Here is a 72,089-nt window from a genome sequence, read left to right on the forward strand (position 1 = left end):
AGGTTTGGTTCTCTAACAGTAACTCTGCATCTGTTGCAGCCATCAAATGCTCAGAGCTTCGGGCAGAAAGGGACTATTATGGATATGAATAGGTTGGTGATTAGAATGAAAACAAGATAAATGATCATTTCTCTTTTGTTAGTTACCTGAGATGACCTCCAGGCTTGTAATTACCATGGAGCATGAGCACTACATAGCTACTTACAGAAAGAATGGGGGGTTTAGACCTTCTCCAAGTTTGCACTCTGTTGCTTAGCAATGCTTTACCCCTGATTGCCTGTTTCATATTCCTGTATAGTAAAGTAACTCACATAGTAAGTATGTGCTTAATTTGTGAGCCAGGAACCCCATTTAAAATACTGTATCTCACTGAATACTACATTATTAGAGGCTCTGAATATAACCCCTGCATCGAGGGAGTAGCATTCATCAAGACCACTTGTTGGTTTATCAAATAGATGATGGGACCTCTTCCTCAAACACAATTCAAACTTATGATCAGAAGAATCATTGGCCAACCCTTTCTTGAACTGTCCAAAACCGGCAATCGAACATTCATTCTCTCTCCAGCTCTGTTTTATTATGAAACTACATCCGGCAATTTTTGTGTGAACAACCTAGTGCAACTTTCTCAATGTCTTCCAAGAAAGACTGACCGAAATTGCACCCCAATATTTAAGGAAGACCCCCTTCCCCGCAAGTACAGCAGATATGTTACTCCTCCTTCAAGTGTGGCCTCTCAGAACAACTATAACCACATCTGACAGCATGTCTCATAACTAGATCTGAGCAAGCATAACTTAAATTTTTGTGGCTCCCACTGAGAGAGTGTTTCAGACATGACATACTGTGGTCACAGTTTCATTGATCTCACACAGAGAATGTCTCTGCGGAGTACCATCCTTGATATACCAGCTCTATTTAAACTTTATTAGATATGAAAGGCTTACAAAGAATCCTAATCGACGAAAAGTCCCATTTCTGTATGATGAATTCCACAGCAATGTTATGCTGTTTGATAAGCCAGATCAGTCTGTAAAATTCATCTTTAGTATCCAGAATTATTCCCCCAGAGATATATACTGCTTCCCCCCATCGTTTTCTGTCTATCCCCGGATGTTGCCCCACTCATAACAATAACATCCTCGCACAACACCTGCCACATTAAGTAATGACGTGAACCATCCCACCATCCCAGTTCCCATCTGGCAGCTGCCAACATTATAACTGTTCGCTAACACGGGGGTTAATGAAACCCCTGTGTTCGAAAACGCACCTCTGCGTTCAGGGCTCAAGCTGCTTGGAGATCCGCATGCGGCCCTGAAGGATTGGCTCCATTATGGATGCCAGCACGGGGCTACACACACTTCCTGAATAAAATAATGCTCACACCTGCTACCTGGGCTCAGCTGTTGCTATGCAACATGGGGATGATGCATTCTGCTTTGTACTCTCATGCTGTGTGCACAATGTCTGCAATTACAATGCGATTAGTAGACTTCCAAAGGTGTTAACTTGTAAGTACAAGGGTCATTGTTTTAGGGACTGTCCAACATATATGTCATGATTTTACAAATTAAAATAATCAGTCAAAGACTTTGCTAAACGCATGACAGCACGGCTTTTCCTAAACATAGCTTATCATCAAGTAGGGATGTCTTGATACAGGAATTGAAAACTTCAACACCCTACTGGTATAAGGAAACAATACTTGATACTTTTTTCGATTCCAACGCAAGAAAGAGAAGTTCTGACAAAAGTTCCAACAGACTCTCAAGGGTACCTTGTCTGAATTCGACACCAGTGAGTCAGGACAAAGGAATGGTATTTGACAACCTGCAAATGAGAATGCTGCGTCATGGCTGAGTAGGAGCTTCAGGTGGGACCAATGGCAGAGCTGGGAGGCCACTCAAAGCAGGTAGGATGCAGGGTTGCATAGATAAATATAGTTAACCAATATCAGACACTAATTGGAGTAAATAAACAAAATTCCATTCTTTTTATTCCACTCCATTCTATCCAAATCTATATCATCATATAAAGTGAAGCTTTATATCTAAAGTAACGTACTCTACAGTGTTGTTAACATTGTTAATTATTTATTTTAGAAACCCTATGTTTATGGGATGGAGATTTAATTGATGTCCAAGCCCAGCGATTGGACTTCTGCTACAAAGCAAACTAGCGTTTCAAACAGGGACTTGGTCAATAATCCGTTACGTCTGGCCGCTTAAGGAAGCATGCTGGGAGGCTTGAGCATGCAGGCACTCAAGGGGGAGCCTGACTATTTGCATCCAGCTTCACAGGGCGTAGGGGGAGGGGGGGCCATATCTACTTTGTCGCCATCAATACCAGTGCATGCTCTCTCACACCTTTTTCTTTCTACCGTACACTTAGTGAATGCCAGATGAAAGATGCAGACCTTTTCCTGTCTGGCTTTTAAAACCCCTTTGAGGATGCAACCCGACATTTATCGCAGGCTACGTCTTTGAAACAACATGAAAAGGCTAAGTTTTTGATACAAGGGGGGATCGTTTAGGTATCTGAAAAGGGCCAACAAAGTAGCTCTCTGGTACACATAAAGGCAACAAATGGATTAATATGTGATGGTATGCTTTCAAAATGTTGTGCTTGTTGTTACAAGCTTTAGCTGGAAATGTGGAAGACATCTTCGAGGTAGATGCTGTTCTCAGAGCTTCATAATACAGTGTTTACTTCTTGATTCATCACATTTATTGTGATGCTTTTCCCCCTTGGAATTCCTTGATTGATCCTTGGTTGAGTACTCGCAGCGTTCATTTACCCGCCATGTTTAAAAGACTGCAGCTGCAAGCTCACTGTTATCATTGTGCTTCGATATTGTTTTAAGTCGAGCATTTTGGGTGTTTTGAATCCGCTTTGCTACTAGTCTCCTTTCAGGTGTTGATTCAATGACTCTATTTGCAATGCCATAAATCACGATCAAACACAACACAAGTTGAATGTCCGCCACCTGCTGGACTGGCGATGTAGTGCAGTTACTTTTATTGCTTCTCCATACGTCATTGGCCTGATTTGCATAATCTTCCCGGGACTTTAGGCCGCTGTGGAAACGCAGACAACAATGGGCCACAGGAACCATTTAGTTCCTTGAGGAGAAATTCATGGAATTAAAGACACATGTAGGTATTGTAGTTCCAAAAGCTAGCCTTGCAGCCAACTACGATCTGTATGCAATCGGTCCCTTTCAAAATCTCCACTTCAGATGGAAGAACCATGACTTCTTTTCAAATGTGTTCAATGACAACAAGGTTTGAAGGGCTGTTTTAAAGGTAGAAGCGGCTCTGTTATACAGTGTCAGGTACTGCTAGCAGCCATGTGGGGAATGCACAATCGTCTAAGTGCACTCCTACACACTGGTGTCATTTCATCCACCATCTTCCTCTTCCTTTGCTTTTTTCTGCCATTATACTGAGGGCCTCTCACTCACTAATCAATGTCACTCTGAAAAGATGAGGCGTTTCTATAGGATGAAAAAATAACTCTTCCCCAAGGAGAATCAAGGTGTAGGAGCATTCATCGAAAGGGGATGTGGTGTATTCAAAGTGTATGTAAAACAGGTGCGTGAAGAAGCAGCAGACTTAGAGAAAAGGACCCGGGGAATTGTACTAGCTCTTTTGATAAGTGATTTAAGAGTCAAATCGAGAGCGGAGGAGTCAATGATGCAGATGATGGTCTGATGCAAGGGGCTTTTATCTATAATTACAGGTCACTTGCATCGACATGAGCTCATTTACCAAGAGGAACTACTGTCTATGTCTCTTTCACACTCTACCTTTCTCCACGGCCCATTCACTAAATCGCCTGCGTCTTTGCTGATTAGGATCCAGAGGTGAGTAACTGTCATAGATTTCTGTGACCATCAATCAAAGACACTCAGAAAGGATTGAAGACAGCTCATGAAAGGTGTGATGACATACCTAGAACATACATCAGAATGCATAAGTACTCTGAAGATAGTCCAAACTCAAGGCTAATACGGGCTCTAGAGAGAGCGTAGGTGGGTTTTTTGTTTCACTGTACGCTTACCGACTTTTAAATATCTTAACCCATATCTTGTACATTGCTCTTTGATTGTGTCTTCAATACAGCAGCCTTTCCTGGCATTCCTTCCTAAACTCACAAAGGAAATTTACTTAAATTAGGTTTCCAGAAAACCAACATTTACAAACCAGTCCCTTTGACCTCTCGCAGTAAGCTTGAATGACTATTATCCTTCCAGGGCTACCTTGGGAAGGCTTAGTTGGAAGACCTCTGCACTGCGAATTCACAGCGCAATCGTCTGGAGAGTGAAACGATGGATCTCAATTTCTCATCCATAAACATCTTAACAGCAATCCAGGCAGATCCAATACCTGGATAGGGATGTGCGAGTCATGAGTCAACCGTTCAAAATGAACGACTCTTTTTAATGACTCGGGAGTGACAAGTCCTCATTTCCACTAACTCGTTCACCGACTCACCCCTCCTTCTTGCTACTCTGTACTAAGCCTAGCCCTGTGAGAAATCCAAACACTTTGGCCCTTGTTTCAACTCAGTACTCGCTCCCACGGTCCGGCGCCTGGAGCTCGCTCCCTACCCTGAGCTGAAGGTCTGACTTGAGTTACACTCACTCAGTACCCGCTCTCCCAACATGCCACAGACCAGTTGCCGAGATTTAGACAATATTACATAATGGTCAAACCATGTACTATCACTTTACTATCAGAAATTGATCAATTAGGTCCAAAAACAATCAGAAGGTCTAGAAGAGCTGCACAATTAAATTTAATCTCCATTAATGTTAGCAGAGTGCTAAACTGGAAGTTAGCCCGATCTTGTGCGCACGCTCTTTGGGCGCTTGGGCCGGTGGGGGGGTCAAGCTCTGGGTAACTGACTCAAGTGACTCGAAAGCCTGACTCTCTTTGGGAAGTGACTCATACAAACTCAACTTAGTAAAAAGAGTCGAACCTCCCATCTCTAAACTGAACAAAAATACGTTGTGATAAGTTGTAAAGTGTGGACTGTGTGTCTTTCAGATCTGATTTGAGAAACTAATCTGCTTTGCCTTTAGTCTGAACAAGTCTCATTTTACTTCCATCTTCTGTCTTTGAAAGGATATGCGTGTTGCATGACGGATGTGCCTGATTGATGCAGGGTAATATACCCTCTGATGTGTCTGACACTGTCCTGTCAAAACGGTTAAGCTTCTACCCATATGTGCAATCGAATCATTCATCTCATTTATTATTCACATTACTTTCAACTCTGAGAGATCCTGATGCATTATTACAACAGAGAACTTAAGTACATATAGATGAAAGCGTTGACTTAGTACAAGGGCAGTTGATATCTCTGTAATTCGATTTATCCTGACTAGTCACTTGGCAGATTGGATATGACAGTGATGACCTTAAAATCTGCCTTTATGCAGATGACGTTTCGTTTAAAACCCCCTCCAAGGTCATAATGTTACCTTCACTCAAGTGCTATTTCCTTTTTAGCCGATGATGTGTTGATTAAGGTAAGTTTTCAATATTAAACACTTGTCACTCAATTTTTGAACATCAATTTCCTTTGGCAATGACAAAGCGTTTGATTTGCTAATTTGCCTTTGAATTGCAAATGGGGTCTCCTTGGAGCTTTCCGCGTGCCACTGCTCAATTTAGTTCCTTTTTGTGTGACTTTTGGGGAGGTCAGCGGCAACAATAGCGCCATTCCTCGGTGGAATCCTCTGACCCGATAAGACACAGAACATAAAAACCCAACAGAACGCTATCAGCAGCGGCATGCATGGTGAAAGCCCAGGAAGGATAAGCAGAGCAGGGAGCTTTGGCTTTGGTCATAACTCCCACAGATGAAAATGTTGTGATTCATTATGCATTGCATATGTATAGTACAATGGGGTGAATTAACAGGGTGCAGGCACTTCTACTGTTCACTCTCCTATTGTAATGGGGTTTTTTCTGTCTTGGCACTTAGGTATTCACACGTTAAAGCATTTACAATCCCAACTCACCTTCCTTGCTAGAAACCACAATAAAAAACAAACTCAAATACTCAACTACAATCCCCATAACTGCCCTGGTTTGGACCTCTTTTCAGTGTAAAGATAGAGGGATTTTTTCACAACTAAGCTACCTATTTATGACTATCACACAAGTGCAAAGGTGCTCCTGCAGACATGGCCAATTACCTTTACTCATTAAAAAGCTTGAGAGGAAGCTAATCTAAGTTCAGTGTCTTGACCTGGCCAATAAATAACGCCACGTACGAACACATGCCACTCAGCTGCTGTACGCCTTTGCTCATGAATATAAACTGTAAAGAAGCTGAACCATGTCATTATATCAGCACATCATTTTCTATGTCTACTCTTATCATCAACAGAAGGGTTTAAAACAGCTACAGCAGAATAAAAGATCAACGGCAATGACATTCGCTTTGACATAGAAATATGTTCAATTGTTGGCAGTGTCCATTTTGCAGTTGCTTTCTTATACATGAATGGCTATATTTTGCCACTATTTGTGTAGTTAACAACTAAAACTACAGTAACTATGGACCATTAGAGTTAAGATTGAGGGCTATGGATTAAACTGTGAAACATAATGGCTGCTACTACTGCGCAACTCTAGCTCCAAATGACGTCACCAGCGCAAGATGGCAGCACCTGTCATGGGGGCTATTTTGGCTATTATTTCTATTATAGTCATTGTTTGTTAAATGTTTAGAGAAGTTGGTGCATACTTTTTTAAAGTTATCTAGCCTACTGAGTGGTCCTGCTTGGTGCAATATGACTGGCAGGATTCTAGAAAGATAAAAAGGCAGATCTGACAGTACAAGCACTATCTAATGAATCATTGCGCATTTTGTTGTCTTGGTGTATGTATGACCTATGTACAAGTGGGTAGTTTTCACAATCAACTTCAGTGAGCATTTTGTATCACATGTACTCTGTCAATTTGATGATTTTGTCAAAGTAGATTGAACCACCTTGTCTAAGTATCTTAAGTTTACAAAACTAGATTTCTCCATTGATTAGCTTTGCTGTTGTTAAACCTCTTCCTCTGTAAGGTCATTGGTAGATCTCAAAGTAGCTTCCCCAACACTGGTAGTACCTATCAGTTTTAATCAAGCCACATTGAGATACATTGCGTTCATGGAGCAGCTACTATATGTCCCAGCTCTAACTCAATAGCTCAATACCTTGACTTACCTACAAGGCCATTTCTTATATAACCTTCTATGAAATAACCACCTCGGTGGTTGTCATTTTTTTCCTTTGATCCCCAGAAGGCGTACCCACCTTGCAACCTTGGCTTGACACAAACCATGTGTCTCAGGGCTCCCAGTAGAAGGACACATCTGCCTCACCCAGGTGTTCAGAGACCGCTTGCCATGGCTCCTTTTGCCCAACTTCTTATTCAGTCGCATCTCTTATCCTTTATCTCCATTTAGCCACTAATAACAAACACCAGTTAAATAAATAGGCGAGTGACCAGTGACCCAAGGAAACCTCCTTTCATGGCGACCAATTGTAGTCTAGTTTTTCTTCATGTTGCTAATATACTTGCTATTGTCTTCCATGTGGATCAAAAATCAATTTTAATAGCACGGCGATGAACATAACCTGGCCCTGAATGTAATATGATTACTGCATCAATTACCAGTTGTGTTTGCCTGTGCCCTTGGTCATATTGACGTTCTTAAATTGAGCCGTATGAGGACGGAGGACTCGATTGCCACTGCCTGAGTGTATTCTGAAGGAGTAGCTGGCCTCGCCACAGTGTGTAGCACCGGCAGTGCATTCACTAAGGGATTCGCATGTCATAATGGGATATCATTACCTCACTACCCTCATTACAAGGTCCTCATCTGCTGGGGCTTGAGTGTAATGTTAATTATCACGGAGGAGTAAGACTGGAAGGTGCCTGTAGCTCAAAATGCCATTTTGATTTGATTTTGCTTCCTTCTCATCTCATTAAGAACTCAATAATGGCTTGTTTGGTTGTCCATGAAATGACATGTATAGACAAGCAGCTCATACATGTATGCGTCTTTGAAAATGTCACCAACTTTGCCTCCACATTCCAAGGCAAATACAGCACATACAGTAGTCGGGAAGGTGTGTGTATGTGTGTTAACAGTGACTCCGGTTGCTTGAAAGGACAGTGCTTCTACAAGCTTTAGGGAAAATCATTATGTGTAGGAGTACGTGTGGTTATGTCTTGCACTCTATTGACAAGCCTTTGAGGAGAACCAGAGGGGTACAAAGACACCAGTTAGCTGGAGTTGCTGCACAGTCGAGGTGTTCGGTTCAAGTATGAGCAAGTCTTTAAAGCAGAATCCTCAATCTGAACTGCCAGGAGCGTTTTGCACTGGAGCACCCCTCGCTGGTGCCTGAAAGCACAATTACTGTCTCAGCTGTCACATACAGTATGCCATTTCCTGTTAAGAGGCTGCATTTAAAGAAACATACTTTATTAAGTAGATGTTCTAGCTACATAGAAACATTCAAGTGGCTATAGTTATGTTGCAGATAGGTCTATAAAGAGTGCTTAAACCGGCATTGTCTCATTCTAAATTTCCGAGCAACAAGAAGACATTCAAAAGCACGGCGTTATGGAGAATGATGACCTTGCCTGCTAATATGCACACTGACACATATTTGAACCATGATGCAATCAATTTAAAAGGAATTTGCTTCATAGTCAGTAAAGGCAAAACCACTGACCTCAATACATTTAGTCAAATCAGCAATGAATTTCAAATTTTCACCTTCCCAAACACTGGATAGAAACGGTTTGGATTAAGCCTGACTATGACAGATTGTTGAATCTGGTCAGTATTCTGCCAGATCAGCTGAACTTTGCAACACTTGATTGACTTTCAGGAACGTAAACGATCTAAATTCAGGGCATACCCAAAATTTTACCTGACTGTCTTCCAGGTTGACTTACCCTGACCCTAGCACTCACATTGTGATCGACCAAGCAATAGTCTGAGCATAAAGAAAATAGACTGCCCCTATCAAGCATCTTTCTAGTCTCTCAGATCGCTGAACACTACATGCTACATTCACCAGTCCACATCACATTCATACCCTGACGGCAGAGGGCGCCAAGAAGGTGGCCGTTGGGATAAAATCTCATTCAGAGACACCAACATACCAACGCCAATCACTTCGGGAGCAATTGGGGTGCACTGTTTTTCCCAAGGACACTTCAACATGCAGATTGGAGGAGCCCCAGGATCAAACCAGTAATCTTCAGATTAGGAGGCGGGGTACACCCTGGACTGATCGGCAGTCAATTACAGGGCTGACTCATATTCACACCTACGGGCAATTTAGAGTCACCAGTGAACCTAACGATCATGTCTTTGGACTGTGGGAGGAAGCCGGAGTAACCAGAGGGGACCCATGCATGCACAGAGAGAACATGCAAACTCCACACAGAAAGGCCCACTACGTCTGAACTGTGTTTTGAACTAGGAACCTTCTAGCTGTGAGGTGACAGTGCTAACCACTGCACCAGCTTACAGCACCAACAATATACATGATTTGCAAACTGTGCCTCCCCCCTTACATAATGGACTAGTGTGTAAGACTAATTGGCCTCTAGATTGGAATAAACTGCTAACCGCTCCATTCACGCTTCCCTTTTTGGAGGAGAAGCAACAAAGGCCTGTGAAACTCGCGAACAATGAACAAGGCCTCTTTGGAGACATGGGGACGCTTAGCGGTGGACTCTACAGACGAAAGCCGCTCCCTTGGATGAACGCATAGAAAGGTAACTGAAAACACAACTATTTTTGATTGCAGGTGATTATACACCAATGAAAACCATTTGTTCAGATGGGTTCACCTAAGTCCTACACACTGGCCCTTTAAGAAAAGATCTCTCATATATAAACCAGTCGCCACCAGACCAATGTTTTTCTTCAACTAAATGTTAACAGAATATGTACGTTTTTTTTATAAACAAACATTTAAGAACACCTTACTTCTATGTGAACATGCTATATGACTAAAAATGTTGGCATGTGGATAGAATGCAAACATATTTCCACGTGACCCCATGCCATATTTCTTATTCAGTTCCCGTGAAAACTTATGCTAGAGTAGTGACTTGTGTAGAATTACAATCACAGGGATTACAGCAGTCTGGTGTGAACTGTATGTCCTGCCTCAAACACACGGTAAGTGTGTGTGTGTAAGCATCAGGCTGTCAGTGGGGTCCCTCGGGGGCACTTTCTTCTTGTCTTCTTCATGTCTGTGTCGTGTCACCCGTTTGAGGCGCTACACACCTGACCCCTTGCACTTTGGAAAGCGTATACGTCCGTTTGTGTGTGTGTTTTTTTTTTTCTCATATGTATTTCATATGTCATGCTGTCACACACATCATGTTTCTCACATACACACACATCCAGGTCGGGGTCTTTGAATGGGAGAACCAACAGGCAGGCTCACGTCCAGGCTTTGAAGTGCATACAGACAGTTGGATGTTGGAGGAGCTGTGTGCTCTTTTGGCGAGTCTTGACATGGTCATGCACACACACACACACACACACATGCACACACACTGTAAATCCAGGCTTGCCAGAGAAGGAAGAGGACAGTACAAAAAAAAAAAATCCCAACTGAGGAGAATCAACCCGAAACTTAAAGTGTAAACAAAAACCGCACGAGCCAGAGAGACCGACCGCAGCAGGTCGCGACCTTATCAGTCGAGGAAAAGTCCAAAGGTGTAAGATGCGCGGTGGTTTCCATTAGGTCCAGACAGCTGAAGCCCTGTAGAGCGAGCTTCATGGAAAAAGAGCCTGAAGGTTGAAGTGGATTCCAGAGGAGAGAAGGTAAAGTGTTTTCAGGTGACTGCTGTGGGGGGAACGGCGGGGGGAGGGCGATGCTTGAGGGGTCAAGGAGCAGAAGGGGGAGGAGATGGATAAGAGGGAGAGAGTGTGTCCTAGAAGTCCTAGAAGGGGCTGCCGTGATGGGGGAGCACACTGGGGTCAAGAGTGGGTGTGATCAAATCCCAGCGTATAGAGGCTTTACAATGGACTCTTCAGCAGGGATAACAAGGTGTCTTAGAAGAAAAAATAGAGCTGAAAATATAACACAATGACCTTAAAGTGGAAGCTGACTCTATGTCAGCATTGCCCTTTCAAGGGTAGATGGCGTGTTGAGCCCTTAAAATGCTGATTTTGTAAATAAATTTAGTAAGAAATGTCAATATTAACACCAGGATTGGCGAATTCCATCAAAGTAAAGTCACACCATTTGGTCTACTGCTCAAATAATAGGTTTTAACAGTGCAATACCTCTCAATTATTAACAGATATTTGGGGATTTGTTTGTTCTCTCCTGTAGTTGTATTTGGTGGGAATGTCGCAAAACTAGCCAACTAAAATTTTCATTTTTATACCTAAGAATAAATATTCTGCTGTCCCTGATACACAACAAACACGGGAAACCATCTGCTATTTTGTTTTTGTCTTCAGTTTCAAATCTGTGCCAGAACTTTGCTGAAACACTTTGTTGCAGAACTGATTTTTAAGTAAAGTTAAAACCAAAAGTTTGTATCGTCAAAGTGTCTTGTGAGTTGTGTTCTTTGTCTTTAAAAAAAACAACATGATATCCCATGATAATATGAAGTGATAATAGAAGTTGCCACATATAAAGATTCATTCTTCATTGCAAAGATAATAGCAGTTATAAATATAACTATTAAACACAGTTTTCAATGACATTTAATTCATGTGAATAAATTAGATTCCAAAACAAAAATCTGTTTCGTGATTTGTTTGTGAAGATTGTAAACCATTTTGATAACTTAATAATTTGCATTGTAGTACTGATCTGGCAAATTTTGACCACGGAAATTGCGTTGACGTCATACAGTTGAGCAAGTTAATGCCAAATGCAACATTGCACCAAACACCATACTTCAAATCCAATATCTTGTGTGTTGGTGCTCTTGTCAGGCCAGATTAGGCAACGGCGGTGGAAAAAAAAAAGTTCCACTTTGCGCTCTTCCTGTCGTAGCCCAGCTGTCTACTATGGGAGAAAGACTGATTTGCCGTAGTCAGAGTGCAAGTAGGTATTTATACGTTCTTTATCGTATTTGACACTCATTTGGTTTACATTCGACTCTACCTTTACTAGTTGTATCGATTATTAGTATTTGTTTTTCCTGTTTGTTGTTGATACGTCATCCGTTGCCAGCAGCAGTCAGGATGATGCCATTGTAAGAGTTACAAAGTTGCAAATCGTTGCTTAGTGACTTTAGATTTCTACCACTACGGCAACCCTTTAGAATGTTTCACGGGCGCTGTAGCCGTCGCTCAGCCGTTACCGCTTAAAGTCCCTATTACCTCCTCATGACTGTGGATGTGTGTTCCAAACTTCGGGAAATGTATAGTAGTCTGATTGAGCCTTATTTGTTTGAATTTACGTAGTCTTAGCAACTGGAATTTAAGAGATTTTAAAAAACAACAACAAAATGGACTGGCCATATAAGGTCAATGAAATATGTTAAAAAAAATAAAAAAAATTAAATCCTATTTTTTTTTTTCAACCAATAGTTAAAAAAAAGAAAAGAAAAAAAAATCAATATTCAATATATTCAATGTATTACTTAACTAGTTTGTACAATAAAAGCAGCATATTCTTACACTTCAGAAGCTGAAAACAGATAATTTATAAGCAATACATTTTCTTTTGATTGTAATTTTCAAATTGATTAATATAACAGAATGGCACTTGGGGCAAAAAACGAGTCCCTGATATGATTCTGTTCCATGCTCTTCAGTTTCTAATTCTTGGAGTTGAAACTTTTTTTTTATCCCCAAATTATATAAAATGTACTAAAAGGAACAATACATGTGCAATGTGACAATTTAACAGAGGCAGTACACATTTGCGTTACCTCTTCAAGCTACACAACAGTTCAAACCATATGTTAACGTTTCGCCTATAACCCATATTTTAATCTTATTGCCTGCAGGTGGCAATTAGTAAATATTGCTCCAACATCCATGTAACTTAACAGTCATTCATCTAATTATCTAGAAAACATAAAATCCTGTCAACATAATTATCCAAAACAGAATGTAGGGTGTTTATGCATCCATAAGCCACCATTACAGACACAGATACTCTACAACATGAGCTGGACTGACCAGATTTTGATGCAAGTATACTTATATTTCCATCCGTGCATAATCTAGTATTTTTGCATTTGCACTGTCCTCCTTTGAGTTAAAATGTATTGTCCGTTAAATGAGTAGCCTGGGGGGACAGTGGAAGAGTAATGCATCATTTCCCTCCACAGATACAGTCACCACTGTCTGTCTGCCCGTGCTGTTTGTTTGTGGCCAAGACTTCAATGCTACCAAGAGGAAGAGACCTATTGATTCTGGTGACCTTAAGACCTTTCCTCAAGCCGTACCAGGCCAAACTTTTTATTTTCCCTGACCCCTTCCTCATTCTCATACATTTGCCATGCACCTCTGTGCTCTCCGGGTGAGCAAACTGTTGAATTCGGAGACCCTGTGACCTTTATTCTTGCACCACCACTGGGCTAAACTTTGAAATTTCAAAGCACAGCACATCTACTGTGCCTGTAGTCAGAAATGTTTGCTGTAGGCACATTCATGCAACCAAGTTGAAGAAATCCAGTAGACCCACTATAGGAAATGCGTTACTAATCATTTATTTCAATGGCTAAACCCATTTGGAAACCTATTACATTTACTACGCTGCCATGTTTTATTTATGCATTATTTTTGACATCCATCAATTTGCCAATCTACCTAGATAATCCATTTTGCTGCATTGTTTGTGAATGAGGAAAACTAATGCCTCAAAATTTGAAATGTATTACAGGAATACATTTGCTACATGAAGACCATGTTTTGTTTCAAATCCTGGAATCACTTCAGGTTTGACACACATTGAATTTTAAGCCACTCTAAAACCACAACCAGTATCAGAAATGCCTGTGATACAGCCTAAAATGGTGTACGGGTTACGGGGTATGGATTGCGGGTTACAGGGTATGGGTTACAGGGTACGGGGTATGGGGTATGGGGTATGGGGTATGGATTACGGGGTACGGGGTACGGGGTATGGGTTACAGGGTACGGGGTATGGGGTATGGATTACGGGTTACGGGTTACGGGTTATAGGGTATGGGTTACAGGGTACGGGGTATGGGGTTTGGGTTACGAGTTACGGGGTATGGATTACGGGTTACGGGGTATGGGCAAGTAGCCAGTCAAAGCACTGATACAATCCCATATTTTTGTAGCCCACAGAAAATCTACTTTTTTTTTCTTAAAAACTGTAACAAGCAACTACTGCTTTAGCTGTATAAGCAATCAACATTGCGATGCCTGCAAAGAAGGTGTAAAATAAGTCAAAGCTAGCACTAGCACATTAGCATCGGTTGACATAAAATGGTCAAACAAAAAACAAAACCGTTCAAAAATAGTCGAACATTTTAATGTATCACCATCTTTTAACACTAATGCTTTTAGTTTTGTTAGCATTTAACAGCAAATCATTTAACATACAGGATTGTAATGGACAAGTCCTCACAGTGCTCAGTGAAAGTCCTGAAAAAGTTTAACATATAAGTCTGAATATAAGACAGGGTTTTTTTCCCCTTGACACACATCCCAAAAGTGGGATCATCTTATATTTGGGGTCTAGACGGCGCCACTTATCTGTAAAGCGAGTGTACCCCTCATGACAGAGGCCAGCCGTCACTCGCAACTACAATGCCAGGGGGATGAAAGATGGAGAGACACAGTAATCGTCTGGAACAAATGTCTTCAAAGCAGGCCAAATTAACCAAAACTCAGGCGGAGTAATGATGTCAATTTTAAAATAATTGTTGTCACAGAGTGTACTGTCTGAAAATGGTGAGCCCACAAAGATCATGGGCCACCGTAGCGCCATGTAGCCCCCGCGGCGAGCCGAGGTGCTCCTTCTACATCTCCAATAAAACAGGTAAAACTCCATCTGCCAGTGATGGTCATGTGAAACAACTGCGGTAGAACTACTGATTGGACCTTGTAATGAAGATGCTTACTCAAATGCTTACTCACTTTTTATGCAATCGAGCACAACATTTTTTATGGCTGATTGCTGAAAATTAGGGCCCAACCCATTCTATCTCCAACCAATCAAGCTAATCACGCTCTTGTGAGAACAGTTTTTACTCTCAGTTTAATGCCAAGGTTTACCAAGGACTCTAATGAAGACACATTGGCTCCAAAAATTACTACTTGCACTCAATAAATAATAATTACAGTAAAAAATCCAGAGTGCTCCAGTTTCCTTCTGGGCTTAATTAGCTGTGGATTTGGGAGAATACCTCATCAGCCGGCAGAATATTTTGAAATCATAAAATCGAAGCCAACCCAAGCCAATCAAAATCAACAAATATTCAGGGATGTACTGTTTATGAATTCTGCTGCTTTTATGCAACATTCTTGAAGGTGACAACCACACAATATTGGCTGGTAAATATTAGATTTTCAGAAATGTTACTTTCCCTTCTACTTTTATCCATTCCTTTTTCTAAAGGCTGATTTCTTTACTTTCACGGTGGGCCATTTTGTCTCGGTGCAAGGCTCACTTTGTTCGGTACGTTCTTTTGTTGATAAAATTTCTGAAAGTAGTGCGGGAAATTGCTTCTTCTAATCCACCGGTGAGTTCCTGTGGTTTTATCTCCATTTATATGTGTACCAGCTCTTTTGCTCTCCACTGAAGTGGCCCGGCTCTTTCTCTTTTGTTTTTTTCCCCCCTCTATGACCACTAACAGAAAATAGTCTTTTGAGGCCATATGTGAGAGCGGACACCATTAGAGGGGTTGATAATTGCACAGCACTCTAGCTCTTATATAGCATGTGGTCTTGAAAAAGCTCTGCTAAAAACCTTAATAGCCTGGATGATGGAGCAAGACGGAGGAAGTAAAAAATCAGAAGAAGAAAAAATGTTCCATTTGGCCAACTTTAACATTATTTCAGACACGTGTACAGACAGGCAGGATTCTGAGAAAGGTTGTGAGAGCTTTGGCAGGTTTCAATTAAAGCTGGAAGGCCAGAACTTGAGTTTAAAATATATGCTGTAAAGCATATACATGGCTGAATGGGCTTATTTAAAATGGTAATCGCCAATACTAAGGACACCCTTCATTTCTGAAGGCTAAGTTTTTATATTTTGAAGCGTCCAACTCTGAAACCAGCAGATCTGAAATAAGATAGACATTTAAGAATAAAAGATAAAAGACATTTCTCTTATCTAGCTTCTTTTCTATTGCAGCCCATTTCTGGTGTAACATGTATTTAATGCTTTTGACAAACCTATGCCTATAACTTGACGTTTACAGCTATTTAAAGTCCAACTATATTACAAAATTGGCTTAAATACATATTTGATCTATTATTTTACGTACTTGTTTGGACTGATATACTTTTGATTGGGTTTGCATTGTCGGTTTGTTTGCCTTCTCTTCTCTTGGCTGGTTGGACAGCCCATGACCACTGAGGCTATCAGCCTATTTGTATACACAGTATACGTATCGGGCGTGGGAATTCCATGGTAACTCATGATACAATACGATAAGCAATACGTGGCCCACGATAATAACGATAATATCACGATACAGCGATAATTGATATATTGCAAGACAATCATATAATGATACATCACGATATCTGATTCATTTCTTCTTCAGCCAATTAATTTATGTTCACGTTACCCTCATTCAAGTCATAAGCGCCACCGCGAGGAGTCATGAAGTAGTGATGCGGTGAGTCAAAACCACAGGGAAATCTGTTTAGAGCGCCGTATATCTGTCAATTAAAAAACTCGATATTTGGCGCCAGCTTAGAGATAATTGTATTGTGCAAGTCAGGACAACAATATATTGCCCTATTGATATTTTGTACCACCCCTAATACCTATATACTCAGATGGTTGACGTATTAATGGAAAAACCAACATGTTTCTTCGAAAGGTGTTGGGCCAACATGTTCCACCGAAACAGCTTCATTTGGCATTGATTCTACAAGTTTGAACAACACTGTAAGTATGAAAACATGTATTCACATATTTGGGGTTTTGATGATGTTGGTGGAGAGCGTTGTCTGTCAAAAATCTCTCAACTGGGTTGACAGCTGGTACCTGCCAAGGCCATAAAAAGGTACAAATGGACCCAGGACCTTGGCAGCAAAATGCCTTCCTAAGCCTAACAGAGGAACAAGATCCCTTGTTGAGGTATTCAGGTTTTTCTTTTAGTTTGTTGCTCGACTCTATGGTGTGGCCGCAGTATCATGAAGTGTCAAAGAGGACACTTCCATTTTAATATATAAAACAACTATCACAGGTATTTTTTGCTTTTCAATCAATGGCCAGGAAAGTGTTTATGGGCCTTCATCGTGCTTTTGTCATTCCAGCTCGTATTCAGACATGACTAGTCCAGTATTCAAGTTGTACTCAGTGTCTTTAAGGGACTTTTGATGCTCTCCTGCTCACACATTTGCTAACATGGCATGTTGTGAGGCCATTAGTCGGGGGGGAAATAATTAGCTAATTTCCATCCGTCTGTATAATAATGGGGCTCATTTGGTAGGCCAGGATTAAGAACGTCGGGGAATACATCTCATTCTAAACTAAGGAACGATTAAAGCAATATCTTCGATTTCTGGCGTGGTTCTCGTATAAGAGACTTTTTTGATTTAAAATGTTTGTTTTATAGCGACCCTCTATGTTCCTCAGCCACTGTTTCATCAACAGTCTGGGACATGAAATTCCCCATTTTTACCTTCTCAATTCCTGTCATACCTGAACTGTCAGCTGTCGAATACATGAGGCTTTTAAAAACTACAATACCCAAGAGCCTTGGTTGCTGTTGCGAATGTTAAGAAGAAGCAAATCAGAGGCCAAAATCCGACCTGTAAAGGATTTAACAGACGATTTTTTATGAACAAAGATGCCACCATAGTTACCCATATCAACAGTGGTTAGGGTTACGGTTAGGTTGGGGACAAGGGATCCTGCTTCTAGGGTTAGGGTTGGGTTGGAATTTCAAGCTCTGTGATTGGACGTTTTCTTTGAAATGCACCTTGGAAATCAGAGTCTTTTGTTTTTTGATACACTGCTGTTAAACTGTGGCTCATTTTTTAAACTGAGCGTGGAATGGTTTGAGCTGTGAATCACTTGATAAAAGTACTTTTGCTTACATAACCAGGGCCGCTGTGTTCCCAATGTTTAAAAGCATCTGACATTAACCAAACGCTGTGTTTTTTTATAGTGGAAATGTTAAGTAAATGCCATTGATTTGATTCCTTCCATCTCAACTTTACAACACCTCAGATAGACGTCATAACATTCACCATCTGCATCTGACGATAGCATCGAGCTGTACTGAGTGATTAAAGTCTATGACTACTATTCAGCACACTTTCCACTCCTTCCCTTGCACCTCCCATGCGCCCTTGTCTTTTCTCTTCGCTTTGGCACCGTAACCTCACTGCAGATTTCAGCCTTTACAAGCTCAATGTACGGCATCTGTGGTTTAAGACTGTAAAAATGTGATGGTTCGGGCAGCCGGGGGAAGGTTCCTTTCTGTTAAATACCACCTGGGCGAAGTCCGGTGCCAAGCAGGAGCCGTTCCAAGGTTTCATAAAACAAAGTGGGAGACACCTGTGTAAGGTTGTGATCGCCTATGTGGAGTTCATATCGATGCACAATGGCTTGTCGCCCCTCCAGCATCCACAGCATCACCCTCCTTCCTCTTCTTCACACTCATCCTCTTCCTTTCTTGTTCGTTTCATTTCCTCTGTCTCTTTCTCTCATTTCCTCTTTTGGGCTCTCTCTCGGGCTCTCTCCTCTTATTCCCCCTTTGCAGAGGCATTAACCAGACCATTAATGTGACGGCAATCTACATATGAAATGTAATTTGCAAGAAATTAATTTCTACCCTCCATCTGTACGTTTGCACTCGTCCCTAATTTGTTTTGGAGGAACAATTCGGTTGGTCACCATCTGGGTGTTTGGAAAAAAGGAATAGAAATGTATTCATTTAATGTTAATGGCATATGCGATTGGCTGTGTGTAAAAAAAACCCTAACTAAATAAATATATAAATAATATTGAAGGAACGCAGATGTCATATTAAACATTTAAAGAGGGGTGAATGGAAGAGTCCCATTAACAACACAAATACCACTTCAAAACCAGAAAATAGAGGCAGTGACAACAGATGCGCAACATAATATCAGGTTCTGGAAACTCATTTTGGGGGTGATAGAACTCATAACGCCCTGCACCCACTTTAAAATCATCACAGTTGGTTCCTGCACCAATGGCCCCCCTCTGTTACAGGCTGGTGTTTACCAGTTTGTGGCGCCAACCTCACAAAAGGAGAAAAACATTCTCTGCTCTCCTACTACTGCGGCCCTGGCAGAGGAAGTTTGGAGGCAAAAGGAAGTGGTGGGCTGGAAGAGAGGAGGAGGCACAATTTTTTTGGCTTGTATCATCCAAACCCCAATCAAAGCGTTTCAATTAGCCAACAGGAAGCACACAGGCTGGGGGCGAGACTTTGGAGTGGGGAGAGGATGACCAGAAACGAGGCTCAAGAAGCTGAGACACAACGATCAGAATGCAAAACGTGCTAAAGAGTAATCTTGGAGGGAGCAACGTTGGACTGTAGAGTGCTGTGCATCGGATTACCGTATCTGTTTACAGGACTGGAAATGGGATCATACATAGAGACTAGGCGCAATGTGTCACATTGTAAACCACTCCCATTGGAGGGGACAAGATGCATCGAAATATGCATCCCTGTGCTGGAACGCTAACGTAATTCCGCAAACTAGCTTAAAATGCTTCAGATATTAGCATGTGAAAGGATTATTTTAGCGCCTACGTCATCCTCTGTTCCTTGATTTTCTTGTCCTGACGTTAAAAACTTTGATATCTTAAACAATTTGATTAAATCTCACGAAATAATTATCATTCAACTTCACCAAGATCAAAGCCATCGTCTGTACTGACATTCTGTGGGGTGGGAATCGCAGGGTCACTTACAATACCCGGTCCATGATAATGATAATATCACGATACAGCGATTCTGCGATAATTGCTATATGGCAAGACAATCATACAACGATACATCACAATATCTGATCAACTGAAGAATATAAAATGGCCCAAAAATGGTCAAGTGCTACTTGTACTGTACTACAGTTGTTCTAGTACTATAGAACAACTGTAAAAACCAATCAAGACCTTAGATTATAAAGTGGCTGGCACATCTCTTAACTTCTTTTCACGTTGTCTTCTTTGGTCCTGCTGTTGACTTCCTCGTCATGACAACCTACGACAAATCATGTCGGCACCACCGCGAGTTAGTGAAGTAGTGACGCAGTGAGTGAAAATCGCAGGGAAATCTGTTTAGAGCCCATATTTAATAACTAAAATATAAATTTAAATAATGTAGATATTTGGCACGAGCCTATCAATAATTGTATTTCACGAGTCAGGACGATGATATATTGCTGTATCGATATTTTGTCCCAGCTCTACTTGCGACTACTTAAAAGCTAGTTTTTCTGTACCGATGCTTCTAAAAAGTTATTTTTGGCATTTTCATGTCGTTTACTTGCAGCCAGAAACGACAAGAAAGCACCTTCATGTAATACAGTGGGAATGTTAATTTGTTTTCACCAATGGTTGGGCTGGGACTTAAAGAGCTCCATCTCTATGGACTAAAATAAAACCACACTTTATTTCAAAATGCTCTCCAAGAAGAAGTCTTACTCAAGCCAGACCAAAAAAAAACATCAAGTGATATCGAGCAGTTTCCACCACCATGCTTTCGAGTTTCTCGCCTTGTCCATAATAAAAGCAGAAGTTCTTGAAACCCGCTTCACATCTTGGGTCTAAAAGCATCGACGTTTATGATGATACTTAAGAGAGATGTCTGTGTTCTTTGATTTCTATATTTGAGCCTTTTAGTGCAATTGACAAGTTTAGAACACAGAGGCTTCAAATCTCATACTGTGTTTTATGGTTTGATCTAAAGCGTAGTCAAGAGTTAAATGAGGGAAATTGGAGAGGTTTTGAAAGCTATATATAAATATGGCGATCTCAAGAAGCATCCTTACAGTTAGAGAACACAGCGAGTGTACAGTGTTAACAGATCTGCTTCTGGAAAATGTCATTCTTGCTTTAGAAAGAAACAACTACTTACTACTGTTGAATATATATTTTTTTACTGAAATAGAAAATAATCTCCTTCAAAGCAATATGCTCTGGAGTCCAAGGCTGGCTTAGGTTTATAGTAGAGAGACCAAACAGTGCTAACAAAAGTGAGTATTAGATTAAAGTGTTAAGATTCTTTCCCAGAAAATCTGCATAAAACTCAAATAAAGCAACCTAATGACCAGTTTTATGCATTACAAATTAGGATTTTAACTTTATTAGTGGTTCAACACAAAAACCTGGTCCCTGTATGCTGACTCGGTATGTTGCTATATATAAGGATATCATATTCTAACCCATGGGGGAGGAGGGACGGCAAGTCCGTTATGCTATGGTATCCTAAACTTGGCATCAGAAAAGTAAAACATTTTTTTTATTCAAAATAATGGGAATATTTCCACGAAGTAAATGCTGTCCTCTCTGACATCTCACTAGGTGAATTAGCTAGCTACGCAGGCGCACTGACATACCTGTGTTTACCTGCCTCTGGTACGCAGCTACCTGCCAAGAAGTCGGAGAAAAACAGAAACAGTGGTTCGGGGATTCATTGTGTTTTTGTGGCGGCAAAATGAAAAGGGAAATAAGGCAACACGTTACAGTACAACAAAAAAGTAATCTCACTGTGCTTCTTCATTATTCAGCAAGCTAACTAGGCTATTCGCTAGCTAGCCACATTACAAACCAATGTTTAACTAGTCTTACCGGTGCTAGCAAAGTCTGTTGTCAAATATTTGTTGCCTTTTTTTCATTTTCATGTCTATTGTTTTCTCTAATGCTAGCTAGCGTTAGCTTAGCATTAGCACCATGAAAAGAAAACCAATTTTGTTCATTTTACGGAAACATTAGCCTAAATCATGCACACATTTCAGATGGGGGAGGATCCCTGTACATAACAGATTCTGTAAAGTTTTAGATACAACAAACTGCACTGTGAACTATACCCATTCAACCGAGACAAGGATGTTGAGTAATGCGAGCTAAGAGTCAGCAGAATCGGTTCAAGTAAAAATGCTGAGAAACAGCTTTTAGCTTTAATTAGCCATCTTGTTTCATGGAAGAATGTCGTGTTATCCTCTGTAAAACCCAGTACTCTCACGATTGTTCCCCATAAACCCAGTCCACTTGGGATTTGTAACAGTCCATAAAACACATATTGAATCAGGCCTCTGTAAGTGGGTAAAGAATGAGGAAAAGTACCGCTCCACCTAGCTGATGTAAACCACAACCTTCAGCCGCAACAACAACATAAAGAAACAATTTTTAGAGGCTGTTATTTCCCAGAATAGATAGGACTTTTAATGTTCAAGAAATTAGACTAAAGTATCCAGAGCATCGCTGGGCTCACACAGGATAATTCTGTCTCAGGGTAGATTTTGGCTTCAGTGTTAGGCCAGGCGAGACAGCACAAAGTGAGGGATTCATATATTGTCTGCAGTCCTCTTTCTTCTTTATTTATACCCTTTCCTTTTTCTTCCTATGCTCACTGCATCAGCATGCTCCTCCAATATGTACAAATTTGCATATGGCCTCCCGGGAGTTACGTTCGGAAAGGCCCCACAGGGGACACGAGTGAAAAAGCAGCAGAAAAAGGTAGGTAGACTTGAGGGAAGTGGGGAGCATCGGCAAGGCTTCCATGCTCACGTGCACCTGCAGTGTTTGATGAATGACGGGGATAATGACTGATGATATCTAGGAGGCCTGGGGGAGAACACCTGAGTGGTTCTCGCCAACACACACACACAGAAACAGTCACGCTAATCCACACAGCCCTGTGGTTGGACATGGTCATTGCTTTGATAAGACAGTGCAAAGTGTTAGATGGACCTGATCTCTGTATTGGTTTTGTTTATCAATCCCAGTAACTCAACAATTACATTCCCAGGTGGGGAGGTTTCTTGCTATCTAAGTTTGCTGACTGGTCCGTGCTCTGGGTTGGAACAAAATGTACCCAGCTGTTTGTATTTCAATATGCCCTCGTTCTTCCTGACATCCTCACACACTCATCATTTTCACGATTAAGGGGTGCTACAAGCAAACGGAGCCAAAGGGAATGTATGTTCCTAGGTTAGCGAGCTAATTCACCTTATTCACACAGCTGCCACTTTCCTCTGCCATCACGCTCAGGGTGGGAAAGTCAAATGCTATCATAATGTCATGAAGCTTGTTAACAATTAATGAGTGAACTCAAAAGATAAAACAACTTATTTGATACCTAATTAACGAACAACCAAGACAACAGCTAACAGTAGCATTCAACCACCTCCTAGCTAACATTGCGTTAGCTAACTAACTGTACATTAGCTATGGAGGTACACCTTTCCTATTGATTGTCAAACACTACCGAACGGTAACATGACCTTTTATTCCCTCCGTAGCTAATGGTAATATTAGCTAAGTGACGGAATGCTAGCATAAGCTGTTTCTAGCTTATTGGTTATCAAATGTGTTGTACTGACGTTAAAAAAGGCCCAATCTCGGATCCCATAGGCTATGGTCTGACGATGATATAGCCTCTGGGGAGAACGGTGAACATGCCAGGTGTGTAGCCAGCGGTTAGCGATAAACATCTTCCTTTCCCGCGTGCTGCGTTGTTTACAGAAAATAAATAGTTTTTCTTGTGATTGACTTCAATTAACGGGTCTTACCTTTGCTGAAATTTCAACATCATAATGCAGATTAGTCAAAATGAAGCTTTTCAGGTCTGTCGTCAAGAGGAGAAGAAAACTACTTTTAAAATATGTGTTTGCCGAACGGCGGTCGGATGAAACATTTCTGATGCATTAGAGGAAGTCGGGAAATCTGAACGCTGAACGGCTTTCATGACACAGCTTCCAGGGAGTTTGTCTCAAGTTGAATTTTAGATCTAGAACAGATTGTTAGCGGTTAGCATGCAGATGTCTGATGTTTATAGAGATTAATAAGAAGCTAAATCATCATCAGATAGCCGCGATGGGAGCCAGAATGTCTTTACGGCGGATTACATTCCACCTCTCCACACGGACTGTTTTTCCTGCATAGATGTTGCCTGCTGTTTCGTGATCAGTCAATATTACTCGGACTACAAGCGTACTATAAAACGGAAACCAGAACGCTAGCCATCCCTAAAATCCACGTCCCTGCCTACAAAAAGGCCCAATGTCCTTATTCATTGTCTCCAGGGTTAGGTTAGGTTCTTGTTTCTTTCAGTTTCTGGGTTAGGGTTGTGTTTATACGACATACAAACTGGAACACAGCAGTGTTGCATCATAACAGCATTTGAGCTTCCCACCTTGAGGGTGTCATCAGAGGAAAATGGCTGCTGTGTGAATATGTTCAATTAGGTGCATTCATGTATTTGGTTTGAAAAGCTCCACAGACAATGTACAATCTAGTAAAGAATAATAAAGAGTGATGATTAAAAAGAAATATGAAGGGTATCCAAATTAATTTTTTGTACTCAAGGACATACCTTCACGCAGAGGAGAAAATTTAGTGTTATTGCATCCCCGACCTTTAACAAAAACTTTGATGCAATCCAACGTTGCAGGTGTGAAATTAAATGCAGCTTCGGATTGAGTTATCAGAATGGACCACCAAAGTGACGGATGCTGCACAAAGTGCTCTATCAGTGGTTTATATTGATGCCTAAAGTGATTTAATGCTACCCACCAGTTGCAATGTTCTGTCAGTAAGTCAGTCATCTAAAATGATGGCCCATTTTCAGACCCAATCACAGTCCCCCTAATTACAGTTTTAAGAAATGGACAGTTTCATGCTTGAGTTCGATGTTCACTGAATAAGACATACATGTTACTTCTGAATTCTGCTAAATATCAAACAGTTTTCTGTCCAATGGAGTTAAAATGTGCCATTTTTTTGTGCACAGATTGGCAGTGATAAGGAGCCAGATGTCTTCTTATTTCACACGCAGAATGAAATCATTAATGTTGCTTTAAATGCTGACCAGAGAGTTATTCAAGTGCGAGTTATTCAAATGAGTGTCACATTTGAATGGCTTACATGTAGCGGAAATGCCCTTTTAAAGTGGCTTAAAGCCTCTTTAATGTTAACAGCTCATCAGATGACCAGTGTGAGGATCATATGAGCAGTTTCAGTTTCAAACATGTGACAAAATGGTAACACCACTACGCCCCCAGCCGTTCCCTTTTGTGTTGGTGTGCAGCTACTGAGCATATGTGTGGCACTGCAGTACATTTCAGTGTTTGGTCATAAATAACCTTCAATTATTAACTCATCAGCACAAAGTTAGGCTTGATATCTGCTTTCTTTGGGAGTACACGGCCTCCCTTAACTAATTTGGAGAAAATGAATCATTAAGTTTTCACATTCTTTAATGTACAGCAGAAATGCAACCCTCTTTTGAAAATAAGACATTGTATTTTTAAGTTCCTAAAATTCCTTTTGGATTTATTACATGCTAAATGTTACATTTGCGTCTTGTGATTAAACCATCATTCCTTATTTCACTTTACAGTCACAGAATCAGTGTATATTAAAAGAACTTAAGTATTCACCATTGTGACCCTTTAACCAACACCACAGCTGCCTTCCACCATGAAACAGCGTATTTTTTTCATCACCAGGGCGTAACAGGAACATCCCTTTAAAGCTCCTGTGAGGAACATTCAGTTTCTTTTGGCGCCCCCTGTGGACAAAGCCGTACCTCTTATCTCTTTGCTGATTTTCTAATGTACATGCTAAAGTGGTGGTTTTTCACAAAAAAATATTATCCTGGCATCAGATGTATCACTCACTTTAAAGCTTTACCCTGGAACATGTGAACAAAGGCAGCGTGCAGTCAATCGCTTCATCTGACACCTACCCCATTAAAAATAACTATATAGAAATAATCAATGTTGTCGCTGATGGTCTGGTTTGTGTTTGTAGGTCAAATAGAGTCACCAGAATTAATTTCAGTCTGTTTCATAACCAGCAAAAAATTCCTCACAGGAGCTTTTGGTTGCAATAGTGATTGTGTCAGCAAACAAGTGCCTATTTGACATCCGGTAGTTACAGGGCAACATTAGCAGTCATATAGAGTCATGTGTGTGGCCACATGTGAGTCATGTCTTTTTGCTCGTTTTTGGTCTCTACCAACTACAGACATTCCCGTACACGCTAAGTGCTCAGCTATATTGAATATATAACCATCAATTGTGTCCAACTGCCAGTTGTTAGTGTACAAGGGGTTTATTTCAAGTGTTTGAATGGACATGAATTGCCTTCTGCAGACAAAAGGGACGCTTTAAAAGTCGTGGGTCACAGATAAACAGTGGCCTTGATCTCACTATTAAGCTTTGTGAAGCTGTGAATATTTACAGATTTGGTTGATATTTGACATTTTTTTCTCATTATGTTACATTGTTACAGTAGATTATAGAAGCTTTAACTGTACTGAAATTATTCCTTCTCTACTGTATGTTTACAGTTCTTCCATTTATACAAGAGAATCAAGTTTGCTTTGGTGTGTGTGACGTAAGTGCAACAGCATCTGTGATTAAGTCGAAGTGCACTGACAAACTCGGATAATAAAGAAACTCATCGCCCCAGAAACGCAATAACATTAAAATCGCAGATTGGAGGCAGTAAAGGCAAAACAGTCATCTTAATTCCTGGAGTTTCATGCATTTAAAGCACATGCTTATACCACCCCTGACCTCTCATCTAGCCTGCGCTGCACCATTATTACAATCAGCGTCTCATTTGACTGCAAGCAATGCACCAGAGACAATTAATCCCAGATAGTGTGAAGTATGTTGCGTGACATATGCAGAGAAAAAGAAGCATTTGCATTGAATTCTGCTCATTATGTCTCGACATGTGTACAGTTAAATTACACCAGGACATGAGTTGCTTTGCATTTGCATGTTTTGATTGTATCCTCAGGAGGGGGAAAGCCTTTGATATGGTTTTGATTATAATTTGCTAAGCATGATTTAGTTGCTCCTCTTTAAGCCGTGTCTATACATCTCAACGGTCGCTGTATTTGACTACATGCATCTATTTGATCAAAAGCTTTCTTTTCATTCAGGAGCAATCTGCTTGATATACATTTATTTGTTTGATCAAATGCGTTCATTTGATTCGAGAGCTTTTGCATTTAGAGTTAACTCTGCCATTAGAACATATGCATCCTGACGGTAATAATTGCTTCTTGCGCTCTCAGTGGGCGGTTTATTTGGCCTTTTTAAATGACTGAATTTAAATGTTTGCACAAACCCTCGGGGGAATAGCAAACAAAAATAAGAAAAAAAACCTTCTTCACGAAATAACAGACGAGAGCAAATTAGTTTTTTGTTTGTGTTTTATAAATCTGCTCATTGGGATTTTACAAAATGATTATATCACAATCAGTTACAAGCAAGTGAATAAGAATCACAGCGACCGACCAAAGCGCAAGTTGTAGAGTAGTAGAGTTGGTTACCTTACCGAGGCCTTTAACTAGTCATGTGACCTCCTTGCAAAATGAACAAAAAAGCCCCTCGTCTTGAAACAATCACAGCCGATCACGTATTGTCTTTGACTGCTCCACAATAAAAGCCTCCCTTTCGATTAATTTCAGCAGCTCTACGTTGGAAATGTCGTTGAATGTTCGGTATACACGCAGTCATTTCCAGGAACTTAGGCTTCATTCTTTAAAGGAGGAGTATTGTGCCAATTTCTAGCGCTTCATATTTCACTCTGTGATACCTGTGGATTAGCTTAGCATAATTTACAGTTTAAAAAACTCCAAATTTTTCTCACACTGGTGCTCTGCATAGTCCCTCATACAGCCTCTGCCTGAAACGTCCCTTTAAGGGCGTATTCATACCTAAAGTATTTTTTTCCGAACCAAAGACCAAATTGTTACAATGTTGCACTTTGCCTCGAGTTTGTTTTGTGTTCACACGGCAGCTTCGACCAGCTGACCAAAAGTATAGATGCGCGAGGAAACTGAGGAGTTTTCTGACCTATCAGAAAGCAATCACTCTCAACACGATCGCTGACTTTCATGTTTTGTTGTCGGAGGTTTTATTACTTTTAACCGACATTCTTCAAAAGTTCGATCAGTTCCATTCTTTTAGTATTTTACCTAACACTTTGAACACCTCCGTGTTTTTGTTGATTCCACAAGCATTTGTGAAATTCTTTGGTCAGCCTATATTTCTATTTCCTCGACGCTCCCCCCACGTCTGTTCTCTACTCATCTTGCTACCTGGCTGCGTTTCTGTCTCTGCCAGTATCAGCACCCGTTGACCACCCACAATGCACAGGTTTTTTTCGATGTGCCTCCTGTATTTGGTCCTACTTTAAGTCCGTTTCTGTTCACACCTGATCGAACCGGACTGTGGTCTCTTCTCGCGGACCATAGTCCGGTTGTTTGGTCCGCATCAGAGTTCAATTCCGGCGTTCACAATTTCGGTTCAATCTGACTAAACAAGGCTGGTGTGGACCCGCCCTGAGAAACCCCGCCCCTTACAAGCCCACTTTCTCTCCGAAGTCTGCTGAGGATATCACAAAGTGCAGCGTGTAGAAAAAACTGTGTGAAACCTGGCGTTCGCAGCAGCCTGCAGACTGAGACTTTCTTAGAAGGGGATTACTCCAACATACTTTGACCTACAGATTTGAAACTTCAGCAACAACATTGTAAAATGATATACTGTATATGTCTTAAATTATGAAACAGCATAATACCGCCCCTTTAATAAGCCATACTATTACATTAAGTGGCATATTTCTTGTGTGCGATGAACATGTGCAGTGTACCCCCCTTTTTGCAACTCTGCTCAACTGTGTCTGTACCTTTAAGGCTTGGTCCTTGTTATCTCTTAAGCCACATGTTTTGAACTTAGCTCCAAACATTCAGTGGATAAAAAGGGCAAAGTTTCCCAGAACAATTGGAAATATGTTATGACAAACAATGAATAAGCAATTGACATCAAACTTTTGTTGACTTTGAGGTGTAAAACTAAATAAATTACAGGGGTAATTGCCAATATTTGGTCCACACATGAGGACAATAATAAAAACACTCCCAGTGACACAGATAAGTACCTGAAGTGGGTAAACCTCGAGACGTCATTATCTGCTGGGTGTTCAGGTGAGATAACTTTATCTCAATTTGTCAGGTCAGAATTCCCAGAATTCCTAAATTAACTTGTATGTCTGTGCAGCCAGATACTGGCTTTACTTTTTTTGGGGGGGGAGCACACTTTTATCTCGATGGATTTATTTAACAAAGCAGCTTAGCTGTGGCTGCAGGGTGAATAGCAGTGGGGGGAACTGGAATCATGTAAAGGGAGCGGGGATTTGCTAGCATGATTTGTGCGTTTGTTTGATTTTTTTCCCTGGAAAGTAATTAAAGCCTGACATGAGCGCACAGAAAATCTCAGCCAATCACTCCTGTGCGTGTGATGTGATGTGTGTCGCCCGCGCTTACATTCCTAATTACACTTTAACTGTGTCTCTTTTGGAATATAATAAAAGCAAAACACTTTTGGTGCCACTCAGCCACAGTCGGAGACGGCGGACATGCTGGCAGGAACAACCCCACTGATGGACGTGTTTAATTAGCAAGCCCTGACACTGGGACAGTTTTTTTTTTTCCCCAGCATTTCATTCATTCTGAACTGCAGCTGATTGGGTCAACTCCATTTCAGCGCTCGCCCAAATCTGCCCGTTTAATGTTCTTGGCTTAAAGTCACGCGAAATAACAGCTTCCACAAGCGTGACGGTTAGAAATATGTGATGAGCATTGAAGAAGGAGTTTTTCCTAATTTGGTTCAACATTTTTTACTTTATTCCAATTTAATCTGACCTCAAGGGTTTCAAATTTAGAGCAATTATTACTCTTTTACATTCATTTCTCGCTCCAAACGCCTCTTAGTTCAAAGAGAACATGTCCTTGGATCTTGTTTGGTGCTGCTTTACTTCATTACGCTCTCATCCACGCGCACTTTGGTGTCCAGTCCGTCTTAAACATCCAGAATACAAACACCGACAACTCATTAGTCGGCTGGATTTTCAGCATTTTCATCCTTATGGCGTTTAACTTCCAGGGTTTTCCTCGTCCCCCCGCCTTATCCCCACATGCCGGCAAATTTGGCACGGGCGAAAGGGAAGGAAATGGCGGGTTTAGGGGGGAAAAATCTTATTAAACAAATTCTCTAAAGCATTGAGACCAACTGGTGTGGAGTACGCTGATAACAGCTGGCCATTTTGGTGTGTCACCTCGCTTGGCAGCTGTGCCAGCGGAGAGAGGAGAGGGAGAGATGTTTTAATGGCCCTGGCCCACAGATTCCAACGCTGTTATTTTGGCAACTTTTTAATTATCTCCAAATGAATGGATTGATAGGAGCAGTCGTAACGAGACAGAGATAGGGGAACATTCTGTCGTGGCAAGGTTTTTTTTTTCCCTCCCCATATTGGTCCGCTTTCATGCGAAGATATTTCAGCAAGATGGCCTCCAGACTAAATTGTTTGAAAGTTTCGAGGGCAACTTTGCTAATGAGAAATGTAATCGCACGCTTTTGGGGAATTTTGCCATCAATTGACGGATAGAACTTGATGCTAAACACAAAAGGATTTATGCATTTAAACGCAACATGATACCCGGATTTGTATTCCCTTAGATGTAGCGTGAAAGCCAAACCTAATATCGCAAACTTTAAAGCACAAAATATGCAATGGAGGAAATACTGATGCTAATACAGGCTTCCTTTTGAACGTTCTGCAAGCCTATTAGTCCTTACATACAGTATCTTTCACTACAACTCAAAGTGTAACCAAAAAGAAGCATCCATTACAAGATGCCCTGCAGATATTTGACCATCTGAAATTGGAACACAAGTCGATGGAAAGAAACAGACGACTTGTGAGCTTATTACATAGATTCTGTTCTGTTCAAGTTGTGTCGAGCCATGCGAAGAGCAATCAAAGTGAAAGTGTTTTTTTTCTAATGTAAGAAGGGTAAAGTATTTGAATTAAAGGCACATGCAAACAAAGATTCCTTGGATCGTGTGTGTCGGTTGCCACATACTGTTCCTGCAAATGCCAGTACAATGTGTACAACTGTCCAGGGGAATATGTACACGTGATATAAAACATAACATTAGCAGACTATAAGCGAATGTTACCGTAAAAAATAACCATCAAAATAGCGGTCCAACATATCAAATTATTTGGTTGATTCAACTCTTGAACTTGGACGCAACTTTTAAACACAAAACTTGACTACATTAATCGCCTCACAGCTAGAAGGTTCCGGATTCGAACCTGGGTTCGGACATAGGGGCCCTTCCTGTGTGGAGTTTGCATGTTCTCCCCGTGCATGCGTGGGTTCCCTACGGGTACTCCGGCTTCCTCCCACAGTCCAAAGACATGCTCGTTAGGCTCCCTGGTGACGCTCACATTGCCCGTTGGTGTGAGTGAGTGTTAAAGGTTTCTGTGTGTCAGCCCTGTGATTGACTGGTGACCAGTCTAGGATGGACCCCGCCTCTTGCCCAATGACAGCTGGGATAGACTCCAGCCAACCCCGCAACCCAGAAAAGGATCAGCTGTATTGATATGTATGTATTGATGGATGGATGGTTTTACAGTCACACTTGAAAGCCTTTTGTTTTAAGTTAGTGCCAAAACTTCCACTCCAGTCCAGCTGGCGGCGCTAACACACCTCTAAGCTGGTTTGCCAATTGTTGCTAAAGACTAGAAGAAGGGGATCCAATCCACTCCCTTTTTCAAGCCTACAGTTGGAACCTGAGTCACAGGTCATGAACATGTTTGGGGAATAATAAGCAAAGGTCACAATCTGTTACAATGATGACCTCCTTAGCCTGATGTTGACACGCCCCCTAAAAAGCAACTAATACGACTGCATATTGGAAAGCTATAAGGTCCAACTTCTTGATTGTACGGTTTCTCCACAGCTAGGAGGTGCCATTATTCCACAGACAACTGTAATATTTGCATTGCAGGAGATTAATATGGCTCGCTTAAACGTCATCAGGGTAATAACTTCATATGGTAAATGGACTGTACTGAGGGAGCGCTCTTCTAGACTTCCGACCACTCAAAGCGCTTTTACACTACATGTCGCAATCACCCTTTCACGCTTACATTCACGCATTGATGGAAACGGCCTAAGTGCCAATATCCAATCAGATCTATAGACATGTATACACTGATGGCTCTGCCTCGGGGAGCAATTTGGGGTTCAGTGTCTTACCCAAGGACATGCGACAGGTGACTGTGGCAGTCAGGGATCGAACTCCCAACCTTTGGATTGAGAGACGACCCACTCTCACCCATCACATTTACACATTTACCTGCCATCAGCTCATGTGTGTTTATAGGGAGGAAGTCAAGTGTCTTTACAGCCCTACGCTTCCCCTGCTGGAGCCCTCCGGTACTATTGTAGAACTGTAAATGAAGTTTTGCTAACTTTGGAACAAAGCATCCTTAAGGTTTGCACATGGAAAGCGTTGGGTATAAAGGGAGATATAAGTTTAAGGTGAGTTAATGGTGGTATTTAAAAGGTACAGACAAGAGCAAAGCAGTATAACGTAACCTTATACCAAAGAGAATCCATTTGAAGTAACAAAAAAACAGTTAAATAAGAGAGACAAGCTAAACTTTGGTTCAGACACTGGCACAGCAGGAGGAAGACCTAAAACGGACCGCCTTTCCTAAGTCCACGGGCACCAGCATAAGAGCGAGTGCGAAAGTTGCCAGATCCGTTTTGTTGTACAAGTGATGTTCATTGTGTGATCATTAGTAAAATGGACATGAATCTAGGGGAGCTTCCTTCTGTAGCAGAGCCTTTGGAACGAACGATTTGCTCGCCAGTTCTGTCTGCAGTTTCATTCCCTTCATTTGTGGTTCAAAACTCGGGTTCTGGCTCGGATCTTTAACAGTGGGACACGACTGCTATTTGATTTTCAGCCTCAGATATTCTTTTTTCTTGTCTCATTGTAATGAGGATGAGGTGCCGGCTGCTGTATCGCCGAGTACGTTCATTCAATCCAATCTGATGCAGTTGGCGTCCATGTAGAATAAAGTTCTGTGGGTTTGATTCAAAGTTGGGCCGCATATTACGAGTTTGAAGATTGACTCAGTCAGAGGTGAAAGGGTCGTGATGTCTCAATCAAGTTTAAAATCCCAGTGCTTTAATTGAGTAACATTACACCAAAGGGAGTGCCGTTATACTGAATAACAGCATGGCTGTGATTGGGTTACATGCACAATACTCTCCATCCTACCATTACAACCAGCTCAGAAGCAGTTCAAGTATGGGTTTCTACACTACAAACTGCATGCTGTTGATTCAGGGGGGAAAAAAGATTAAAATGCCATCTGCTTCATTAATATAAATAGCTTTCTTTGCATTCGCTTCTTTCTATTGGTTATGAAAAAGACAAAACATTTCCCACTCTCATTTATCAGCAATCAGTGGCCTTTTGTTGTTTCCAAAAAGCACTTTGCGATGAACCCATTTGTTTAAGCACTCCATAAATACATTTGTCTGAATTTATGAAGCAGAAATGTCACACATGCAACCAAAGCTAATGAGCCCGTTCTCTTTCAGCAGAACGTGTCGCGGCGAAAAAACTTGTCCTACCAGAAGTCAAGTGTCTCATGAGGTAAAATAACAGAGCAGAAATGAAAATGTCACCGAGGTATCTCTTCACGGCAGACAGGTCCGTCCGTGCACCTGAGCGCAGGACGCTTTAACACTCATATATTCTGGAAATCCTCGATGTATTATTGAGATAACCTGTCTTCTTTGCCAAAGTTTGGAATGTGCTGACAATATATTGTCTCTGTAAAGTTATAAAACAGACAGATTATATAAATCATTACACAGCTGCTGGAATTCTACATCAAAAGTGTGTCTGAGGAGGCCATTCACTTCTTAAAAAGGCAGTAAAATCTTTTGAATGTCCTCACCTTTTGACTTTACATTGATTTTTGATTGTTAAAAGGAATCGTAAGAAGTTAGTACTTGGCATTGAACTTCAGTCTTACATCCCTTGATACCCCGATCTGTTGTGTTGAGTGATTGATTCTTTGTTCAATTTCAGGAGCTACAGCACCAGACCACTTGATTTTTCAGTGACTGCGTAGGAGTGATAAAAAAAAAGACAAAGACGAGTCATTTAAATGACTAAAAATGCAATGTCTGCACTCTCCAATGATAATATTTATACAGTACAATAACAATAACGCAAGGTCGCTGTAGTTGTGGCATATTTTCACAGCTCATTATCTTAAAAAGAATAAAGGTTCCTGTGAATGTTCACGATATTTCATTCTCAAGAGCAGGGGAAGATTTTTCTTTCAAGGGTTACATTTGACGTATTTATCACACTCCTTACCGTGGCCCAAAGGGAATACAACATATTGCAAGAATGCTAACATGCTGATCTTAACGGGTGATGTTAACAGTCTTTATCATTTCTGTTTTGTGCATTAGTGCTGATTGAATTAGCACTAAACCCAAAGAATAGATAAGGCTGATTGCGCTGACTTTGACCACTTTTAAAATGATTTCATACCCCTATGAGGGCATCATGGGACGACGAAATTTTGAACTATTTATGCCAATGGACATAAGAATGGGTGTACCAAATCTTATGGAAATCCATTCAATAGTTGTTGAAACATCAAAGCAACTTTAGTTAGCCTCATGGTTGCACTTGTCAAGTTGCAAAAGTCAAGGGGCGATCAAAGTGAATGGTACTCATCATCTCGGGGCCATGAATGACAAAACTGTTTATCAAGTACCTGTCAAAGAAAATTCACATTGAAGTGAAATCTTCTGGTGGAGCTTGAAGAAGATCGTCATAATCATTGGGATTCATCTTCGGTGTACCGTGGATATTGGTAGAAAACGTAGCGGAAATCCATCAAGTAGTTGTAGATACTCATTGATGTCAACCTCTTCGTAGTAAGTTCAGAAGATGATCTTAATCAGAGGGTACCATGGATATTGGTAGAAAACCTCATGGCAACCCATCAAGTAGTTCTAGATATTCATTAATTTCAGCCTCAGAGTAGTAAGTTCAGAAGATCATCACAATCGTGGGGATTCATCCTCTGGGTACCATGGATATTGGTAGAAAACATCATGGAAATCCATCAAACAGTTGTAGATACTTATTGATGTCAACCTCCTCGTAGTAAGTTCAGAAGATCATCATAATCGTGGGGATTCATCCTCTGGGAACAAGGAACGAAGCTGAGTCACTAAACAGCTCGTCAAACACCAAATCAGTGGTAGCTCTGCGTCAAACTTAATTTGGTCTGTTGATTCACATCGTCTAATTTGCAAAGAAGAGAAAGGAGAAGAATGTGCTCAGTGAATGCCATGCTAATCTGCCCATTAGATTTTGGTATTTCTTGTGCACATTCCAAAAACTGTGGCCCAAAAAATGTAATTGAATCGACCAAAACATTAGTATTCATCCTCTGAGGACCCTGAAAAGCCATGGCAAATTGCAAAGCCATCTGGCCAGTCGTCTTCAAAACAATGTACTCCGTACCAACAGGTTGGACAGATGAATTGTTGCCCTGCTGCTGGCAGGGTAAAAACTGCAATCACACTTGGCCATGAAACACTGAATGTGAAAAACAGCTTAATTATGTTTCCTTTTTCACAAATAGTTGAATGGTAATGCGTTTCCCCCACCAGTCTGCGATGAAATTCATAAATAAAACATGAATAAATAAATCATTTGAAGAGAACGTTTTTTCCAGACTTTAAGCCTCATAAAATGTAACGTCCACACAGTTCAGAGCCAACACGACGGAGGTAAAAAAAAAAACATGTCATCATTTTCATTTCGACAGTGTCATCACAACTATTACAACAACAGGGGTTTTTGAAGCTTACCCTCGCTATCCAGTGCCCTCGTTCACCCCATTTTCTTACAAATCCATTTCTGCCCGGGCCCCACTTCAATCCTTTAGCCCAAATGTCCATCACACTCTTCCCATTCATCCCCTCTTCTAAGGCCCCGGCTAAGAACACTTGAGCATCATATGTCCAGGCTACAAAGGCTCTCTCAACTACAAAGTAGAGAAGAGAGAGAATAAAAGGTCCAGAGATAAACCCCGGCGCCTTTCATCACATTTATTCCAACCACATATGCGCCCTGGGGGCGCGAATACAGTCATGCAGACATACTAAAACACAAATCTTTCATTTCTCTTGCCCCGACAGAGTAATCAGCTAAAACTCTTTAATCATTAAAACAACAGAGAGACCAACTCCCTCAGTTACCTCCCTAAGATGAGTCCAATCATTGTACTTTCTAATATTCCACCAGAGGACCGAAACCATTTCATAGTTAAATCACAAAAGCAATTGCAATGTCACATTACCTCAACTTTACAATGACATTGTCGTGTTTAAAAGGAGGCTTTCTGATGAATTTCTCAAAGAGCTAATGGCTTGTTTTCCCCAGTGAGACGCGCCGCCTTTCTCATCGCATCAGTGTTTGGTTTTGATGCTGCTTTGCTCCAAATGGCAGGCCGTCAGAAGTCACACGGAGAACTTCAGACATTATCGCAATACTGTATGTCCAACTGCACGTTAAAATTGCTTTGAGTTTGAGACGCAAAGAGGGCTGTGGCGTCGAAATGCCTCGGAGTAGAAAGTGATAGAAGTCTTGAAAGGAGAACACCCAAGGATAGACGTTACGCCGCACCAAACTCGTGATCTTGGATTGTAACATCAGTGTCTACAAACACAGACAGCTGTCTCCTTAAGCTTGAGTTCAGAGCAGTGAGGCTTTGATAGATGATGCCATCAGGTGACACGTATTGGATTGGGCCCCTGATTTAAAAGCTGAATCCATGAACTCCAGCAGAATTTACCGTCATTTTATTACGAGTTTCTTAGCTCTGAATCAAAAAACATATCAATGTCAAAGCGTCCTAAAACTTTTCCCATTATTCTGTCTGTGTCTGTGGGGCAACTCTGGGATTTGTCTTCATATCCTTGCTCCATGCTGCCTCCATGCTGCTCAGCTTAAAGGTACCCTGTGGAGTTTTCATTGTAATCAAACACAGTTTTGTTTTGTTTATCACCAAAATGGATTGCATACACCCTTAAGGCATTAAAAAACATGTTGAGCTCTTTTCCTACTTCAGAAAACTTTTGCAAAGCCTTTGTTGGGAACACTTTGAAATAATGACGCTTTCCTTTTGCTTGTGCTAGACACGCACATAAAAAAAAAAAGGTTGGGGGTGAAATTTGAAAGTAAAATAAATCAATTTATGCATATGAGAAGAATTTGCCTGTAAGCTAAGCATTAATTTAAAAAAAGAGTTGGAATAAATGATGCATATCTCTGCGTAATGTGTCCCCTTTGCAAACAAAAACTAAACAATGCTTTAAGAAATATAGTGCTAATGTCAATTTTCGAGGAAGGTCATAGGTCACCAGGATTTCCAACAGGATTATGTTGTGGTGAAATCAATTAACTTGTATGGCTAAATAAATCTCAAAAGCTGTTTGTAAAGTTTGAGCGAGGAATTCAATTGTGTTCAATCTAACCACCTCTGTTATGGTAAAAACTGTTCAATAAAAGTTAAAATGATTTTCATGACAGACGAGTTGATGCAATGACTTCTTATGAAAAAGCTGTGGAAACTTGTTGGGTCACTAACCTTTTTGGCTAACAAGCTAACGTGTTTGCCAAGTGACTGTTAGCGAGCTCGAGGAGCTTTCCCTTTACAGTAACTTTTTATGAAACAAAATGGTGGGTAATGCTTGACAAAATTCCAGGGGAAAGGAAAGAGTAGGAGAAAGGCAATAAAGAGAGGTTCTGGGGGCCATTGTGACTGACTAGTGCTAGCCAAGCCAGGTCGGCTGGCAAGAAAACGGTTAGCAAACCAGCTACAGCAGCGAACTAGCCCAGAAAAAAGTCGCTACATGCCAAAGTATATTGCACCAACTATACTGCTCGGACGAATTAATGTATTTCGAAGCTTGACCGCAACTTTACACAGTATTTTCTAAACAATGTGCTAGTTTGCTAGCATGTGGTGGTAATGTCGTGTAGAACTTTCCGGAACATATTTGCTATAAAACACGGAACATGCCTCCTTAAACCTACTGTGGGTAGGGTTTAGCTGGTTATGAAACAATATTGATGTCTCTATATGAGCTAACAATTAAAGGAGACTATGTAGAAGAAAACAGAAACTGGTGTTGCTATGGTTACCTGTAACTGACATTCAAAATGGAGGTTCAGTGTTCAGAATTTTAGGTATCTTGTTACATAATTCTGACACCTTCCAGCCAATAAGAAACAAGTATTTTGCTTCTGTTGTAAAGGTTATTCAGAAACGAAAAAAAAATTAAAATAGCTGAAGTTGTTTTCTCTTTTTTGTTTAATATGAACATTTAAATAAAAGCATGCAACTGCATTGGAAAACATACATATAAGAAAACAAAAAAAACTTGAATATTCACCTCATGAGACATTCGAGTGAGTCTTTAGATCACCATCTGCAGGGATGCACAGGAATGGAACATGCACAGCAGCTATTAAGGAGGGAGTCCTGTAAAATTGCCCTCTAATGATGATCTAAGTGCTCAGCCTTTTTGGGGCCAACCTGAAAAATTGCGTGTCGTTCTGTCAGATGCTGAAAAATTGATGCACTTTCGGTGCTTTGTATTTTCTTTGCCGTGTCTCGTGTCGTGAGGGCAGTGCACCCCCCGTGCCCGACACCCTCCGCTGCCAATAGCTTCCTGTCCCCTCTATTACACATCATCCTCCTCTACCTCGCTCGCCAAAATGGCTGTGCATAATTTCCCACCTCCTCTCTCTGAGAAAGTTGGACTAAATGGCAGGTTCTTCAGTCACAAGCTATTAACAGTGGTGCACATTAAAGTTGTTTTGCAATTGAGGAGTGCTGCTGCGTTATTTTTCTCACAAAGTGCAAAGATATTAAAAGAGAAAGGAAGAAAAAGGAAGACAAGACGAAAGAGACACCAAAACAAAAGGTCCCTGGAAGTCAGCGGATACAGAAATGTACAGTAAATCTCACTTGACATGATTCATGGCTTGGTATTTCTATATAAAGTACTTCTGAACACTTGCAAAGAAACAAAGGACTCAAGAAATGCATAAGAAACACAGAGGAGAAAAAGTCTTTGTGCTGATTTAGGTTACCTTTTTTTTGCGGTTCTCAAAAATACAACAGTGTGGTCCCAGGGGAAATTCAGTTTACCAGGGCAAAGAAAAGAAACAAGAGCAGCATATCCAACGGTGGACCACATGCAAACGATTTCAGCACATTTCTCTTCCAATCTTGTGAGAAGTTTCAGAGAACACAAACAAGTCTTTTGCCAATGAAACTCTGCAGCACGGCTCGACCTGAGACGTATCTTATTTTAATGTTTTAGTGTTGAGAATGGAAGTCAGTGAGAATCAACAGTAACCCATTTGGATGTTCGTTCAATATGCAGAATACATGACACATTTCACCTCTTGGGTGAATCCATTGTATGGAATTTCGGGAAAGGTTCTTTGGCAATGAAATGCAATTTAATACAAACACAATGTGCTGATAAAGTTTGCTAACATTAGCCGACATGACGGAGTCACTTCCTTGACTTTTTGACTCCTCCAATTGTAAAACTGTTTAAATGGTTAAGATTTTTGGCAAATTGCTAAGCAGGATTTTAAGCTGAAAAGTAGATTACAATTGAATCTTCTGATTGTTATTTGTAGCCATAATGGCTCCTGTTCAGCAAATTCACAGTGTTGCTTTATGTTAAGTAAAGACATTGTACTTTAACCAAGAATTCCTTTTTAGGCTAATTTAAAAAGCCGCTCCAGTCATGTTTTAAGACGTATAAAATTATCTGCTTAAAATAATAAAGTATGTCTGATATGTTTTTCCTGCAAAATATGTTTAATTACCTTGTAAAAATCCTCCCAATGTATACCCCCCTCCTCCCTCTATTAAAAATTCTAGAATCTGCATAGGCCCCGCCCACTATGCAAATTTTCAACCGCCCCCTCCGTCGTGAAAACAAAACACGTCTCTGCCATCGTTCAGTGGTAACTTGTTGAAACTTAGCTAGCTTGAAATGTAGCCGTTAGTAGTAGTAACGATAATGTTAGTAGTCAGCAGTGAGTTTGCAAAAATTACGATGACAGTTACAGCTGGCTCGTGCATCACCAAAGTGGTCGCCATAGGTTACACATAATGATATGCATAGCGTCACCCAGTTCATAAACAGGATTGGCTCCTTAGGTTTGTGACGTCTCAAACCTGCCAATCTGAAAACGTGTTGTTCAGCCGGTCCTTGGTACACTGCAGTTTAAAAGTGCTGGTGTTGTCCCAGATGTTGTTTTTCACACTTGATTTTCACTGAAAGGGGATCTTTAAACTTCCCTTCATTCTTGAAAATATTATGTTATTTAATATAATATATTTCAACCACCACCAAGAGCAAAAAAACAAACCCCATACATGAGTTCATGGCCCCTTAGATGTATCTTGTGACCCTTTTTTGGGGGTCAAACCCCTGGTTGGTTTGTTGGTACTTTTAGGACCTAAAGACAGTGATGTAATGCTGCGTTCCAGACAACTGGGAACCTGAGAACTTGACAGTAGAAATTCCCCACTTCCGACCTCAGAGCGTTCCAGGTGCACAACGCCAAACGTAAAACATGGCCAACTGTGACGAAGTGATGTTTCTTTCTTTCAGAGATTATTTATAGTGACCAGTTACCGTCTGACATTATCTACATTTCTTATAAACATTTTCATGCAGAACATGTGTTATTATATTATAGCAGTAGTTATTTCACTTAAATGCAGCGTTGCTTTACAGTTGGTAGTTTACCTTTAACGATGGGTGCGGCCTTTTTTGTGCGACGTCAGAAATCTGATTCTCATGAAGTCGGGGTAGATGAATCTGCTCCGACTTCACAAGCAGGAACTTTGCATGGCGTTAGTCAGAGGTCGGAAAAAGTCGACTTCCAAGTTGTCTCTAACGCAGCATAATTATAGGATTAACGCGGGACCTTTCTTACTATGGAGAATTCATATAAATACTGGTTCTTTTACTTCTTTCACAACATAATATATGTAAACTCACACCCAACACACACCAGTTAAACATCATAGTCAGCGAGAGATTTGACAGAATATATAAAGCTTTGGGGGTTAGGGTGAAGGACGTCTACTGTTTGTTTGAGCTTAGGGGGTGGAAAAAAAAAACATCCAACAGAGGGAAGAGCAAAGTTTTTGGGGGAAGTGTAGTTATACATGATTCATGGCGTTGCTTGGAGAGCAGCTTGCCGATGTGTGAAATTTGACATTAAGCATCTTTTATGTTATTCCTGTATTTGGTCTCGAAAACCCAAGGGCAAAGAATATGGGATGTGTAATTTTTGTTCTATGGAGAGACGCTGAGGTGAATGAGAAAGTGTTCACAACAGAGTTTGAGCTTATTTGAATGGGCGACGATGTGATGGCGGAATACAAATCAGCGACTGGCTGTGCCATGCAGAGCGGGGAGTTTTTCCCTCCTCAGTTAATACACTCTCAAGTAGTTCCCTCCATCAGAATTGGCCTTTTTTGTACGACTCAGATAAACAGTGTGACATTTGATATAAGCACAAGTTTGTTTATGTGACTGATAATGCTGGAGAAGTGATTTAAATATTACCATTGCTTTACAAGGTTATAAGGCTGAGACTGATGACTTTCTAGGATGGATGTTTTTTGCACCTTTTAATTTTTCCCCCACTGTCAGAATGATTGTTTGAGGAAGTGAGTCACTGATGACGAGGCTGTTGCTTCAGTCAATCAGACATTCACAAAGATTGCTCATTCTTACACTCAAACGTAGCCTCATGGAGTGTTGCAGTGGAAACATTGGGGGAAATTGATCTGTGAATTGATGCTCCCAAGGCAGCATGTTTTCCTTTACTTTCAAAATAAAATAAAAAAACTCACTTTTATTTTGGAAATAATCCTTTGGATGCAGTGTTTTATTTATTGGGCTACTCTTTGTCTTTGTCAGCTCATCCCTATATCACAAAACTGATGATATACAGGCAGATTTACATAAAAAATGTGTCGACTTTTATTGTGAAAATTATTTGGAACCAATATTGAATTAACTAAGCTACTCTTAACTTATGTTTGCATATCCCTATCAGCAAAACTAATGTTATACAGGTAGTTGGTGAAACAAAATCTCATTCAAATGAAAATGTACCAAACTTTTATTTTGAAAATAATTTGGATATATATATATATATTTATGAAGAATGTTTTTCTTTTCCTTTTTCACAGAACCTATGTTATAAAGGTAAAAGCAGAGGTAACGCAATGCCCCCAAGGAGCAATGTTTTACTTTACTTTTAATAGGATAAATAATAAAATAAAAAACAAACTTTTATTTTGAAAATAATTTGGATTACATTTATCAAGAATGTTTTTCTTTTCCTTTTTCATGTTATAAGGTAAAAGTAGAGCTAACGCAATGCTCCCAAGGAGCAATGTTTTACTTTATTTTTTATAGTATAAATAATAGAATAAAACAAACTTTTATTTTGAAAAAAAGAATCTTTTTGAGTCTGTTATTTACATAAGTTTAATTGTCCATACCAGCAGAACGAATGTGATAAAGGCACATGCTGAAATAAAATTTGATCCACATAAACGTTTACCCAACTTTTATTTTGAAAAATAATCATTTGGATGAAGTATATTATTTATGAAGCAACTCTTGACAAAAAAATGTTCCTACCCTCCAAACTTATATCACGGAAGCTGAAATGAAATGTGACGTTCCTCACAATGACTCTCAGCATGTTTTATGCTCCCATCTTCAGCTAACAGCACCTTGTGTAGAGAATTACATGAAGTGTCATTCAGAGCTAAATTTCCACTCTTCTCTCCAACACCAACCTGCATGTCATCAACATCTCATATTATTCGCCGTGCTGAAAGCACACAGTGTGCCATTGTCATCATCTCCGATCACAATGTGCTCGGCACCTCGTGCGAGCGCTCCTCGGTCCCCTCTCGTTAATACAATTTAATACCGTGTCTTTCGCCTTAGATTCCCAATTGCCGTTACCATGGTGACATGCATAAAAAAAAACATCTCTCGGCAGTTTGTTATTGCTTCATTACAACCATGTTAGAAGTTTTTTTTTTCCTTCTTTCTTTTTGTTTATCTTTTTCTCAGGAACCTTGGGTGGGAGATAAGCAGACCGTGGCTCCATCAAAGGACGTCCTCCCCTGCAGCTGATTACCCCCCCCCCCCCGGATAAGCTCTTGTTATAACCTTTACGAGGAGTGCTGATTCCAGCCTGTCCGAACCATCAGGGCGAGCTGATACTCAAGACTTCAGTGGGCATCACAACGGGTAATCACAGCTGTGTGTGAAACAAAAGTTCTTAGACACATTATTTGTTGGGGGTTAGGGTTACAAGGGGTACATATTGGTCAGAAATCAGAAATGTGTAAATTCAATTTAGTTATTATTTAAGGTGCCTTTTTCTATCATCTGAAAGTTTGCACATTCAGGCAAACCGTGAAGTTCAAGATTTAAGATTGGCTGTCCCAAAGCATTGCACTGACGGCTAGGACATAAGTTTGACCAAAATCTAGAGGCGAACACGTCGTCTCACTTGATGGATCGCTGATCTCCAGGCTGCCAGTCCCTCTAAGATAAGAGTGTCATAAAAAGTATGGACAAGCAAAGGCTGCTAGGAAGGTATCAATCAGGAAGTCAGAAAAGAGGCAGTGCTATTGGCAGTTATAATTGATGGACTAAAATGTTAAAAACCCACCTATATTGTTCCTCTAACACCGGGGTAAGATGTGTTATCACATATCGGCTGCTCAGTTCTCCGGATGACTCACACTTTCGAGACAACAAACTGGATCGCAAAGTGATTTGTCAAAGGCTTCATAGACAAATACGCACAATTCATGACTCAGCAGACAGTTTACGCAAGAAAAAAGCCCAAAGTAATTTCACTTACGGGTGTCAGAGGTTACAAATTGAAAAAGAATTGCATGAAGCTACAGTGGGTGTTTGAATATCGGAATGTTTTTGATCATTTTAATTAATCTGGAATGTAAAACCCTAACCCGGTTACAGCACACTTGGTTGCAGACAGGAAGACAGAATAGAAGACTTTGTGAGATTTGATTCCCTACAGTTGTCTCTCATTTTCCCATCGCACATATTTAATCAAAGATAATTTGACAAATAGAAATTTTGAGTTGATTACGGCAGCAGATGAAAAGCCAGGGGATCACATTACAATCCGTTCTGAGGGGCGCCTTAATGTCTGAATGGAATCTCACCCCAATCCATCCAATAGTTTTAGACACTTCATTTAACACCACAAATGTCAGAGTCATGGTGGCGCCACAGAAAAGGTTAGGGGATCACTAAAGTCATCAAGATTAGTGTGTTGAAACTTTTAATGTCTGTTCAAAATTCTGTGTAAATCCATCAAGTAGATGTTTGGATATTTTAAAGGATAAATGAAAGTTTGAACCTCTGATGGAGGTACCAAAAAGGTTAAAAGGTCACCATACCTACCAGTCATCCTTTGGTGTTTGCTATTAATACAGTTTTGAATCAATATATCACGAATGGTTCGCATGACGTCTTGCATGGGGACGGTGGAGCTTATCATTAAAACCCCATTAAGAATAACTGCCCAAATCTGCAATTCTTTTCTCTGGAGGGCCTGTGTCCACTAATGGTGCCTATTTTCTATACAAAACCAAAGCAGTTCAGCGCTTGGCGTTTATTGTCGCTGCGCTCTCAGTTGAAAATAGCTGCGCTTGTCAATGTCACTTCTCCCTCACCAACCAATCAAAATCCAGAAGGGGCGGGACTTGAGGTATCAACTTTGTCAACAACAATGGTGGAGGAGACGAGGATCGTTTCGTGTTTTTTCGAGGGGTACAGTTTCCAGGTGTAGAGCTGCTGCTACTGCCAGGACACGATTCCTTTCCATCGTTTTCTTCGTAAAATTTGAATTAAATCAAATCTGAAGCTTACAGAGCAATTTTCATAACCTAGCAACATTAAGCGCCAGCGAGAAGCGCTCTGAAATTGAGGTCGTGGGCGCTGCCAGCTCAAAAAGCGCTGTTAGTGGACACAGGCCCTTATGGTATGTCGAGCTGATGGTCAATTCTTTTGGTTCCCAAGATTCTGGTTACTTGTCACTGCTCTTATCAGCCGTGCCATTGGTCAAAGTTTTAGACTTTCTAAGCTTGAAACGACTAAGAGACAAGGTTGGTAAAAAGTTATTGAACAAGGCGGAGAATTGTGGCGGAACAGCCGCATGTTGCCTACAGAGGTGGTGGTGACCAAAAACAGGATATAAGGAAAGTGTTACTGGTGTAAAATTCACGAGTTGGACATAAATAAGGAAGAGTTTGCTGACAAGTAATGGTCAGCAGAAAATAGCTGTCTGCTTGTCCAGCAGTTGATTGGGTAATGATTTCTGCATTCATTTTGTCAACTGCCCCAGTGGGTGCTGTGTGCTACATAGCTTTCATGACACCACCAACCTTATGCTTCATAGAGAAGTCTGTTATAGCACCACAAAACCACAGTGGATGCACAGCATATCTGTTTCACATACATGCTTTCATTGTCTTGTTTGCCATCTCAAAACTGTATGTGCATTAAAAATGGCAGTTAATCATCTCACACAGATGCATTATGACATGAGAGATTGCCAAAGACAGATTGGAGTGTCGAGCTCTCGTGTTCATCCCGATGTATGACAGATGAGACAGAGGCGCGTGACACGAGAGCCGCGTGGAGTAAAGGACTCTTTGAGACGTGCAAATAAATCAGTGCCGTCAATCCTCTCTGGAGATGCACTTTCTGTGTTTCGGAGTCGACAATTATTGCGCTTCACAGTGACACGTGTTTCAAGGACACACTGTATACTTCACTGTACTGTAACCGTCTGTCAAGTCATCATCTCTCTGCTGCAGCGCCTTCTGTCTCTGCTGGCAACGCTTTCATCGCAGCGCTCAAACCAAGCTTTCTATACATTTTAAAGTTATTTCCTCAAACTTCTGAACTGGTCACTGCAGTTTGTGACTTAATTCTCAAAGGAAAGAACAGGAAGAGATTTTTAGGTGCTCCTTCCTTAAAATTCCCGAGGTAAAAAGCACAAATCAGCTACCTTTAACCCTCCTCATGCAGTCCTGGACTCTACAAGACCCTCTACAGATGGTGCGACATCTGCACACTTCGACATGGAAATGCTGGACCACTGACAGGAGGTTGGGTTTTGTGATTCCACTTGGCAACGGGAAATCCTCCCCCTTTTTCTTGTTCCTGTTCCATCTCGCTGAAATATTTACTGAGTATACACCCATTCATCTGCAGCGATAACAGGGCCCACGGTTTCCTTTTGTTAGGCTTTGCTTGGCGCTTTGCCGCGGGGATGCACAATCAAAGCGAGAATCAAAGCGCAAAACAATTACAGTTGCTTGTGTGTAGGTGAATGGCAGCAATGAAAAGCTCATTGTCAGCTTTGTACGCCAGCTGTGCCACAGGCAAAAGATTTAGCGGCTGAGGAGGAGGATACAGAGGTGTAGGACATGGAGAAGGGCATCTGCTAACCTTTTCCCAAGCCAGAAAGACCAAATCTGCAGCATGATATTGGCAGGGTGGGAATTTGCTTGGCCCATCCTCATTCTAACTGTGAATGTAGAGAGGGTGGACACTATAGGAGTGTATACTGGACTGACTGAATGACTGGCTGCCTCCCTGTGAACGTCTTCTCAATCCAACCTCCTGACAATCAACGGAAAAGGAGGTCAAGCCTTCGAACTGACTCCACAACCGCCACATCTTCCTCCCCGTCCGTTTCGACGCCCATTTTCTACACCAACATCCCTGTTTATTCCCCACCATCACCATAATACCAGTCAATAATACCAGTCATTTGTGTGATGCAGAGCTGGAAACCTGTAATTTTCAGGATGTCAGCCTGTTGTGTGCGAGTCCTCCCATTTCACAGAGATGCCAGTATATAAAAAGACTCGAAGTCTAAAGCCCCTGTGAGTCAGTGATGGTCATTACAGACCAGGAAATAGTATATTCAGACCGACAGTGAAAAAAGGAAAGTTTAGCCTTATAGTTGAGCCAAGGGAACATATGTGTTATTATATAAATAAGACGTTAACTAGGTGCATCAAAGGCTCTCTCTGCTCTAAACTGTCAGACCTTCTAGCTGATCTGTTAATAACCACTGGATGTCATTAGATATCAAATGTGGATTTTTGCCATATAAGCTCGCTCAGTTACAAATAGACGCTTAATGCTTAAATGTCAAAAACCAAAACATTTGCAAACCTGTCGGTGTAAAAAAAGAATATGGGTACTAATTTACTCATGCTCTTGGAATTATGGGAAATGTATTAAGCAATATACAGCTAGCCATATACCTAAAATTTGCATGGAAAAAAGTACAAAAGGCACCACAGCACAGGCACAAGATGAAAAGTTAGGTTCAGTGACAGACAGCTGGCGGCGCCACACCAGCCATACCCTATGCATAACTTCACCCTTTATGCAACTTAAACTGGTTGGTTATATACAAATTCATCCCACTTACAATTGTCATGAATAGAAAAATAGGTTATACAGAATGGGTCCTAATGGAGAATTACTCACTTTTGGAGCCAGCCTCAAGTGGCTACTTGAGGAACTGCAGTTTTTTGGCTCTTCTGTATCTGTTTCAGTTTTCAAACCAGGTGTTTGGTGCTTGGTAAAACGCCACACCAGGGCATTATCTTGACAAGATACAGGTTAGTTATATAAAAATACATCCCCACTTAATTGTCATGAATAGAAAAATAAGTTATACAAGCTAAAACCAGGCTGTAAATGTGTTGAATTCTGCCGAAGAGTCAACTATTTTAAAATGGGTCCGAATGGGGATTGACTCGCTTTTGGAGCCAGCCTCAAGTGGCCACTTGAGGAACTGCAGTTTTTTGTTTCTTCTGTATTGGTTTCATTTTTCAAACCAGGTGTTTGGCACCTGGGAAGACGCCACACCAGCGCAGCACTGGACTGTGATATGATCATGGTAAAGAGGGCCTACCCGTTGTTGAAACTTTTGGCAGCATCACATGACGCACATCAGCTTTTGCACACTAGCATTTTCACCAAATTGTTGTTAGAAAAAGGTCTGTATTTAAGCAGGGAACACTGCGACTCTTTAATGATTAGATGAATAATATTCACTCGGAAGTTTTATTTTAAAAGTTTGACCAGAAAAATAAACAGTGTTGGGTACCAAGAGTAAGTTTGGCGCCATCTTGAAAAGCAGCATCTAGTTCCACTTCCATTGTCTGATGTGCATCACCGTTAATAAGCCGCCGTCCTATTTTCAGGTGTTTAAATGCATCAGCTCTCCAAGCATCCATTTTTTATCACATTCACTGTCCAGATAGGCACTTTAGAGCTAATGTACCTTGACCAATTCTGCTGCCTGTGGGGTCTCTGTTGCATTTCATTTAGTCATCATGTTAAAAGCTATTCCGTCTTACTGAAGTGGCAGATTTGACCAACCAGCGTCACTACTCTTAAAAAGTCAAAGTATCACTAACGTTCATAAAACTGATCCTCTGGGGACCATGAATGTACCAACTCTCACAGCCTAAAACCAGCCAGATATATCAGTGTGGTCCACAGTGAGGAAACAGATCATGAATCACACACGCACACATAAACAGGTGTATCCTTTTAGCTGAACATGTACGACAAGATTGTACTTCTGCCGTGATTGCAATTTATGTTTAATGCAGCACCTCCGAGATGCCCCTCTTCCATGACGTCTTTTTTGTTTAGTGTGAATTAATTTCATTCTTTCCCCTTCCTTTTCATGTTTGCCTCTCTCCTCCCTGGAGCGATTAATCAACTTTTGTGCTTTGCTCCTAGTTCTGACTCCTCTGCATCGCCGCTTTTATTTATTCACCTTCGGGTTGGGCTCACATACATCTGTATGTTGAGAGAGAATTCTAATTTCCTGTAATTTCCCCGCGCTGACGTGTATGGGAGTGATGCGTGGCAGGCGGCGGGAGGGCCACAGATGTGGATTCCGCCGAGTGACAAATGAAGAATGGGTGTGAAATTGACATTCGAGTTTGCAGCATTTTATGTTGCATATTTCCCATTAAGTCAAGTCCCTTACATATCTGGGAGACACATTGTACCCGCCGAAGAATCAGAGTGCAAAAGCATTATCTGTTTTTCATTTTGTGGCTGGGATTGAAGTCTGAGTCGATGATGTGAGCGACTATTGAGCAGAGCGATGTCACGGAGATGGAAAGTAGGGAGACCTTCTTGGGTTTTGAAGAGACCTTGATTTAAGGCTTTGGACTTTTAGACTCTGTAACTTCATTGCGCGTTGCCTCTCAAACCACTTAACGTACTGTATCTTTGACTTCAAAATATCTTCCATCTGTCCATAATGTCCCACTTTTTTTCGTCTGTTTCCTGGAATATTTCTGTTTTAGAGGTGACCCCTTCATCCATGGATATAGATATCAATTCTAGAAGACAGGGTTGCTTCCTGAGAAGCCGTGTCGTGACGTTCTCGAACGATCCGATTCTTTTGAGCGACTCTTTGGTGCGAACGACGGGAACCGAGTCGTAGGCGAGAGCCGTTCTTTTTATAGTTGTGCCCAATGTCACCACAACATAGTGCCGACAGTAAGCAACGTTATAACCCTCCGCCAAGTTTTTGTGTCGATACATCTGTAGTCATACAGAGTTGTATCATAAATGATTGCCAAATCAATGACGGTGATTAATTGATCCTACATTGTTCTGTGGTTTCCTTTTACATTTTGAAAGCGCGGAATTTTAAATATGCGTGTTGACACGGGAGAATAAAGTGCAGGCATGTTGATGAATCTGACCACTCGCTACCTCGTAGTGTTGTGACGCTCGTGAACGAACGGCCCTCGGAAAGGAAAGGAGCCATAAGATCCGGTTCCCTTCAAAGAGCCATAATTCCCAACACGACAACATGAATTTTACACCAGCCAAAACATGCGTGATTACACTTAACGTATGTGGACGACACCTGTTGGCACATGTGAAACATTTACTTTGCACATGAGGAACATTTTGTTTTTAAACAACTCGGTTTTGGAACGTGCTTTTGGAAAAGTTCGGGGCAGTTGTGCAACGTGTGCTCGCAGGGGGAAAACATTGGAACGTCCCCATGTGACAAATCATCCTTAAATCTACAGGTACGTAGGCCACACATTACGTTTCAACTAATGGTGCAAAAGCACTATGAAAATGCGCCAACTTTACTTTTTAAGATTTTCTGATGGCGATACACAACCTCTACCGTTTCCAATATCATATCATGGCAAATAAAATGGGGCAGCGGAAACAAGAATGCTGCCAGTAAAATATATCAAACGTGTTCAATGCAATGTTTTTGCAAGTACATAAATACCATTGTTTCTTCACACTTCTTCCTGTGAAAGTAGAAACAAAGTAGGTACTCGCGAACATGCTTTGCTTAAAGAGTGAGCTGAAACTGAATTTGTTGACCTTTAATATTTATTGCAGAGCTGTTGGCAGTGCTGAAATGTTCAGTGATTCTGGCATGAATACTCAACTTTTGTCTCCATAAGTCAACAGCATTCATAAGTTAAAATTCTGTTATTTCTAACATTAGAAAAGTCTAATGTTAGTGGGTTTTATGTGTGTGTGTTCGCCTGCATGTATTTGTGTGAGATGCAGCAGCCGTTATCCTTGTATTTCCCCCGTCTCTCTGAGCACACCATGCCTGAATACACCCACTCCAACCTCACCTTTCCTTTAGCACCCTCATCCATTATTCACAGACATTGGACGACGCACTCATATCGACTACACAGACTTTTTAAAAACGCACACCGCTCCACTATGCAGATAATACCTGCTTGACTCGGAGAAACACAGTTGTATTAAAATATGTCAATATCCAAGAGCTCACAATCTTTCATGCTCTGTAACATTTTGAAACTTTTTTTTTTCTCCCTGCCAGCCCTGCGAGGTACAAGAGGAGGAATAGAGATGGTCCAGTTGCCTCGGGGGAATATTTTCTGCTTCTATCACTTCTGTTGACAACAATGTGTGCAGCTTTTTCCTCTCATTTCCCCGCCAGGCAAGGTCACCTGCATCATTTGCATTTTATGGAATTGTTTCGGAGGAGAGGGTTCTGATTTGTATTAATGTGCATGTACATGCCACTTTGTTTTTTTTGACATTCCCTGAATATTCAGCACCATCCAGGGGTAAAGTCAATAAATTCATTCAGATTACATGCGAGTGGATATGAAATGGCTTACGCCGTGGAAGTGATTGTCTTCGGGGGGGGATTTGAACATTTAGATATTACAAATCCACAAGTAGTTGTCCTTGAGGCAAGTTTTTAGGACTTTTAAAGAATGTTGTGCACAGATTGTTTGTCTCTGCATGCATACACGTATGATTTTGTTTGAGTACGTATGTCAGCTATGCTGTAAATGCTTCAAGGAAAGATAATTTCAGTGCAGTGCTACAGCCTATAAATGTTAATACATTTTATTTATATAGCGCTTTAAAAGGTACTCAAAGGCAAGTTACATGAAAGAAAGAACAGAAGCAACAAAAGCAAATACAGTAAGAACATATACAATGAAAACAAGTACAAGGCTTACAGTTAAATAAAATATGTATATAAAAGGTAAGAGAAAGTAAGAAAGAAATAAGAGATCATAGGTTAAAAGCAGATTTAAATAGATGGGCTTTTAATGCGGTTTTAAAGAAAAGGAAGTGAGGGAGAGTTAATATATAATCTGTCTTTTTTAAATATGCTTATAAACGTGTAATTCACATAAGATCCTTTCGGAGTGGCAACAGGTTGATGGGACAAACACTTGGTTAACGTTGTAAAGCTGCTCGGGTTTTAAAAGGTGTCGGCACACAGTAAGTACATTTGTTACGCACCTGACGTTATATGATGCTAGTAAAGTTACTTATGGATTTTACGTACACAAGTGAACGTTAAATTTAGGTTGGGCTACACGGGGGACGTACGTCAAGTAATGTTCCTTAGAATGTTACTTGCATTATGTTATACATAAAGCAACTTTGAGATGTTTCCGACAGTGTTGCCAACTGTTTTCCAATGAAAGTAGCTCACACTAGCTCTTTTCTTGCCTGTTTGTTATGTAACGTTTGTTACCTGGCGTTTGTTACAGGAAGTTTCATGCCTGTTTGTTACGTAACGTTTGTTACCCAACATTCGTTACATGACGGTTGTTACGTGACGTTTCTTGCCCGACGTTTGTTACGTAACGTTTCTTACCTGTTTGTTACGTGACATTTCTAACCCAACGTTTGCTACGTGACATTTTTTACTACGTTTGATAGGTGATGTTTCATGCCCGACGTTTGTTACTTGACTTTTCTTTGATGACGTTTCTTACCTGACGTTTCTTACCCAACGTAAGTTTTGACGTTACTTACATGACATTTCTTCAGTGATGTTACTGATGTACATTACATTTTCTAAATAATATCTGATTTCTGTCACCTGACTCTCTTTTACTGTCATAATGACTTTGACAAGAGCCCACCCCTATCTATATCCATCTATATTGGCAGTTGTGAGCTGCTCACACAGATGGCTTACACAGCCTTATTTTTATTATGACACAAAAGACACTGCTTGAAAAATATGCAAAACATTTTGTTCACGGACATAAGTCACTGAAAGCACAAACAGGTCATCCCTGACAATCTCCCATTTCCTCCAACTTACAGAAATTATGACCCAAAAAGACATGACCAGCCTCAATTTCACATCCCCAGCTTGAGGTACACCTTTTTACTAACACCACCACCCCCTCTCTCCTAGTTTCACACATTGTCAGAAAGTGAGCCCAGGGCAGACTCTGTCCCCGGTCATTGTGCCAGAGCGAAAGGATCCGCTGGCACAATTCACTCCACACGGCCGTGCTGGCCACGACATGCTACAAATCTTCATCCTCCGCAAATCGGCTGAGCGGCGGATGAGACACCAGAGATGGAGCCAGGGGGCCACATGATGCCCTCTAGTGAAGTTGAATCAAGTTGTGCGTTAACTTTTAGATCCTGTTGTGAATATAAAGAGAGATCTCACATTTTTCATGTTCTCCTGGTTAACCGTTAAATAATGCTGAATATCACGCAGCTCAAACGCAGGTGCTTTTCATTTGTATCCCCTTTAACTGAACGTGTGATTCATCATCCTCTGAAAAGAGAAATTACTTTCATCAAAAGGCCTGAGCAGGGATGTGACCATCAGCACAGACAGGGTCATGTCCGAATTGATGTGTCCAATTGCAGTTTACACACTGAGGTGACGTTCATTAAACAAATGAATGAATGGTCTTTTATAGCACCTGAAAAGGCCTCTTTGCAGTGTTTGTGAGGCTTTTACAGCAGAATGTTGCACAAAGACTGTCAATTACCAATAAAGAGGAAGAATTGGTTCAGCTCTACACAGGGTGTACGTTAGCCGATATCTACGGCTTTTCGCCGGTATCTCGTGTAGTTGTCTGGCAGATAAAGATATCAATGGCGACAATGCACAGTGGGAAAATATGCCAAATACATAAATTAATAATGGCGTATTAAATTGGCTATTTGGTTAATTAAAAAACATGCTGCCAAGAGAGCTTAAAGCTCCTGTGAGGAACTTTGCATTTGTGTCGCTTTTGGCGCCCCCTGTGGACAAATAAAAGCCTACTGTCTCTTTGCTGATCTTGTCCTGTACACAAGTAATGTTTTCTGGTGAAAAATCTTCTCCTGCTTTCTTTTATTATTTAAACACATCACTAATCGATAATCGTTGCTGTGAAAAATGTAAACAAAGGCGGTTTCGCCCACGTGCGGTCAATAAAGTTATTTTATTCAATGTTAATGAAATGCAAGCACACATTTAGGATGATGTCTAATGTATTCATTCATGTCCAATTAATTAAGCATATACGGCTCTTCAAAGCCAGATTGGCATCAATAAAAAAAAGTGGAGCGTAAACTCTGGCTCCAAACTTTCTTCACTTTTTTTCCATCTAATTCAATTTCAGACATTTGATGAAGAGTTTGGGTCAATAAACATAAATTGGCGAAAGAGTTGTTTACATGCATTGCGTACTAATGATGTGTTCGAGTGTCCTCTCGAGGGTGTGGGCACCGTGTTTCTCATGTAAGACACTTTTACACTTTTTAATTATGTATGTCAGAACAGTAAGAGTAAAATTTTAAAGACATTCGACTCTTTATAAAACAGCAAATCAGTCCAAACCCTCCCACATTTCTATTGGCTATAGGACGTGTTGAAAGAGTTTGAGGACACTGTATAGAAAGAATGTTGGCATCTGCACGTTTTTAGACTGTCAAGTTCGTTTGTTCCCAGCAGGCTGTGTTTGTGAAAGCAAGAGACAAGCATTATTAGCTCCAAACTAAAATCCCAGCCGCAGACATGAGCAAAAATACATCTTAAAAACATCTATAAGCTCATTATCTTTTGAGTGTCAATGGGAATTGAAAATCGCCCGGATGAGCTGCAGGTTCAGAGCCGGCGGTGTAATATTTGACGCTGATGCGCCACAGATATCTATTTTCTGTGCAGCATTTCAGCTAAAGACAGGTGCTGTTTTTAAGGTTTATCTCTCTGCTTCTTTTATTTCCGTCTCGTGTGTGACGCTACTCGGCCCCTCTGACGTGAACGCTTCCTGAACAGCTCTGAGACACGCTGCTGAAACAAAGGCTGCTGGATGAGTTGCATTTCTTTATCAGGTGAAAATTCTAATTGTGTTGGAAAAAAGAAATTTATAAAACAACCAAACTGCTAATACAACTGTAGACGATGTGTACGGTTGTTTTTACTTCAAGTTAAACTAGGTCAAAACCTCGCATGTGGCTGCACCCATCAGGCCAATGTGCGATTTTGTGGGCGACACTGGAAGTGTGGCGGCTGCTGACGTGTTCATTTTCATTTTAAATGCATGAAAACAGATGAGAGTCCTCACAATGCTGACGTGACTCGCATGCCGAAAATGTAGAGAGTAGGAGGCTCGCCTATTTTGAAAATGAATTGTGATGAGTCCTGTTGATCTCTCACAGCAACATTAACATCTCTTCCTGTAGTAAAAGTCACAAGCATGGAGAGTAAAGTAGGGCCACACTTCCGGTATGCTTTGTCAAAGTAAAAGCCCGATCTGGAAGTCTGACTCCCCTCGTCTGTACACAATGCTTTTATTTTGAAGTGTTTCCCGGGCCATTGGCCGTTGGGTTTTTTTGTTTACGTTTCCAGGAAGTGATTTCCGTTTCTGCTTAATTTTCTTTGAAATAGAAACGTAGTCACAAGTCTCCCGCAGGCCATCAGTATATATGTTAGTAAAAATAACATATATACTTACGCTCGCTCTCCGTCTCTTCCTCTCGGCTCATACGGTTGTTTTCGCTGTGTGTTAATTTAAGTCCTGTTTGTAATATAAATAAGATTGTTTTCTGTTCAGACCAACCAACGGAAATCATTAAAACAAAGACCTGAAACGACCCCTGGATATGCGCACTACGGACGTAGGTGAGGACAGCGGAGAAGCAGCCCCGCCTACTCCCCGAACTAAGTATCCAGAGCCATGTAGACAGAGAATCGCGTCGGTGGAGGTCCAGTATGCTGCATGATCTGCCATTGCGATGTCGCAACTCTCTCTCTCTCTACGGCTCTGAAAGTACCGTCACTCACTCACTCAGTCACATACAGACCCGTGGGCGGGGCTGACCCCGGCGGTCAGCCAAAAATTAAACAGCACAAACTACAGCAAATAGCTTGGAAGCCTGAATCACATGACAGCTAGAGCAACACAAGCCATTAAATATATTGTCCAGTGACCTACATATTCTCGGGCGCACTACAGTGAATGTTCCTTAAATTTTTACCTCACCTGCAGACTGTAATGCGTGTTCATTCAGCAGCAAAGTGGATCCTCTCCCGACGTCAAGGTCACAAGTGCACTAGCAAAAATTTTGGATGCTTGAACAGTTCTTTTAACCGCCTCTACTTTCTTTATTCACGAGCTTATTTTCTACCTGCAGGTGAACTTAGTCCAACACCTTCAGCATTTCCAGCTTTTTTCAATAACTGTTTGAAAAGAGGAACTGAGAGAAATGAGTCCCAAAGCAGAACAAGAATAGAAAAAGAATCTCAGCATAGTTGCTGCAGAGTGAGGCCAAAAAAAAAAAAAAATCTTTCCGAGTGCTTTGGCACAGGCCCTTTTTCAGGGAAGACATTTTGACTTGTCACAGTACAACAAGCACAATTGTCGATAATAAAATGGTTGAATACGTTTTAGTTTCAGGGTGCTGGCATTGTGCATGCTGGCTCACTGTCACACTGTCATGACTAACTGAGACACTTGAATTGAAGAGAGCCATTGTTAATGTTATTAGCAACACCGGTGCTTTTCCTAATATGTCAAGGCCTAATGTCTGCCGTGAGAAGGCCAATAATTTCAAAGCGAGGTTCTGACAGGGAAAGGTGGCAATCTGTTTTATTCAACTGTGATTTTTTTGAGTCACGTTTGACTTTCATCACTACATTCTTTCACAATCGTTCAAAAGAAACCAGTCTGATAAATTCCAGTTATTATTCCCAATCATACTTTTCATTGTTGATGTTGGCATCTGCATAAAACTCTGTTTGGAGTTAATACATGTTTGTTTACCCAAGGGACATAAGTAGGCTATTATGTCCATTGGCATGATCCAAAGTCTTTATTTTCATTGGCTACATGGTAACCAGGGTAATAATGGTGACTTTAAATGATTTACATTCAGTCTTAATTGTCCCCTATAAACAAAAGTTTGTTTGCACAGTGTGTACACACATTAGAAAGTAACTTTAAACAGACAAGATTATTAAGTCATTTACAGTCTGCCAGGGCTACTTAAGGGGGTCATGGTTCGAGGCAACAAAACTCCTCCTGAAGGGAAGGGGAGGAGGATGAAGCTTGCTGTGCGAGTGGGGGCAATGTCAATGAGGGCTGGCAAGTTGGAGAGTGAAAGTATCAATTATTCCAGAAAAAAATGTTTTATTGGTAAAGGTGAGCATAATTATATCATAGGAAGTGCAGTGAATTTAATTATATGTTAGTGTGAAAGAAGCAGGATATGTGGTTTAAGTGGGGAAGCCTTACGTTTGTAAATAGATGAGTGTGTTGGCAGCTTTTTCGGATGTCTTTGAGCTGGCGATCAAAGCTTATTGTATTGTCCAGGGTGATGTGAAGTACCATGTACACCGGCGGGCATTTGATGGAAGTGGGGCAATGACAGTCATATGTGCAAAGTGTGAAAATAAAGGGACTAAGGACAGAGCCTTGTGGGACTCCAGTGCTTAGAGTGATGATTGGAGAGTTGGGGTAGCAGTACAAACTCTGACTGCGTGTCTGGGGTCATCTTTACCGTGCTCGTGAGAAACAATCTTATTATCCCCCTCTCTTTTCACAAACAAGGAAATCATTTGAAAACCGTAATTTGCCATTCATGTAGGTGTTGCCTAGCAGCAGTGTTCTCACAACCTAACCACTTGATCGCCAACAGATGTGACTTCCAGCTTTTGAGCACAATGTAACACGTTTCATATGAAGGCAGCATACATTCCAAGCTGTTTGATTTGTAAAAAAATGCCAGAAGAATAATAACTTAAAATAATAATCACAACAATGACTTCATCAAAGCTCTTATACTGTGCGATCTGTGACATTAAAGTAAAAATAGAAGTGAAACAAAACAGCAAACAGAGAAACTTTAACATGACATAGGAGCTAGAAACCAACTGGAGTTGTAGCTCTTTTAAAAATGGTCATTTCTGTCTGGTTGACAACACGGTGAGCTGATCACTTTAGCATGACAGCAGCACTTAGTTGAGGTCACAGGTCACTGCACTGAGCTGAGCTATTGAAGGCACAGGGAGAATGCATATAAAAGCCAAGGCATGTCTAAATCACGGCAATTACTGTTTTAAATTAATCCAGTAAATGAATCCTAACAAATACGTGCTCTTTGTAAATGGACTTAAAAAAAAATGTATTGAAGCTTTGTGCCTCACCGATTGTTAGAGCCAATTGCATTGAATAGCCGATGTTGCATGTTAATTACAACCTTTGCCTAATGTTTGTAAAACACAAGCCAGTGTTCCATTTGTCTGCCAGTTATTAGATAACACCGCAAGGTGCACGTATACACGAGACCCCGGCCCACTGTTTAGAATGCTTAATGAGCTGAACATCACATCAGACATGAGACACAAAAAGAACCGTGCTCCTACAATTACTAATTCATGAATCCCTTTGCTCAAGGTGTTATTTTATTATTTGCTGCGAACACCTTTTTTTGTTTTGGTCGTGACAAAACAAAAGTGCGGCACACACTCGCAGATTTTTAATCGGTGTTGTATTGGGGTGGATTTAGTGTGATGGTTGCTAGAACGAGACGGCAGGCATTTCCAAATAGCAAGAATCCACAGAATGCTAATCACCAGGCTTCTCACAATGGTGCCAGTGACAATGTAGCCATAGTAACACTGGCAATGAGGCAGGGACTCAAAGTTGCTGTCTGTATGAATGATTAGGCCTACTTTCCAGCAAGTGGGTTGGGAATTAAACCTATTTTCCACAAATTATCCATCTATACAAGTGTACCCAAACTGTGCAGTAATGCTATAAATCTTTATGATGTCAGAGAGTTGTTGATTACATTTAATTTTTTGTTGTATTAGATTGACATCTTTTTAGATTTGCAGCCTAAAGTGGATTTATATGTGATAAAGTTGAAATAAAACACCAGTTAAAAGTATAATTCAACCCAGGAGATGTTTGTTGGGACTTTTTTTTTCTTCCTAAAGTAAAAGTTTTTTTAGATGCTATATTTTTGTTAGCAATGTGAACTCTTGCGTGGCTTCTTTCTGCCAGCCGTCTTCTGTCTGCAGCTTGTCATGCTCAATTTGTGCAACTCCCATGTAGTTAAGTACTGAGCATGTCACTGCCACTGTCTGTAGAAGCTTTCCCCCGGGGCACACAGACACAAGCACACACGCGCACACACACACGAGGACCACTAGCATTATGAACAAAGGTAAAATGACAAAACTGAGACGTATACCCCACAAGACAACAAATCCACGCTGAAATAAAATATCAAAAACCAACTAACTATTTACAGACACACACACAAGCTTCTCTGTGGTGCATTTTGCACTATAAAAGATGCTTTACGCCTGGGCCCAGGGAATTATAATGCAAATTTATGACAGTGTTTGCCCATAGGTTGACAAGAACAAACGCGATATGGAGATTCTCCCTCATTCCCTCTCACCTAGAAAACCAAGGGCAAATGGAAATGGTTTAGCGGGGCGTATCGGCCCCAACATAACCCTGCGAGGGAACTTTGGTCTCCTCTTTAATTAATGAGCGCCAGTGTTTTGGAATGTAAATACGCAACTAAGCAGACAGACTGTGCAGTGAAGTGAAGAAGACTGACTGCGAGGAATGTGCATATATTTGACTGTCTATTAAATTTGCATTTTCAGTCAAGCTGTGCATGATATCATTGATTCTTGATGAAGTGACACAGTGTTCCAGGCAGATGATAACTGTAGCCTTGATACAGCTTGGTATAATTTTTATCAGGCAGAGTCTCACTGTGGGTGTCATTTTGCAGCACACATAACTGACCATTTGCAAAACCCAATCCTTTTTTGTTGCTGCTGCTTCACCTGACAAGCCTTTAAATCCTATTTTGTATTTAGAGTTTTTGACACACGAGTAATTGTAAAACAGCAATAATTTACAAGCTAAAATAAATGCTGCCTTAAGATTTAAAGCAGCGTAAGGTGCCCTTTATCGTTAGACCCTCTATTTGGACAACAACAGCAGCTCTAGCTAGCTAGCTAAGTAAGCTAACGTTTGCTAAATTAGCTTGTTGATTGACTTTTTTTATTTATTTAAACAAATCTGACTTTGTGATTTAAAAAAAGGCAAATAAAAAAAAAACTGGTCTTAGAACTGCACTTAAATATACCTGTGAAATGCTGTAACTGAAACTGATATTGTAATAAAAGACTGAGGCTTAATCTAGGCTACTAGCCTTAGAATACTCACCAGCTGATAGATCAAAACCGATGGATTCAGTTATTCTTTGGTATAAAAGAAGCAGAATATAGGGTTTGACTGGGAGTCTTTGTTGACACCTTTCATGGATGTCTTTCAGTTGGCAATCAAAGCTCATTTTATTGTCCAGGATGATGTGGAGGGACAGATTGATGGTGTGTTGTGACTGAGTACTTGTCTGTGAGGAAGGCGAGTAGGCTGGGTCATCAGATACATATTGTATGAGAGGAGGGGTGAAGACAGTCATGTGTAGAGTGTGAAAATAAAGGGACTAAGAACGGAGCCTTGTGGCACTCCAGTGCTAATGGTGATGATTGGGGAGTTGGGGGAGCAGGACCAACTCTGACTCCCGTGGAGTCTCTGAGCTGAGCTCTGAGCTGGTTGACTGCCTGACTTTTTTTTTTTTTTACATACCTTATTAGTGGTTTTAAAAAAGGCAAATCTTAAAAAACTAGTGCACTTAAATATGAGTGTGAAATATTGTAATAAAAGACTGAGGCTTAAGATAAGCTAAAAGCCCTAAAATATTCACCAGCTGATAAGTCATGTAGAAAATAATGAAATCACGTAACTGCATTGTTCTCGCATGGCAGGGTGGAGCTAATTAGTAGTAACTTAGTGTTATAAATATAATAAAATGTAAAATTAGACTGCTATAATACAGTCAGTCAAAGATAACCCTGGTTAGATGCTAAGCTAACGTAACCCCAGAGGCCAATGTTGGTGTTTCATTACAGGCTTCTGATGTTTCCTTCTTGGTTTTAGAAGTAACACTTAGTTACTGATGTATGTTTTCTGCTATTAGGTGGAGATGCTAATGCTAATAATAGCAGTGTAAGCTACGTTAAGTTATTTCTTTCTTCAAATATCTAAAGAAAAATAAAATCCAACAACCCCCACCTTCTCTAATTGCTAAGTATTGCTCTTACTACATGATGCTGTTACATGTTGAGATATCACAAGCTTGACAGGCCTGTTCATAGTGATAGTTGCTAAGCTATTATTTGACAACGGCTGTGAAGGAGGGTCAATTATAGGTCTGTCATGTTCTACACTCTGTATTGGAGCTGTTAGCATTAAGTAGTATGAAGTTATGAGGTACAAGTTAATGATGGGCTGTAAGTTAGACAAATTTAATACCCTGGCATGTTACATTGTATATAAAACACCAGTATGATGAGATAAATCTCCAGCTTCCTCCTCACCTGTTAGATATTATTGGGTTCTATAAAAATTAAAGCATGAGTTATACTCAGGAGGACATTATTCTGTGGGTTTATGAGTGATGATGACTTCCCCTTGAGGCCTATTGATCTCTGTCTCCAGACAGAAGTTGACGGGGTGCATTAGCATTGTTTAAGAAATATAATATCCAACAAGCTGCTGATGAAGACTTTCCCGCCGCTGTTTGGGTCAGCAGAAATCTAAACATGGGCCCTGAATTTAATGTGTCAAAATGAGACTGAATTATGGATCATCAGTACCAAAGGCGTTTAATGCGCTGCAGCCTGAGCCAAATGAAAAGTGATCGCTTTGCACTAGGGGACTGTTACAGTATTTAAAGACTTTAAAAAACACTGTTGGTGGCCCTTTGGAGGCAACTTAGATTTTAATAGAGGCGTGAGATGGCCCAGGGGTGAAAATAGCTTTTAAAGTAGGCTACGGTTGTGTTCAGCGTGGCTGTTTTCATTGTAAAGCAAGAGGAGAAGTACAGGCATGAATTGAGGAACTTCAGTAAAAATCTGTAAGTTATTTGTGTTTGTTATTGCCGCACAACTCTGCCTCTCGGGCTAAAATACAGCGCTTTATTATCCCATGTAAATAAGCAGAATGCTTTCTGCAAGGCAATAATATTCTCTGAATATCTACAAAAACAACAATAGTCCCCTGTGCCGTATCCCTGCGAAACACGTTTATTTATAAAATGATGATAATACAACCGTGAAGACGGTAAGCCAGAAGCCAATTACTTATCCCTTTGCAGAAATTGACCCTATGCGGTCACACAGGTAAGCAGATGAGGTCAATCTCTCTCATGGTGTTTTCAAAGGTGCTAAACAGCCTTACAGGAGGGAAAAATTAAAAAGTGGAGAGAAAGGTGGGGTGGTTTTTTATAAGTCAGCAAGTCCCCAAGCTTCAGCACAGGACTCCCGGGCCCTGCGCGCACTCACCACCAAGAAGCTTACTAATGAGGCTATTCCCGCCAAAAAAACTCACAGGCAGCACTCTTCAACTTATTTCCTTGTGTGTTTTTTAGGGTATTCCTGCTGGGAATGGGCCCCCCTTACCAATGTTCTCGTTTGGCCGAGCAAACAGGGGCAGCTTTAATGAGGTTGACCATTCTTTCTCCTACAGTTGTTGTCAGTAAGACATTGGCCTAACACAATGTTTCCCCAACTTTCAGTGGAGCATTGCTGTCGTCAACTACATCCTAAATTACAGCGACAGACAGGGAGAGAGAGCTATTATTAGAATGTGCAATGACAGTGAGTGACATTCACTTACAGCCAATCGGAGCATTTCGGCAAAATGTCCCGCTAATGATTAATTTTCAGTCAAATGTATTTTTTAAAACATTAGGTGGAAACACACCCCAACAAGAACTTTCCCCTTAAATCAATATTGCATCGAGTAATGAGGTGTCAATTGGATCACTCCATCTGGCAGCAGTGAGAGAGCATATTTCAGTGTGCCCGTTGGCATGTGCATCCTCTGCATGTCAACTAGGTTTAGATTGCTGCAACTGGGTGATCAACTCATTAGATACAGTATAATGGACACATTTTTAGCCAAGATGGTGATGGGCAACACTCCAGCCCTCTGTGAGTGCCAGTCAAGGCTGTCTGCCTGTTTTTTTCCCCACCCTACAACTTCATCCCCCTGTCTCCCCCGTGTAAATTATGTCCATGTCGACATATGTTATATCAGCAGATGCCTATATGAGGCTTATCTCGGATCTTGGATATGCTGTGTAGAATGCAGAAAGAACATTTTTACTGTATAAACCACATTCAAACAGCAACCATTTTTCATGGACGTCATGCTAACTTGGTAAGCTAATGTGCTGTCATGATGTTTAACTGCGGTGTGTGCCATGCTGAAAGTTGCATAAACAGAAGGAATCTGGCAAACAATTATTATTTTACTGCTCCTGGATTGATCAGCTTCTGAAAAACACAAATGATACAATTCAGAGAGACATTAGGCCACATTTCAAGGTAAAACAGCATCATTGTTAATCCATTAGCTACGGTATCATGTTAAGAGTTAGCATGCTTTACCTTGAAATATGGCCATATTTCTTTAGCTAGCTAACACTACTTTTATCTGGAAATGTACTTATTTCCTTTTGTAAGTAGCACTATGTTATCGTGATGTTTCCTAGGAAGTGGCTGATAGCGGTTGTCTAAAGGTAATTAATGGGTAAACATTCAAGTGGTTTTACCTTAAAACATGGCGGGCTTGTTTAGCTAGCTAATGCTACCATTAGCAGAAATGTAGGCCTTTCCTTTTGTATGTAGCACTATGCTAGGGTAATGTTTCCTAGGAAGTGGTTGAAAGCTAATGTTAGCGGTTGTCTAAAGGTAAGTAATGGGTAAACATACGAGTGGTTTTACCTTAAAATATGGCCGATTTGTTTAGCTAGCTAACACTACCATTAGCTGGAAATGTACGCCTTTCCTGGCGCAAGTATCAGTTACGGTAATGTTTGCCAGGAAGTAATTGAAAGCTAATGTTAGCCGTTTTCTAAAGGTAGGTAATGGGTAAGCATACAAGTGGTTTTAACTTGAAATAAGGACACAATTTTCCTTAGGCTTTAGCTAGCTTACATTGTAGCAGGGTTTGTGAGTCAGTATCTTATTTTGTATAAAAGTGAACCGTACAAAGGCCCCAAAAATTAGAAAACATATTTAGAACCAAAAATAGACACAATCAATCAGCAACATAGACACTCAATAAACAATTAAGCACACAAACAGAGTCAATTAAAATTTAAATGGATTATTGTTGCAAAAAAAGGGTAAACAAAGACAAAAGCAACACGTTCCTTCCGGAAGTTAAATAATCCAGTCCAGGATTTCTTTTCACCAGTCCGCAATCAACAACTCAAAACCGCTCATCAAAGTCAATCTTTGGGATTTTCAGTTCAATTTTAGTTAATTTCCAACAGAAAACAACATTACAATTCAATGCGGAAAAGGGTTATGAAAGAAAAAAAGAAAACTAGGTAACGCTCACGCATCTGACAAGAGTCCCGTGAGTCCAGTCCGGACTTTAAAGGCAGTCATTAGTCAGACTCCGTCACATCAGCCGCTGTAGTTTGCTCCCCAGGGTACAACTGCGTCGTCTTTAGATCCCCTGACCATAAAACAGATAAGCAAACGCGGACTACAACGGACAAAACAACAAACGCCACACAGCTCTGGTAAGAGCAACGTACCTCTTACAGGTATGCAGTAGTGATTTGATATCGCTACAACATTACCAATAGCTTTGAACTTATTCCTAACCTTCGGTATTATCACTACGAGATAGTCATGTTTGCTAGGAATTGGTTGAATGCTAACATCAGGTGTTGTCTAACGGTAGCTAATGAGTAAGCGTATGTGTTGTTTTAAGTTGCAATGTGGCCCTGCGCCCTTCTTGATTTTCAGTATCAATTGTCTTTTCAATTGCTAATCAATGGAGGAATGGTGAAATTATAGTGTTTTGTCTGATGTTTATAACATTTGTAAACCAAAACTCAGAAGTACGGCATTATAACATCTAAGCTTCCCACCTTAAGGAAATTGTCTTCCATGTGAATTGATGAATCAGTTGGAAATGTTCAAAATGTGTATAAAAACAAAAGTACGGTATGTTCTTGCACTACAACTTAGACCATTGCCGACTATTACAACAACATCATCTTCTATAATGAACGGTCTGCTTATCTTCATCACGGTTTGCACCGTGTACATTCTCACCCCAGGGAGGAGTGTGTGACACGTCTCAGACAGGTATAAAAAAACACAGCCTCCGAGACGTCTCAAATGAGAAGAAAAGAAGAAAAGTGTCAATTTAATTTGATCAGTTGAACTTAAATTACACAACTGAACTCATACCTGATTATAGGTTCTGAACATGATAAGTTGATCATATAATTACATCTAATTTCAAACTGACAAACTTAAACCATTACGCTGTGTTCTTGATACAAGATGACTTCATTTAATATAAATGTTGATTTTCTAAACTAAAGACCAGAAGATTTTTTACACTTTATGACAGTTTCTAAACTATTCCAACTTGCTTACTTGTTTGGAGGCAAGAAACTAGGTTTGTTCGCTGGCACAACTTCAGGTTTGTGACAATGAATAATTCTTTGTCCAAACAATAGAAACTGTTTTCATACTAAAAAAAACATAATTGGGCAGTTTTGCAACCTCTGCCAAGGACATAATGTTTTTGGTGCTGTTTTTTATGTTGGCCAGCAAGATTACGGGAAAACCATTGTCTTACTTTTCACAAACCTTGCTAAATAAGTTAAGCATGTTCCAAAGAAGAATTCACTCCATTTCTGACTGGGTCAGACTCACAAATAAGTAATGACATCAACCAAATTGACTTTTTACAGTATTCGAAAAGAGACATATTTTTGTCTCCATTTGCCAAACGATTGTAGTATTTGTCTTGGCGGAGGTCTACGTTCTCACAGTGCCCTTCTAGTGAGCCAAACAAAATGCAAAGAGGTCATGTCATTTGGTAATATACAGGTAAAATCAAAAAGACAAAGGTAAGTCGAAATATATGAGGAAAAAAAGAAGAAAAATATACAAGTCCTGTGATTGGCTGGTGATTGATTGGCGATCAGTCCAGGGTGTACCCCGTGTCTCACCCAAGTCCAGATGGACGGATGGATGGATGGATGGACTGATTGATGATGGACTGATGGATGGATGGATGAAGGACTGATGGACTTATTGATGATGGATGGATGGATGGATGGATGATGGATGGACTGATAGATGGATGATGAATGGACTGATAGATGGATGATGGATGGACTGATAGATGGATGGACTGATTGATGATGGACTGATGGATGGATGGATGATGGATGGACTGATAGATGATGGATGGATGGATGATGGATGGATGGACTTATTGATGATGGACTGATGGATGGATGGATGATGGATGGACTGATAGATGGATGGATGGACTGATTGATGATGGATGATTGATGATGGATGATGGACTGATGGATGATGGACTGATGGATGGACTGATAGATGGACTGATAGATGGACTGATTGATGGACTGATGGATGGATGGGTGATGGATGGATGGATGATGGACGGATGGATGGATTACCACTGCTAGATTTCTCAAAAGTCTGAATGAACAGATTTTGAAAATGCGATGCATCATAAAACAGTTAAAACCTGGAAAAGTTGCCCCACAAAATGTGGATTCTCTCTGGGAAATGAAAAAGAGTACAATGAGGTCATTCCAACCTTTACACATACAGACCTCATTGTTGTCCTTCACACTCCCACATTGCTTCAAGACTTTAAAAATGAACCCAGCGTGTGCTGATAAACTAAACCGACAGAGAGGATGCCCTTATCGATAATCACATCAATCAATGTAGAAGAGGACAGTTTTATCTCCCGTAGCTTCCAAGTTCTTATTGGTTTTTACACTCTGCTTGGATGCAGCGGCGGCAACAGTGCATCTAATAATAACAGGGCCTAAAAATACACAGGTAAATCTCTGCTCGGTAACCGCAGGGACCCGGCTTCACCGTCCACCGAGGGAGCTCGCTGACTAATGAAGTTGGGAAGCTTAGAGCAATTAGACACATCAAAGCTCGAATCTGAAAATTAATTAGGCTCCCCTCTCTTTCGGAAGGAGCATCCGCTCATGCAGCAGCTAATTAGCATACCGCCATCAAAACACGCAGGTGCCCGTGTTGTTGCTGCTCAGACCACTGTGAGACACGTGGGTTTCTGGTGCATTTTGGACAATTAAAAAAGGGAAATTTTCAATATTGACATGAGGTTTTATTTGATTGATTGATTGATTGACTCTGTCATCAATGTCTGAACAGGCCATTTTTAGCCAGCCTGGAAGTCTTAAGTCTGCCATTTAGAGTATATGTAGGATCTATTTGCATGCAGGGGATGCACAACGCAATCACAAGCTCCCTTTAACTTGGGTGCGAACCATCAAAGGCTCTTCGGGGTCTCTTGTTCACGTTTAATGTCAAAAGAAGCGCTGACATTGACTGAACTCGGCGGCCATTTTTCAGAACTTCATTAGACACCCGAATGCGTTTTTTTTGGCCGTGTGAAGTTACATCAAAGCCTGAGCAATCACATGCTCATTCACACTAATGAAGCACTCCTTCAAACACAAGTGCTCATTATTAACGAACACCTGATTTTAAATGCGAGGTGTATTATGTAAATGACACCCCCCCTTCCTTTTCCCCCGCTCCATACGAGCCTAAATATTAGAAAAAAGCATTATTTATTTATTTGAGCTCTGCTGCAGGAGAATAATAGCGTATTGAATATTTTGTGCATTTCTTTGTCCCAGCTCATTTTACGATGACAAAATAGGTAAATAATGCATAACTCCACATTGATCTGCTATATGACAGTAATCAGGGCTTCTTAACCTGTTTCCTCTCGGTAATATATTAATCATTTCCCTCAGCCACTCTGCTGTGAAAATTAATGTAGCCCAGTATGTTTTCCCTTTAGGCTGCGCTTTGATTAATGAGCCTGCTTTCGTTCCACGCTACCCTGCTTCGACGAGGAAAAATGCATCCCAATAAAAGTTGAAAAAGTTCACCAGCTAGCCACGTCCATCAATTCCGCGCGAGTTTACCAGACTTTATTTGCGAAATAAAAGAGCCTTAACGCGGTTAAAGATAGTCTCTTTGAGGTGATGATGAATCAAGCTCAACAGGAAGTGAGACGCAACTCGGGTTTTTCAAGTCGACACAGCAGAGGCCCTCAGGAAAACAAAGTTCAGACTCAGGGTGGGAGATAAATCCCAGCTGTAGACAAAGCCTATATTTCTGTGTCCCTGCAGTTTTGCTCTAATCTGTCTCTCTCAGCCCTGTAAGCTATTAAAGGCCAGACAAAGGCAGTCCAGAGTTAAGCACCCTGTGGGGAGATCTTATTTACAGTGTAACTGCCACTTTGACTGCCTGCCACCTCTGTCTTGCTCCTGTGCTTCCTCGTTTTTCCCTCCGTCTACCATTTTTTTTCTCTCCCTCTCTTCTCATTCTCTTCCACTTCCATCTGCGGCGGTGGGCTTTTAATCTCCAGCAGCTGAAATTCCATCTTTCAGCTTTCAGGCCTCGCCAGTTTGAAAGGCTTGGTGTTCAACTTCTTGTTTCTGACTTGGCGTTTAATGGAACTATTGTTCAGTTTGAGGCATATCCCATTAGGGTGAGGCTGAGAGTGGGGAGAAGCGTGAGTTATAGGAGGCCGCTCGAGCCATTTCTGTCAGAGCCGGCACCATTTAGAAGACATTTGCCACCAACTGTAAACTTAAAAGCAGAAAGCAACAACTTGAAATGTGGTGCCTCGTGGTTAAAATTGCCAAATCTGGTCGGCAGCATTCACATCCGAAAGTTAGTATACGAATAAAGTTTCACTTTCCTCTCTGTGGAGGAGGAACTGGCAAGTTTCCACATTAAAAAACAGTCCTATAGCTTTAAGAGACAGTACATATATGCAGGGGAAATAGTTCCCACCAAGACCAGAAGCAAAAAAAAAAGAAGCTATATTGTGACACTCAGCTTTTCTCCAAACTGTCAGCAAGAAAATATACCCCGGGAAGAATTCATCATTTGCATAGTGTGGTACCTTTAAAACGGCCTGACACAAGTAATAAAAATGTATTAGCTTGCCAGGACATGGGGGGCTGTGTTGTGCTGAGTGTGTTGCCTCGCAGTGCTGAATAAGCTACGGCTACAAAACTTCCTCCCGGGTTCATGACATGATTCTGCCAGGAGTTGATCTTGTAATTGTGAGACTGACACCTCGTGTGGTGTTTTCACCAACACCCAGACGCCTGCTGCCGCCCCAGGAGAAAAACGGTTCTGTTGCTTTCGGCTACAAACTCTCCTTGAATTTTTCCTATTCAATTATTAATTCAAAGATTAAGTTGCAAAAAAAGGGTCGTAGTAGCAGCACAAGCAGGTACAAATGCATTTTAAGGAGGAAGATGTGCTTTATGTATTTAGCATCAACCTAAGCAGTTCCCACAGGCAACCTATCAGCACCAAAGGAAATAATAATCACCACTTAAGCCGAGTCTTCCAACACGCTCGTTATCAGTGGATGTAAATCACTCAATTAGCATTCAGACGATCGACTTGTGGCTGCAGCCCAGCTGAAATAGGTTCATTATTTTTCATTTCCATTCTTTCTCTAATAATAACTCAAACAGGTTGGGAATTAGGATCATGGATTGAGTACTTAGCACAATGCTTAATGTATATATCATGCCCTGGTTTTATTTAAGCGTATATGTTTTCTATGGTTTGGCATGGTCAGAAATGATGTTATGTATGCTTGAATTTCAAACATTAAAATAAATGAAGTGTAGAAAATGACTTACCTTCAGAGTTAAGAGTCAACTTTATTGTCCAAGAAAACATACTAGAGAATTTTATATTTATTCACAAATATGGCATAAACAATGACTGAGAACTGTAGAAGACGATGCTGAATCGTAAACCGTTAATTTGAAGTTTGTAGGTAATTTAGTTCAGAAGTTATTGCATATTTAAATTAACCCATACTGCAATTTGTTGACGGTCCCTTAGTCGTAAGAGATTCGGCCCCATTCATTCACTAGAATGGGAACTACAGCACCGATTGTGATGAGCTTAGGTTCCGTGTTGCTCTCCCTCATCAGCCGTTTCTGACCGTGCCATCCTTTTGATTGTGTGTCGTTATGTTCAAAAGTTACTGACGTGAAAAGTCTGAATATCCAATACCCAACCAAATTTAGGCGACCTCACTGGTTCAGCCACTGACAGGGACAGTTACGCGAGGTGGCAAAGTGTGTGTGTGTGTTCTTGTTATCAGCGGCACATTAACGCTGTGGCTACATAAACAGACAGTTCACGGAGTGGGAGAACGCTCACCGTTGTTTGCATTTTTCCAATCATTATGAAAACCCTGTATAAGCATGACCCTGAGGAGTCATGAAGTAGTGACGCAGTGAGTTAAAATCGTACATAGCATGCAGTAAATACAGCAAAAGGCTTCATATTGATAAGGATATTCGATGTGGAAATTCACATGTTGAAAAGAGTGTATTTTTACTTTAATGGAAACAAATGGATACCTTCACATCAATAACTTGTATTTAACAACTAATGATAATCACTTATGGCAATATATTCCAATGACAATTTAAGTCTGTTGACACCCAATATGAAACCGTCAAACAGAAAACAGCAGTGACAAATAGAATGACTCCAGGCCAGCCAAAGATTCAGTACATGGGAACAGGTTGAACATGACAATATGACCTCGCTGGAAGACATGGCTAACAAACAGCCACAGCATAAATCATGGCCAGGCTGCTTTGTAAAAAGGTACCTCCTCCTCACTCTGATACTCCTGTCTGCTGCGCCTCAGACATCCATGGTGGGCAAGGTCATCTATTGTTCAAACAGCAGTCGCTCAAAGACTGGCGGCTGAGCTTTCAACTTAACCAGATGCTTTGTTTCTCCCTGGCCTTTTGACTCGAAGGGTTAAAAAAGTCTGGCAGGTTCAAAACGATGAAGGCGAGTGTCAAGTTTTTGGTTTTAACCTTTGGCAGATTTGTTAGATGCCCGAGAAGAGGATTTTATATTTTGATGAAAAACTAAACTGTACTTGAGGACATAACTGAAAGCTCGGATGTATTCTCACACAATACACACTCGATGATGGTAATTACTGAAATTGGGCAGTTTTTTTTTTTACTGAGCTGGAAATGTTTGGCAGACCACATGGTGGGTGATGTGCGAAGAAGTCAATTGCTGGGGAGGATTTGGCTTTTCTGAAAGCCAGATTTTACTCAAATGAAACTCTTGATGGAAAAAAAAAACTATTTTTTAAACACCAGTAAAACTCATGTGATGCCAAGCTCGAGACGAGACCAGCACATAATGTACTTAATGACAAACGTAATAAAACTCACACCTGTGAGCACACATACAACACATTGTATCTTTCTATGGCTTTGTCATATCAATTAAAGGCAAATAACACTTAAAAATGTGTCTTCAGTCCAACTTAGTGCCATAAATATCACAAAGGCTGCATCATGTGGAGGAATAAAGAAGAACAAAACCACCGTCCTGATGTACTTTGAACCGAAAGCAAACAAGACAGGTGGGAAGTTAAAAGAGACGCAAATAATGACTTGCAACACGACGAAAATTACAAATATTTCCTTCATAATTGGCTCTCCTATCCAAGGACAACCTCCCAAACGTCAGAGAAAAAGTCTGAATCATGTCGGCCAAGTGATGGAATAAAAAAGTCAAACAGTGGCCTTCAG

This window comes from Semicossyphus pulcher, unplaced genomic scaffold (assembly GCF_022749685.1).
Source record: "Semicossyphus pulcher isolate SPU_LCO1_2020_fin unplaced genomic scaffold, fSemPul1.0.p SCAF_21, whole genome shotgun sequence".
Taxonomy (NCBI): Eukaryota; Metazoa; Chordata; class Actinopteri; order Labriformes; family Labridae; genus Semicossyphus; species Semicossyphus pulcher.